Source organism: Papaver somniferum, chromosome 3 (genome assembly GCF_003573695.1).
Source record: "Papaver somniferum cultivar HN1 chromosome 3, ASM357369v1, whole genome shotgun sequence".
In the NCBI taxonomy this organism is placed as follows: Eukaryota; Viridiplantae; Streptophyta; class Magnoliopsida; order Ranunculales; family Papaveraceae; genus Papaver; species Papaver somniferum.
The window spans coordinates 19505443-19565105 of record NC_039360.1 but is presented as its reverse complement, the minus strand read 5'-3'; the positions used below and the strand labels follow the sequence as shown (position 1 = coordinate 19565105).

At 36.3% G+C, this 59663-nt stretch overlaps 7 protein-coding genes across 7 annotated transcripts; 5 read left to right on the top strand and 2 right to left on the bottom strand.

Annotated features, from left to right (window-relative positions):
* Nucleotides 1–14208: 14208 nt before the first annotated feature.
* LOC113359111 (acidic leucine-rich nuclear phosphoprotein 32 family member B-like) lies at nucleotides 14209–14805 on the bottom strand. Its single transcript, XM_026602797.1, has one exon. The coding sequence runs from the start codon at nucleotides 14803–14805 to the stop codon at nucleotides 14209–14211; it is 597 nt and encodes a 198-aa protein (XP_026458582.1).
* Nucleotides 14806–15090: 285 nt separating this feature from the next.
* On the bottom strand, nucleotides 15091–15762 carry LOC113359110. Its single transcript, XM_026602796.1, has one exon. The coding sequence runs from the start codon at nucleotides 15760–15762 to the stop codon at nucleotides 15091–15093; it is 672 nt and encodes a 223-aa protein (XP_026458581.1).
* Nucleotides 15763–16795: 1033 nt separating this feature from the next.
* On the top strand, nucleotides 16796–20584 carry LOC113355444 (serine/threonine-protein kinase rio1-like). The gene is made up of 12 exons (XM_026598301.1): nucleotides 16796–17179; nucleotides 17449–17577; nucleotides 17712–17804; nucleotides 17895–17974; nucleotides 18143–18256; nucleotides 18579–18652; nucleotides 18899–18975; nucleotides 19242–19325; nucleotides 19415–19507; nucleotides 19601–19708; nucleotides 19808–19861; nucleotides 19945–20584. The coding sequence occupies exons 1-12, from the start codon at nucleotides 16850–16852 to the stop codon at nucleotides 20356–20358; spliced, it is 1650 nt and encodes a 549-aa protein (XP_026454086.1). The 5' UTR covers nucleotides 16796–16849; the 3' UTR covers nucleotides 20359–20584.
* A 4226-nt stretch (nucleotides 20585–24810) lies between these two features.
* LOC113359109 (receptor-like protein 7) lies at nucleotides 24811–26691 on the top strand. The gene is made up of 3 exons (XM_026602795.1): nucleotides 24811–24885; nucleotides 25340–26597; nucleotides 26687–26691. The coding sequence occupies exons 1-3, from the start codon at nucleotides 24811–24813 to the stop codon at nucleotides 26689–26691; spliced, it is 1338 nt and encodes a 445-aa protein (XP_026458580.1).
* LOC113355443 (receptor-like protein 33) lies at nucleotides 25177–28355 on the top strand. The gene is made up of 2 exons (XM_026598300.1): nucleotides 25177–25698; nucleotides 25946–28355. The coding sequence occupies exon 2, from the start codon at nucleotides 26823–26825 to the stop codon at nucleotides 28176–28178; it is 1356 nt and encodes a 451-aa protein (XP_026454085.1). The 5' UTR covers nucleotides 25177–25698; nucleotides 25946–26822; the 3' UTR covers nucleotides 28179–28355.
* Nucleotides 28356–34693: 6338 nt separating this feature from the next.
* On the top strand, nucleotides 34694–38931 carry LOC113355442 (receptor-like protein 7). The gene has a single exon (XM_026598299.1). The coding sequence runs from the start codon at nucleotides 35366–35368 to the stop codon at nucleotides 38756–38758; it is 3393 nt and encodes a 1130-aa protein (XP_026454084.1). The 5' UTR covers nucleotides 34694–35365; the 3' UTR covers nucleotides 38759–38931.
* Nucleotides 38932–55885: 16954 nt separating this feature from the next.
* Nucleotides 55886–58472, top strand: LOC113359107 (general transcription factor IIF subunit 1-like). The gene is made up of 7 exons (XM_026602794.1): nucleotides 55886–55940; nucleotides 56048–56212; nucleotides 56664–56775; nucleotides 57058–57138; nucleotides 57611–57722; nucleotides 57810–57944; nucleotides 58056–58472. The coding sequence occupies exons 1-7, from the start codon at nucleotides 55886–55888 to the stop codon at nucleotides 58470–58472; spliced, it is 1077 nt and encodes a 358-aa protein (XP_026458579.1).
* The last annotated feature ends 1191 nt before the right edge of the window (nucleotides 58473–59663 follow it).

The window sequence follows — 59663 nt, the reverse complement described above, 5'->3', positions numbered from 1 at the left end:
CTTGAAAATTAAGCATACTAGGAGCATTTGGCCTAGAAAAGACTCGGTAACAACCATGGCTAGTACTTTAAAAGTTAAAATTCAATCTCATGTGTCTAATGGATCCGACGCTATGTTCACAATTTGTTTTTCGTGTAGCCATATCATAATCCTCCCAAAAAAAAATATGGAGTAACCATATGTCAATCTTTTGTCATGTTTGATATAATGTGTCAATTCCTTAGTATATGCGTGTCTAATAAACCAGATATTATGGACACATAAACAAACCAATGTGGCTAAATAAATCCTCTTTCCGTCACAGTCTAAAAGGTGTGTCTATTGTCATCCGACACTTTTGACACATACAAAATTATTTAATGTGGCCATATACGCATCTATGGCTACATGTGATTGGATTAAACTGAAAACCATGACCAAACGATACCCTATGGATACAGTTGATGGGTTTAGGAATAAACCCATGACTAAATGGTGCATTATGGCTACATGGTAAAACAAAATGTGGCTATAGTTATACTGATGACCAATAGCCACACAAATAACCTGAAACGTGGCTGGACTGTACACTAAAAAACGTGGCCTATGTGAAGGTTTGTACTAGTGTAATCCTTTTGGTGACCGACTAAATTTGGGTTTAACCCAAATTAACTCCACCTACCAAGTTTTGTTTGAGTTATCTAAAACTCAAACCCACCGACCTATATCCAACAAAAAGTTTGCACATCACCTAGAACAATCTTCGCTCTCTAGTCGCACGTATTTGGTTTCTTGTTCAAACAAAAAAACACACCTTTACTATCGCTTTGAATATGTACTTGATAAAGATGCAGTTCATACGCCCATTCTACAGCTTTTTAACACCCAAATAATTTGCAAAGTTTGCACTTGTGGTGTTACCAGCACAAACTTTAACATCAATGAGTTTATTATCACACCAGTAAAGAACTCCAACCACATATGAGTTATCTGCATGTTCAAAAGAGGCATCAACATGAAATTCATTTTGCGGATGTCTAAATATATCAGTCCCAGTACAAGGACGTATATTCTGAGTCTCATGAGATGTATTCCTAGTAATAGGATGTATGTTCCACTCCCTGAAAGATTTTTAAATATTCTTTATACAATCCTGCGGGTTAGGTCGCATATTTTCAAAGATGATAGATTTTCTATATTTCCAAATATGGCAGCAGATTATGCTATATAGTTTTTCACATCCTTTATGAGGCTCAGCAAACGAAGATTGGAACCACTTCATAAAGTTATCAGTGTAAACAGGAATATTTACATTTAGGCCAAACCACACAGCTTTAGTGAAAGCATAATAAATGAATAAGTGGGCTGCAGATTCATGACATTCATTATTGCATAACACACAGAAAGGGTCAGATTTTGTAGTCCTAGCAAACAGTTTTGCGTTAAGAGGTAACACATCAGCCATCATTTTCCACGCAAATAGGTTAACTCTAGGAAGGAGATTTAAATTCCAAAGCTTGGCCCAAATCGGATCCGGAAGATGATTTGACTCTTTCGAGACAACCTTGTAGGAAGATTTAGTAGAAATTCACCATTTTTATTATCTAACCATCGAAGCCTGTCCTGGGAGTTGACATTTATATAGATTGATTTGATTTTTCTTTCTACCTCTGCATTAAAAACTGTATCAATCAGATCATGATCCCAATTTCCTGTTTCATCAATGAGGTCAGAAACATGTTTAAGATCCTCATGATGCCAGTCGCTCTGAATCCCTATATCAGGAATCCAATTGTCCAAATTTATGTTAATAGATCTACCATTTCCCACTTCCTAAACACTATTTTATTTAACAATTTCTAATCATGTCCTCATGCTAGACCAAATCCAAGAAATATTATAAGATCTGTTCTTGTGAAACGGATGAGTCCTAGGAAAATATTTTCCTTTTAAAAGTTTTGCCAACAGATCATTAGGATTCTTTAACAATCTCCAATCCAATTTAGTTAAAAGAGAGAGATTGATTCTATGAGGATTCCTGAATCCTAAGCCACCCCTAGATTTAGAGTAACACACGCTATTACAAGCTTTAATGTATACACCCTTTTTTGGATTTTGATTATTCCACCAAAAATCCCTCAGAATGTTATCAAGTTCTTGTAAATTTTTCTTAGAAATTCGATACACTGCATTTGATAACTAGGATAAGCAGACAAAGAAGATTTTATTAACACAATCCTACCAACTTGCGACAACAATTTAGCCTTCCAACCATTCGGAGCTTTATAAGCTCTTTCCAAAAGAGGTTGGAAATTTAATGCCCTATTTCTATTAAAAAAGAGGGGCGTCCCTTAGTATTTTGCATCCTTAGAAATTCTCTTAACTTTAAGCATCCTAGCCAGAATCTTACAATGTTTGTTATGTACAAGTTTGCTAAAATACATACGAGATTTATGATAATTAATAGTATGTACTGAAGAAGAACTAAAAATATATAGAATGCTCGTTAGATTCCCAACTTGACTTAAATCAACTTTAGAAAAAATGAAACACTCGCCCACAAACAACAAATGAGATATTACAGGGCAGTTCTTATTAATTCTAACACCAGTAAACATGTTGTGACTTTCCGCATGAGAAAATAGTCTCGATAATCCTTCTAATGCAGTGATAAACAATATAGTGACAAGAGATCACCTTGTCGAAGTCCCCTAGAAGGATCAAAAGGAATACCAGGACTAGCATTCAGCAATACTGTAGACTTAACAGAGGATATACATTCAAATATAAGATCACACCATTGTTGACTGAAACCAAAAAATTTAAGCATGTGGATAACAAAATTCAATTCCATTTTATCAAAAGCCTTAAAAAGATCAAGTTTCAAAGAAAAATAACCTTTTTTCTTTGACTTACTAGTCTGCATGCTATGTAAAATTTCATGAGATGTCACAATATTGTCTATTATCTGTCTCTTAGGAATAAATGCTGACTGATTTGGAGAAATAATCTTGTCTAACACTTTTTTAAGCCGATTAGCTAAAATTTTCAAAATGAGTTTATATAAAGCATTAATGAGACTAATCGTCCTAAAATCATCTGGGGTAACAAGATTCTCAATTTTCGGAACCAAAGAGATATGGTTATCATTTATAGCACCACGTAGTTTGCCAGTCCGAAAGAAATCTACAACAAAGCTAACAACAACATTTTCTACCTGATCCTAGTGTGTTTTGAAAAAACCAGGCGGATATTTATCCGGGCTCGGGGAGTCCCAAGGATTCATATCAAACATCACAGATTTTATTTCCTCGTTTGAAGGAATTTGAATCAAATCCAAATTTTCCTCATCAGAGATTACAGTTGGGATAATTGTGTCAAAAATATGATCAATACGATTACCAAAGGTAGTACTGATCTTATCAAAGTGATTCCTAAGCATATGATATAAGTTTTCTTGCCTTCGATCCAAATCCCCGAATCTTATCTAAGGGAATGAATATGATTACGTCGTTTTCTGTTAGAAACATATAACTACATGGAAATATCGAGTACATCTGTCATGTTCATTCATAAATTTGTCTCTAATATTCTCCAACCAGTAAATATTTTCGATCTTATTCCAAGTTTCTAACTCAGTTTCTAAATCCTGGAGAATTTTTTGAGAAACCTGTTGGTTTACCTTTTTCTTTATCAATTTTTCGTAAGATATACTTAAAATTATATCAAAAATATGGGTGGAAAAAAAGTTCAAATGTGTTACATGGAAGCATGTGAATCGCATGCTTATGATCCCCGCAGTTGCTAATAGCAACAGAACCTCGGCAGTTGCGAGATCCGCAACAGAAAAAAGCAGTTTCTAAAGTTTAGCAACAGCTTTTCTTTGTTGCTAATTAACAACAGTTCAATTTCTGTTGCTAATCTGGGTTGCTAAACGCTGAATTTGGTGTAGTGTTAGCACTTGTTCCATGACATTGATATATCTGGAAGGTGCTGAAGACGTAGTTGCGTTCTTAGTTGCTTGTTCGGTTCTTTTCTGTATCTCTTCTTTTATTGCAGCAATTGATTTGGTAGTTCTCTTGCATCTTCTAAGAATGTCTTCGACTGAATTGGTAGTTGATGAAGAATTTGCCATTGAAAACTTGTTTAAATTTGATTATCACCTGAATAATATCCTATGAACACAAAATTGAGTTATTTTCCTTATATAAAACTTGCGCCCAACGGATAAATTTCTTAGAACTGGTGCCCAACGGCTCTAATTTATAGAACTCGCGCCCAACGGCTATATTTTTTAGAACTCGCGCCCAACGGCTATATTTTTTAGAACTCTTGCCCAACGGCTATATTTGTTCCTATAAAACTCGACTAAAGAAAATCATTTTGTCTTACCAACAACAAACTCATATCATTCTCAAATATAAACCTCAATCATGTATTCAAACTGAAAAAGCGGGGGGTCTAACAACACCACCCAATATTGTGCTTAGTAATCTGTATGGACTAACTCCAATATACTTTGCTAGAGAATCAACTAGACAGTTAGACTCAATCTAGATTAAAGTATATCGAGGAGTTAATATCTCTCTCTTGTTTTGATTTACTCGGGCTAATATAAATCAGCGAGTCTTTAATCAAACACAAGGAATAACTTGGATGGTACCAAAAGACCAATATCCAAGGATCAATCAATGACAATCAACAACCAAAGGTCGGATTACTCTAATTGATGATCTAACGCACAACCTGTATTATTTCAATTATAAAGATAAAACAATATAATGCAGAAATTGAAATAACACAGACACCAGAAATTTTATGAACGAGGAAACCGCAAATGCAGAAAAACCCCGGGATCTAGTCCAAATTGAATACACACTGTATTAAGCCGCTACAGACACTAGCCTACTCTAAGCTAACTTGGGACTGGACTGTAGTTAAACCCAAATCAATCTCCCACTGATCAAAGGTACAATTATGCTCCTACGCCTCTGATCCCAGCAGGATACTGCGCACTTGATTCCCTTAGCTGATCTCACCCACAACTAAGAGTTGCTACGATCCAAAATCGCAGGCTTTGACAATAAACAAATCTGTCTCACACAGACAAGTCTATCAAAGGATCAATCTTTCTCCCACAGATAAACCCTAAAGGTTTTGTTCCATCTTTTGATAATAATCAAGGTGAACAGGAACCAATTGATAATTCAGTCTTATATTCCCGAAGAAAAGCCTAGAGTTATCAATCACCTCACAACAATCTTAATCGTATGGTAGCGAAACAAGATGTTGCGGAATCATAAAAAATGAGACGAAGATGTTTGTGATTACTTTTTATATCTTGCCTATCGGAGATATCAATCTCAAGCCAATCAATCTGATTGTACTCGTACAATAGAAGATGCAAGATCATATCACACAACTACGATAAAAGTAGTATCAGTCTGGCTTCACAATCACAATGAAGTCTTTAAGTCGTTAACCTAGTTTTAGAAGAAGAAAACCAAAGGTTAAAGGAGAATCGACTCTATTATGCAAACTAGTATCACACGTAAGGTGTGGGGATTAGTTTTTCACAATACTAGATGTCTCCTTTATATAGTCTTTCAAATCAAGGTTTTTCCTTGGTCACAAAGCAAACAATATCCACCGTTAGATGAAAACCTGATTTAGATTAAAGCTAATATTTCTCAACCGTTAGATCGAAAACTTAGCTTGTTACACACACTTGACAATGCACGCTTCTAGGTTTGTTAACCGTACCCAAACGTATGCACTTGTTGGTTCAATAATAGTTAACCAAAAGGTTAGCCATATGAGCATTTCATATCAACCATGTTCTTCTTCACCATAACTAGTTCAAATGAATTCAAATGAACTAGTTAGAGAGTTGTTCAATTGCAAGGAAATCTTATGTACTACACAAGACACAATTGAAGCAAAGATGATTTGATTCACTTGAATCGGTTCATGAACTTTTATAGCCACAGTTTGAAAACTGCATTCCTTAGTATTTTTAAGTTTAAGTTCATAAATCATCTTCAGATATATAACCTTCTTAAGTTCGCAGACTAGGTTCACGGACTTAAGCAACCGGGCAGAGTTTACAAACTCCAGCAGAAAATCTCGACAAAAGACCTTCTGCCGGTTCGCGGACTGGGTTCGCGGACGAAGCTAGTTCGTCAACTCCAGCAAAATTTCTCGGTATGAGAAATTCGGCAGTTCGCGGACTTGGCAACAAGCCATTCTTCCGATTTCTCTTGATCAACAAAGTTCACAAACTTTAGTTCAAGGAATAGGACTTATACATAAATGTGTTTCCACGACAATGCTTATGTCCATCATTGGTTATGTAATCTAAACTCTTATTTCAATCATTGAAACAATCTTAGAGGACGTTATATAGTTGTTACACCATTTCTCGTCTAAGAAATTTTCAAAGTGATTGAAAGATACCATGACTTTCGTCACTAGGTAAAGATAAACTTGATCGAAGCGAAAAGCTTACCAACATATATTTTGTGATATATATAGGCGAGGTATACTCGGTTCGAAATACCAAATGTGTATAATCCAAGTCTATATATATAACATACGACTTCTTGTCTCAAGGAGTAGGAGATAGAGTAGATAGACTTTTGAATGATGGATAAGTTCAAGTCTTCACATACCTTTTTATCGAGAAGTTCCACCGGTTCCTTGAGTAGTTCTTCGTCTTGTATGATGAATAGCCATGAAGTCCTTGAGCTCAATTACACTTTTTATCCTAGTCCGAGACTTAGCTATAATAGACTAGAAATCAAGACTTATAGTTTTGATCACTAACATTGAAAAACATGCTTGAGATAGTAACGCATGCGAGTTCGACCGAACAATGCTCTAGCAATCTCCCCCTTTGTCAGTTTTAGTGACAAAACTATCAATACATATGGAATACAAAAAAGATAAAGAAACTTTAGTAGCTCTTATTCCACATGTCTAATCTTCAACAATCCTCGAAATCTTCGTCATTTCCAAGTACTCCAATGATACCAAAGGTTGTAAGTTTAGTATCACCGTTGTTGAAGATCCGTAGCTATAACAATGAGAAAGCATCGGTCTAGATCATTGTTATACAGTGTCATAGTATTATTACACAGTGTCAAAGCCCAATTGTATCACAACTTCAACAATAATACTATGGTGATATATATCACTCCTTAGTCAATACTCCATCTCACATGGAAACTACTCCTCCTTACACAATGATCCGACAACCATATGTATTTGTAGTGTGAACTACATATTAATTCTCCCCCTTTTGGTCAATAAAATTGGCAAAGGTACAAGAACGGGATCATAATGAAATTTCAGTAAAAGACATTTAATGACTAAAAGAAAATACATACCATCTAATTTAGATGCAATCATATAGCCGAAGCTAATAGCATTCATTAAGGAGTTTAAAGATACAAGATAACCCCTTTAATATTCCAAAGTCGCACACCCCTCAAGTATGACCATTAAGCACAAGTTCAAAAGAACTATCCCCCATTTGATGTCATTCGCGAAAGAACAACAAGAACGACCTTAATTTCGAAAGAAAAGAAGGATTTTATTGGACACCAAAAACCATGAGATTGATTTTCTATATCCAAACAACTCAATCAAACTAATCACAAGTAAACCCATGATTAATTTAATAGGAATACGCAATCAAATTAAACACAAAAGGTGATCAACTTAATTGACTATGCTCGACATAAGAGAACTTACGGAGCATACGACCAACATAACCATTAGAAAATGAATAGGATAGTCGTTCATATACTCAACATAAGATGAATCCTACGGAGTATGAAAATACTCAACTAGATTAATTACAAGAGAACCCGTAATTAATCTAATTGGAATACACAACCAAACTAATTACAAAAGTAATCAATTTAACTGTCATTTGTTTTGCTCGACATAAAAAGACTTCTGGAGCAATAACTAAATAACCAAACAATATGATTAATTTAGTTCAAAAATGCTCAACATTAAGTACCTTACGGAACAACCAACAAAGCTAATCAAAATTAATCAACTTGGTTGTATCGTGCTCAACATAAGACACATTATGTAGCCTCACAGTAATACATAAAATATGGATTAGGGATGATCAATACTGCGGAATACTCAAGGATTCATTATATCTTCAATCACTATTTGCATAACGATATTAATAGACATAATCCTTGAAAACAAAAGATTTTAACCTATCTTCCATCAAAATTTTGACAATATAGGCTTAACTTTTGTATTTTTTAAAAGTCCATTCATTCTTTTACCAGTACGTGAATACCGATCACACACGACTTTACTTTTGACAGAGTATGGGACTAACATAGTTCACGGACGTAAACACTAATATCCCATAAAAAATTGCAATATAACAAATCACAAGGATTAATACTGCAAAAACATCATCCTCCAAATATTTTTTATAATTTAAACCAAATAGAACTAAAAAACAAGAAGATGAAAATAATAGCTATGTCTAATCACAATCATGGTTATTCAAGTACTAGTTATTCTTCCAACAAAATCAGAAAGAAGACTTACTAGGCATTGTAGATCTTTCTCAGAGCATCTACAGAAAATTCCTTCTCATTATTGAAAAACCTATTGATTATGGGATCGTTCAATTCCTCTAGATCTTCAGAAATATCAGTTAACTCACTAAGTTTTCTTTTTAGATCACGCGGGGTATTCTTGGTCAGAAACAACCTTTGTTCATAGTGAGTTATCTCTTCCAAAGAGAACAATTTGAGATTTTAAATTATTTCTCTTGTTGATGAAATCTTTCACCATTCCTCTAACCTCATTATCAGAATGACAAACAGATAAGAGACAGTTAGAGGAAGAACCTTCTCCAATGTTTGTATCCTTCACTTTCTTCACCCTTGAGGAGGAAATTCCTTTACACAGATACACTTTTGCTGCCTCGACTGTATCCCTGCTTGTAGTACCTCTAGTTACAGGAGCCATGAAACTGTATCTTTTAGGAAGAAGAAGGTCTACAAATGAATAAAGACAGACTTATGAACGTCTAAACCCTAGAAGAACAAGTCTTTTGTAGTTTAGTGATTCATTATCTATATTGTTAGGAGAATATTTTCTTAACAAAAATAAATACAATACTTGAGCCAAAAAGATGCAAAACCTCATTTTTTCAAGTTAAAGATGAGGATGCGAACTTCTCTGGAACTAGACAGAGACGTTATGAGCCAAACGCTCCCCTTGTTTTCCACATAGTGGTTTACCAAGGTTTGTTGTGTAAACAGATTTCCTACCTCTTCTGAATCTGGAAGCACTGGTTATATTAGTTCATTGTTGATTATCCAGATTCATCTTTTCCATGTTCTTCTGCAGTTTGGTGATTTTTTTATTGCTCTTTTTGAATCTCCAGCACGTGCTTTGAACATGATTTGCATTTCCACAAAACAAACAAATCAGAGATCCTTTGTCTTATCGAAGTACCTTCTGTTTATCACAACTGTCAACCTTTAATCCATGATTAATAAAAGCAACATGGTTGACAATGGCATCAGTTTTGCCTTTAAATCCTAAACCATTTGTGTTTCCAAAGGACTTCTGACCAAATAGCATTGCTGAAATTTTGTCAGAGCTTCCAGACAATCTTTGTAGATCATCCTTAAGAGTATTAATCTCTTTTTCCTTTAGAGCAATGATTTTGGTGAGTTCATCATTGAGACGATCTATCTCAAGAGTTTTCACCTGGATTAACGATTATAGTTTCTTCAATGAAGCTTTTAATTGAAGATTTTCTTGAAGAACCACTCTATTCAAGAATTCAAAAATCTTTGTGTCAGACTCAAATTCTGAATCAGGACTTGAGTATGAGGATGTTTCGGTTGCAAGAGATGAGGGTTCATCACATCCATCAGACGTATTCAACTCGTTGACACTTAAAGATTTTTCCTTCACAGAATCATTAGCGGTAAATGCTGACGAAAGATGTAGGTCACATCTAAGGCTTCTTTTCACAAATTCTTTGATTCTTTCTGTCATTAATGGTTTGTCAAACCAATCACCATTAGAACATCATTCATCATCCCAAGACAAGCTAGAAGTTTCACTTGTGTCGGAAACAGCATTGAATGCAAAAGTTTGAATAAAATTATGATCAAGAATTTTTACCTTTTCATTTGGAGGACAAGATACAAGATTCCATACTTCTTATCCTTGGACCTGAGTTAACTCTTCATACATTTCATTTTCCCATAAGGGATCTCTCAGAGTTTTATCAATATTCCTTTTGAAAAGGACAGGGGTTTTAGAACACTCCCTGAGATTGTGATTTATTCCTGGTGAAGCGCTCATAGAGATTTTATCGTCCATAGAGTCAAATCGCTACAAACACAAACTTGTAAGGTCTTGAACGTGTTTTCCTGCTCTGATACCAATTGAAAAGGCGGGGGTCTAACAACACCACCCAATGTTTCGCTTAGCAATCTGTATGGACTAACTCCAATATACTTTGCTAGAGAATCAACTAGACAGTCAGACTCAATCTAGACTAAAGTATATCGAGGAGTTAATATATCTCTTTTGTTTTGATTTACTCGAGCTAATAGAAATCAGCGAGTCTTTAATCAAACACAAGGAATAACTTGGATGGTACCAAAGACCAATATCCAAGGACCAATCAATGACAATCAACAACCAAAAGTTGGATTACTCTAATTGATGATCTAACGCAGAACCTGTATTATTTCAATTATAAAGATAAAACAATATAATGCAGAAATTGAAATAACACAGACACCAGAAATTTTGTTAACGAGGAAAGCGCAAATGCAGAAAAACTCCGGGACCTAGTCCAAATTGAACACACACTGTATTAAGACGCTACAGACACTAGCCTAATCCAAAATAACTTCGGACTGGACTGTAGTTGAACCCCAATCAATCTCCCACTGATCTAAGGTACAGTTATGCTCCAACGCCTCTGATCCCAGCAGGATACCGCGCACTTGATTCCCTTAGCTGATCTCACCCACAACTAAGAGTTGCTACGATCCAAAATCGCAGGCTTTGACAATAAACAAATCTGTCTCACACAGACAAGTCTATCAAAGGATCAATCTTTCTCCCACAGATAAACCCTAAAGGTTTTGTTCCGTCTTTTGATAATAATCAAGGTGAACAGGAACCAAAGGTTAAAGGAGAATCGACTCTAGTATGCAAACTAGTATCACACGCAAGGTGTGGGAATTATTTTTTCACAATACTAGATGTCTCCTTTATATAGTCTTTTAAATCAGGATTTTGCCTTGGTCACAAAGCAAACAATATCCACCGTTAGATGAAAACCTGATTTAGATTCAAGCTAATATTTCTCAACCATTAGATAGAAAACTTAGCTTGTTACACACACTTGACAATGCACGCTTCTAGGTTTGTTAACCGTACCCAAACGTATGCACTTGTTGGTTCAATAATAGTTAACCAAAAGGTTAGCCATGTGAGCATTTCATATCAACCATGTTCTTCTTCACCATAACTAGTTCAAATTACTTCAGATGAACTAGTTAGAGAGTTGTTCAATTGCAAGGAAATCTTAGGTACTACACAAGACACAATTGAAGCAAAGATGATTTGATTCACTTGAATCGGTTCATAAACTTTTATAGCCACGGTTTGCAAACTGCATTCCTTAGTCTTTTTAAGTTTAAGTTCAGAAATCATCTTCAGATATATAACCTTCTTAAGTTCGCAGACTTAAGCAACCGGGCAGAGTTTACAAACTCCACCAGAAAATATCGGCAAAAGACCTTCCGCCGGTTCGCGGACTGGGTTCGCGGACGCAACTAGTTCGTCAACTCCAGCAGAATTTCTCTGGATGAGAAGTTCGGCAGTTCGCGGACTTAGTTCGCGGACTTGGCAACAAGCCATTCTTCCGTTTTCTCTTGATCAACAAAGTTCGCAAACTTTGGTTCAAGGAATATGACTTATACATAAATGTGTTTCCAGAATATTGCTTATGTCCATCATTGGTTATGTAATCTAAACTCTCATTTCAATCATTGAAACATTCTTAGAGGACGTTATATAGTTGTTACACCATTTCTCGTTTAAGCAATTTTCAAAGTGATTGAAACATATCATGACTTTCGTCACTAGGTAAAGATAAACTTGATCGAAGAGAAAAGCATACTAACACATATTTCGAGATATAGATAGGCGAGGTATACTCGGCTCGAAATATCAAATATGTATAATCCAAGTCTATATATATAACATACGACATCTTATCTCAAATAGTAGGAGATAAAGTAGATAGACTTTTGAGTGATAGATAAGTTCAAGTCTTCAGATACCTTTTTGTCGAGAAGTTCCACCGGTTCCTTAAGTAGTTCTTCTGCATGTATGATGAATCGCCATGAAGTCCTTGAGCTCAACTACACTTTCTATCCTAGTCCGAGACTTAGCTCTAATAGACTAGAAATCAATACTTATAGTTTTGATCACTAACATTGACAAACATGCTTGAGATAGCAACGTATGCGAGTTCGACCGAGTAATGCTCTAACATAAACATTGCGAATAAAATAGGAAAACAGATAGTATGTGTGGAAACAACAATGGTTTGTCAGTTTCATGGATAACCATAGTTTGCTTCAATGCCCATGGCTATAGACAAAATGTCCACAAAGAGGTTGTACTGGCACTGGGAAGGTAAAAGAGTCCATACCGGAGAAGATAAGGTATTTGGAATGTGAATATGCTAACTGTCCTGGAGAAGCACAATGTTTGGAGGATGCAATGAAAGATGCAATCAAACAAGAAAAAGTTGACGAACTCTACAAGAACTTCAAACTTAAATGAAAGGTAGAGTTTGAATGCATCAAGGGGATTCCATGTCAAACTCAGGTTTGTAATTTCTTTATGGAAATGCACCGGTCCAGTGCAAAGAAAACATATGGAAAACGTTACTGGAAATGTCAAGAATGTGAAACGGTGGAATGGACTGAATAAGTGTTGTTATGTTTTAGTTTAATCAAGATTTTGAATATGAAATGATGTAATGTTCTTTATAATTATTTAAAGCGTTGTTGTTCTAATTTTAACGAGTTTAAATTTGATGAACATGATATACTATGTTTTACATTGATTAACCACGTGTAACAAGCATTTAAACCAATAGGCAACCCTATTGGACAAGTTGTATCTCGTGAGGGTTTACATAGAGATATACGCACAAACCTTTCATCATTTAAGTTGTTTACTCTTCATCTGAATCTCCAAAGGATGAATCTTCAGCACTTTGTGGGTCATACTCTTCAAGGATGTTGTTTTTCAACATCAAGTAGCAGTTATAAAAGCGGAAATCCGTGTGGTGCTTTTTTGAATAACTAGTCAAGCCTCTGCCTCCTACAACCAAAGAAAACAATGTCAATTACAATTTAATTATTCAATATTACTAACTACACATACTTAGTATAAATAGGTTAATTTCTTACAATCTCGGATGGTACTGGAGCCCTAAATAGGTATAACATTTTTTTGAATCGTTACATATTTTGTCACTTCAGAAGTTATAATGTTTACTCCTGTTCTTAGGTAACCACTGGTTCTTTCATTTGGATTTCCGGTATTTATAGTAAACTTTTGGAGCAACTGATTCCAAATTTTTGTGTTAACTCCTTCTTCATTCTTTTGATAAACTTCTATCCATGAACTAACAATCAGTACGTCTTCTGCCAGATTATAACCCACCATAATTAAGAAAGAAATGTGTTGTTATGTAAATAGTAATTTGGAAACAGAAGTGTTTTTTTTTAGATGCAGATGAAATTAGGTCGAACTAATGTGATCTATTTATACATGGTAAGTATACATATCCAAATATTGTACAAAGAGATTATACTTACTGTGCAAAGAGATTACACTTGGAAGTATATATATCCATATACTGTACATGGATAAGTACACATATCCAAATATTGTACAAAGAGATTTCACGGATAAGTATACATATCCAAATATTGTACAAAGAGATTGCATGGAGTAATCTACTATTAGGTTGAAATAAGCAACTCATAATTGTAAACCACATGGCCATAACATAAAAACGTATTCATTCTAATACATAATTCAAGACCAAAAAATATTTAAAGTCCATCTTACATATGCCTTTAGCATTAAGACTTTTAAACAAACACAAAAGTTAAAGGGTTATCATTCATCCTCTTCCTCGTCATCGTCATCATCATCACCATCACCATCTCCATCATCTTCATATTCGTCTACCACATGTCCGTCTCCATAAACATGTTCATCTCCATGTTCAAAGTCATATGGGATTTGGTCATTGTAATCTCCGTAATAATCAAATGCACCATCCTGGTCTTCGCCCGGAACAATTTCTTCTACTAACTCTGTATCATCATAATCTGCATCTGATGATAGAAGTACCACGTATTCCATATATGAACCTTCCAAACTAGACAAGTCCCCTGCCTGGCCTCCTCTACCCAGACGCGCAGCAATGTGCTTGACAAGATCCGTTCTAAATTGTAGATGCATTTCTAGGTTTTTCAGAGATGACGTAAAAACACGAACTTCATTGGTAGGTTCTAGAATTCGAACAGGAACAACTCTTCCCCAATCTGTATCCCGACGTTCATGCTCAATGATCATGTTGTGTAAAATAAGACAACATTTCATAATTAGGTTCAAGTCATGTTCATACCAATACTTATACGGTGATCCGAAAATTCGGAATTTAGCTTGAAGCACTCCAAAAGCACGCTCGATATCCTTTCTTTTAGCCATTTGATACTTGTTGAATCTCACATACACTGGAATGTCCAACGTCTGGTTGAAATCTTATACAATTGTAGTCAACTTTGGATAGATACCATCCGCTAAGAAATAATCCATATTGTATTGGTGACCGTTGATGACATAATTACATGGAGGTGCAACACCCTTTAGCATGTTATCAAAAATGGGTGAGTGTGCCAACACATTCAAATCGTTGTTTGATTCCGGCATACCAAAAAAAGCATGTCAAAACCACAAATCATATGACGCCACCGCCTCTAATACCATACAACTCTATTTCTCTTTACCACGGTAAGTTCCTTGCCAAGCTATCAGACAATTCTTACATGGCCACTGCATACAATCAACACTACCAAGCATTCCTGAAAATCCTCGTTCGACATTCTCAGCTAACAACCTCTGAACATCTTCAGGAGTGGGTTGACGCAAATATCTTTCTCCAAAAGTCATGCAAATGGTGTGGCAGAATCTTTTTAGATATTTGTATATTTTAGTTGCACCCATACGAGTGTAATCATCAACACTGTCAGCTGCCGTACTTTTACATAAACATTTCATCACGACAACTAATTTCATATGTGGAGAATGCCCCGTAGTACCAGTTGCATCCGGACATTGTTGCCATTCTGGATCCACTTCAAGAATTTTTCCTAACAATTTCTCGAATAATTCTTCCCTCATGCCTAGACGTTGTTTAAATTGTCTTGAGGTATAACCAGTTCCAGGTGTAAAATAATCATTCATCATTTTCGCATCATGCCACGCTTGATCTCGGGTAATTACACTACGTATCTGCACCTCCCTAGGTATCGGTTGTCGAATGATATACAGTCGTTCATCCAAACACAATTGTGTAAACATTAGCAAAGCTTTTTCTTCTTCATCACTAGAAGTATCCAAATGTATTCCGTATTTAATTCTCACATAAGCACGCATTAGACTCATTCTGTACCTTTCCAAACAACAAACATAGTATCAATTTGTCTATACCATACATAAATACAATCCAATCAATGTGATAATACATCAATAGAATAGTAGTTTTACAAACATCTCATTCAACAAATCAAGAGATGCATCACACAACAAGACACAATCATGGATTTTTCACTTATATCAACCTAATATCAACTAAAATCAAGATCAAATTAATTTTAAACCCTAAAATTAGAATCACTCACCTTTGATGATTTTGTGGATGGAAAACGAAATTGAAGAATAGATTTGTTTCACCTTGGAGTAACGATCAAACCCTTTAAATTTAAGCCAACGAATCACAATGAATCACCACGAAAATGAAAAGGGGATGAAAGGGGTTTGAGATAAGAAAGAAATAGAGAAGAAGAAGAAATGGGAGGAAAGTTCGATCTCCTGGAACATTATAATTCTGTTCCGTATCATGTAGGGAAGGGATGAAAGCGCCCTACAGTGAAGCTACCTTCCTTGTGATATCCCTTTTCTTTATTTGACGGATAGGGAAGGGAAATGCTAAACCATAGTGCTTGGCCTTAGAGCAAGGGCTATGGAATGAGTGTTTTTAACACTAGTTCACTTCCCAAACGAGTGAGACATGAGGTGAAAGAGTGATGTGGTGACCGTGGGGAAAGAAAACTAAAGACTAAGCGGCTGAAAAATCAGCCGTTTTTTTTTTTATTTATTAAATACACACAAGCGGCTAAACATTAGCTGTTTCACCTATTTTTTTAGGTTATTTTAATATTAAAATTTATAAAGGGCCCACTTTAAAGAGTTTTAAATTAATAAAACTCTGAAAATATCTCTAGGAGGCATATCTTTAACCGCTTCTTATATTTTTTCCAAACGGCTGATTTTTAGCCGTCTAGTGAAGACTTTATCTCTCACTCATTTCAGTGAATGCATGAATGATTTTGGGGGAAAGTTGATTCAATTAGTGCCCATAACAGCACCAAATTAGACCAAAATGAGTGAGGCTATGAAGGAGGGTCCTCGCTCCATAGCCCTTGCTCTTTGGGATTTGTCTCAAACAGCAGTTGCCCTTCACTTTATTATTATGCGAAAAGGTTTTACTTGGAATTATTACGTGGGACTACTGCAGTATCTCTCGCTCACTCACAAAACTGGGGAACTAACTCCGGCCGGACATTCTTCAAAACCCCTAAAGGAGTACGCGGCAGCACGTAGAAGAAACCCTAGAATGGATTCGGAAGAAATCGAAGAAGCTTTAGACTGGTTGGATAACTCTAAAGATTGTGGAACTGCTTCAATTCATCTGTATTCTAGACGACCTAATGCTCATGGTGGTCATCTGTCAAGCACTTTTCAACCCCTCTCTAATCGAAACCAGAGATTTACTAGTCATCTTCGACCTTCCCCATTAGAGGTATTTCTTATTTCTGGGAATTGTCTAGTTTACATTATGTAAGGATTGAATATATTTTTTCTAGTGAGAATTTGATGAATTAAGTCTTTTTCTTCTTTTTTTTAATTTTATTCTGATTAATAAAGATAGGGTTTCTAGTGTATATGATAAATGGGGTATGCAATTTGAGCAAATGGGTTCGTATTTACAATGGAATTGGATTTATTTCCTTGGAATTCTACTTTTTGTGTCATAAGGTAATATGTTCTGTTCATAATTTGCGAATGTAGGAATGGGAAGGAAGGGAAAACATGAGCATGCCCAATTCTGTTACAACTGCTATTCGTCAAAGTCTCCGAGAAACCGCCATTGGTAAAACTAAAACCGCTGACAAAAGAGACCGTGCTTCTGTTGAACAGGTTAGGCCATTATCTGTTCAATGTAATTCTTCTGTTTTTAGCTGTTTAACGATATATCTGAAGATTAGCTTTACTATGTGTGTAACACTTTTAGCTTTATGCTCGTATTTACTTTGGAATTTGGATTTGTTTAGGCTATTGATCCAAGAACTCGTATGGTGTTGTTCAAAATGCTGAATCGCGGTATATTCGATGATATAAATGGCTGCATTTCTACCGGGAAAGAAGTATGTCATATCTATACTATCAACTACCCAGACATTTCTTTTTTTCTGATTTTCTCAATGAAGTTCTCCATTCGTCCCTTTTATTGACAGGCCAATGTTTATCATGCGACGAAAGAGGATGGTCAAGAATTTGCAGTAAAGGTCTATAAAACTTCAGTTCTAGGATTCAAGTAAGTCTACTGATCTGGTCATAAATTGAAGATATTTATTCGAATTTTGAGTTGAAGATTGTTAACTGATTATTATTATCTGTCTGCTTACCTGCAACCCTTTTGTTGGTTATGAAAGAGTGATGAGAAAAGTATGATGATGCGATTTTTTACATTGCCACTCTTCAGGGATAGGGATCGTTATATACAAGGGGATTATCGTTTTAGGTATGGATACTGCAAGCACAATCCTAGGAAAATGGTTAAGACTTGGGCAGAAAAAGAAATGAGGAATCTTATGAGGTAAAAGCAAGCCTTGCATCTCTTTGTGTTTCTTTTAATATGATTTTTCATGTTTATAGACACTCCCTAAATATCCCCTGTCACATTTGCTGCTTTATGGTTGTTGGACAGATGCACTTTTTATAACCTATAAAAAATGATATGTAGTCAGTTCTCCTCGACTGGAAACATTAAGTTATAAACTTGATCTCTTGAGAAATGTAACTGTGAGGCTTAATATAACATACTTAACATGAAAAAGGAAATCTTATCATAGTAAAATGTAATTGCAGTTTAATGTTTGTGATGTTACGTGTTAAAGCTCTCTATGTTCTGAACTCAGGTTAAAGGCAGCGGGGATCAGGTGCCCAACTCCAATACTTTTGAGACTTCATGTTTTGGTCATGGAATTCGTAGGTATGTTTTCTTCTCTCAAAATCATCTTTAGTTGAGTAGTAATACCTGATAAAGTCCTTTAGTGGCAAACTTTCTTCTATCCACTTTGATTAGTCGAAGTGTCAAAGTGAGTGCGTAGAGACCTTCAGTTATAGTATAAATTGCTCAGCTTAGTCGTATGTAAATAGCACCAAATGCATATGAATTTCGTCTCTTGAACTGTTTTAGCGATTTCTGGAGATTCGGTTTTAAGAAAATTTCTTACAGGAAAATCAGGGTGGGCTGCTCCTCGTCTCAAGGATGCAAATCTCTCTGAAGACAAGATGCGTGAATGTTATGTGCAGGTGTGTCTATATCCTTGTGAATTGTAGATTGAATATTGATCGTCGAAATATAACAACAGACAAACTTGGCAAACCCAGAGTGAACTTTTAATGTTTGTTGTTCTTATCTCATTGCCAGCCAAAATGATCAGATTATTATGGTGAGATTAAAATTGAGATAATCTACCAGTTTGTATTATCTATGAATACAAAATTAGTATATGTTGTGATCAAAATTAGTATATGTTGTGATCAAAACTGAGTTTGTATTATCTATGAATGATCAGATTATTATGGTGATGCGAAATTTATACCAAAAGTGCAAACTGGTGCATGGAGACTTGAGTGAGTATAATATACTCTATCACGAGGTGAGTCCAATAGCCTATCTTCGCGTTGAATTGAAATTTTCGTTTTTTGTCATCAAGCAACAGTTTATGTTTTCTTTCCGGATCTTCAGGGTAACTTGCACATAATTGATGTTTCCCAATCTGTGGACCTTGACCACCCTCTTGCCTTAGACTTCTTACGTGAGGATTGCATACATGTTTCTGTAAGTTGGTTCAATTCAATTATGCACCTACTGTTTCCTTAGATTTTAGATGTAAACAAAAACTTCTATTATCGACCAAATTGTATTCTGCAGGATTTTTTCAAGAAGAATGGTGTGGAAGTTATGACCATACAGGAACTGTTCGATTTTGTAGTAGATTCATCTATTACTGATGAATCTGTGGAATCTTATTTAGAAGAGGTTTGGTGCTCCATCATGCATATTATTTTTTGTTATGCTCTAATCCCCTAAACGTGTAGAAAACATAGTCATGGCTTAATGCATTTACAATGGTTACAGGCTCAACGGAAAATTTTGGCTAGGGGAGATTTGATGTCCGTGGAGGATAAGAAGGTAAATAATCTCGTGTCAAGATCCCTTTTCAAGCTTAACTAAAAATTCGAAAACCTTACAATTCTATCTTATGGCTTTTTAAGTTGTACATCCCAAGGACGCTTGATCAACTGAAGGACACCGAGGAGGATGTTGACAGGAATGCAAGTTGCCAGGGTTGCGAAGGTTTGACAAATATAGTTACAGAACTGGAGCACTCTCTTTTCCCAGCTCAAAAACAGTTACTAAAGGATCTAAAGGAATGGGACCCATATGATACCTCTACTGAACAGACAGACATCTCAAACAACAGCGCAACACAGTCCGGAACAGATGAAGATGATGATTCGAGGAAGGACGGTAGACAGGAGACACTAGTCCCTGCAGATAAAAAAGCAGCTCGAAAAGAGAACAAGAAGAAAGTGAAAGAAGAGAAGAGGGAAGCGCGCAAGACCAAAACCCCAAAAGCTGTGAGGAAAAAGAAGAAGAAACTTTCCAAAAACATCAAAGCCAGGTAATTTTTATTAGTAGCATAATTTCCAGGGCTTCATGTTCGGAGATTTTTTATTTTTTTAGGTATAGAGTTTATAAAGAATTTTTGTTTCATTATCTTGTGAGTTTGTCGATTTCAGCATATCCTAGTTTCCACTTTTTTGCCAAATTATACACTAGTAGTAGCCGGCTTCAACTTACTTTGTAAATATGAAAAGGCTAAGACTGTTTGATATCAATGAAAGAAAATTAAGAATTCTTTGAAAAACACTCTACACGAGAACAATTTTTTCCGAGAGGAAAGGAAGACTGATCAGTAATAATCTCACCTTCAGTTTCACAGATAACATTTTGTGACCATCAAATTGGTATGGAAAAAATTAAGAATTCTTGCATTAGCTGCTCTACTACTGTAAGTATTTTGAGCCTTAACCTTTACTTGAACATTACCAAAAACTCTTCAGTTACATGTTTTAAGAACAAATTTTAGAGATTTCTCAACTTCTTCATGAAAACGAAGGCATATTTACCATGATTCTTCTTCAGCCAAACATTCTTGTACTAAGAAAATCTGATGATCCCTTTCAGTCCAAAGAAATCTGATGGTCCCTTTCAGTCCACAGTAATCATTTGTTTGCTCACTACTAGAATTATGAAATGGAATTAAGAGCTGGCTGAAATCCTTGATTTGAGATAATATTGTAATGGAAAATTTCAGCACCTCCATCTTCACAGAACTTCTTCAGCAAACAACCTATCCACTCAATTTATCATTGCCAACACCCAACTGCAAAACCTGTCACTCTGTCAGCTTCCTTGAGGAAGGAAAACAAGTGCCACTTGACGTACGGCCCAACCCACTATAATCCTATTCATTTACGCGGGCTTTAATAGACAAACGCTGTTTTAAAACGATAAACATTCTTAGCTCCAAAGTTTCTATTTCCCTCGTCAAAGTCTAAAATTTTATTTGCATTTGGATTTTCCTCGCCATACAGCCGAATTGAAATTTTTTTCCGTTAGAGGGTTTAATTTTCTGTCACACGCGGTTGAGATCTCATTCACAAATGGTAAGACGGAGAAAATTGGTAGTAGCTCAATCCGTAGGGAGACAACTCTCTAGCCTTTGCTTACAATGTTTGAGATACTAAGTCAGTCTAGTAATGTCATATTAGATGCTCAAATGATCTCAAAATACTTGAATTTAATTTAATTTCGTATTTTCACCTGATGCAATGTTTTTCTGCCTTAAATTTGTTACAGTGTGCCACTATAAAACTCCTCTTTGGGCAAAAATTGCCACAAGTCAAATGAAGTGCACTGCTGTCCATCGATAAACAAACCAAAATGCTGCTTCCACTTTACTTCTCTATCCCACTACATATTTCTCTCTATTTCTTATTCTTTTTCATGAACTATTATTATTATTATTATTATTATTATTATTATGGAAACGTGCCTGTGAGGGCTTTTATTGAAAATAGGGAAAATAGTAATATTACATGAAAAGTGTTGGTAACCTAGCTACAAGCTGAGAACCAACACCTTTTTGAATAACAATACCTAAACGATGAAAAAGAAAACTGCCAGTGCCACAATTTGCGTCATTGTGAGATAGGCAGTTCTTTAACCTCTTTACAAAAGCCACCGTGTCCTCACTTAGTTCACCCATGTAGTGAAAGCGAGAATATGAAAGCCATATCCGTGTGACTCACACTTCTCTAAATATTTGTTGCGTTTACGGAGAATCACCTTAGAGAGAGCTTGGCCCGGGGTGAAAGAACGAATTTCCCCAGTGAAGGGAGAAACGCCTGTGACATCGAAGCATGTATCTCTGCCGTTTTCCCAGTTGTGTATTAATAAGTCAGCAGGCCTCAAAGCAACATTCTCATCTGAAAGAAAACCTAAGGGTGCTTCTTTACGTGCTGCGACACCGGCTTTGATACATATATCCATAAAAATGTCACGTACCAGATCATGCCGGAATTTGAGTCCTATGTCGCTAGCACAATGTAAGGCATGGTCTCCAAATATGTCCATCTCCTTATTACAGCTTGAACAATAACTTCCTTCGGGAAAAAGCGGGATGCCAAGTCGGTAGCTGAGAACGCATCTGAAATGACGGGGTCCAAGGGTTTGATTCAAACCGGCAATGGGTATGGCAAGTAAATAATCTTGGGCGTGTTTGAGCTTGTTGCATTGCCATAAAACACTGTCATGTACACTCAAATGGTAGGTTGTGGGGATCCGTTTCTTCACTACTTCGAAGTATAAGACAGCCAGGGAGTGCATAAAATGAGGGGTTGTATTGTCAAAGCTATGTGAGGAAGAGGTAAGACCACAGACTTGGATGTAGGCTGCTAAGGCTTGCTGATATGTTGAGCTTGAACTGGTAGGAGGGATGTCCTTCAATATGATATCCTGTATAGCCGAGTTTGAAGTTGTGAAGCCAAGTAGCAGTAATTGCTGGTGTCATGCATCGTATATACGCCGAGACCTCCGTCTTTGATTGGTAGGGTAGCGATGCGGTATTGCAATGGACCAAATCCTGCACCATCTGCAGTAATAAGTTGTCGCAAATAATGAAAGAGGTGATCGTCAAAGTGAGTCATAGCTTGCTGCAATGCTAAGGGATTTGTTGTGCGCATAGTGAAGTATAATCTGGAGACCCCAGTACAATTGCGCAATAATAATAGTTCACTCTGCGGATCCTTGACCTTCTTGACGACTGACATGAGGTTGATGGTTTTAGTCACTCTCTGCATCACCATTTCCTTGCAGAATTGCAAATCTAGACTGACAGGACCACCTAGGAGTTTGACACCAGTTGAGGGTCGACCAATGTTAGCAGGAAAAACGCCTAGAATTAAACTCCGTTGATCTGGTGTAGGCCAAAATAACTCGGTTTTGGTGATGTTGAGGTGAAGACCCCTGCGGACACCTTCAGATTGAATTATAGCCAAGGCCTTGGAGACTTCCAACGTATCACCAATGATGGTGCCATCGTCGAGGTACCATGCATTTAAGTCTAACTTGCACTTGGAGGCGATGCTCAATATAACAGGATGGGGAGTAAGTGCGAAGAGCAACGGACCAAGGGGGTCACCTTGTTGCACTCCCTTAGACGAGGATAAGATGAACTCATTATAGTATAGACGAGATGGTTTAGCATAACAGAATTCTACCCATTGAGCAATTGCAGGACAATGGGATCTGACCTCTTGGATTAGTGTTGTACGATCAACCATGTTGAATGCGTTCAAGAAGTCGATGAGTAACATGGAAGTATTGTTCATAGTACCTTTTAACTCCATGAGTCTGTTGACAGAATGGAGGATACTTTCCCCACCGCATGGCACTCCCACTCCAAATTGGTAGTCACCCAAATAGGTAGACATTTCCTTTCCAATTTTTACAGCTGCAACTTTGGAAACTAGCCTGCGCCATATAGTACCCACAGCAATGGGTCTAAGCCCACCACCAGGTTTCTGCAGTGGTGTAAGGGGATAACTAGCAATGTATTCACCTAGAACGGCAGGGCATTTTCCAGCAAGTAAGATATTTACTACCTTTGTGATTGATATGACAAGCTCATCTGCAGCTGCACTTGCTTCTCCACTCATGGCATCAAGTAGATGCTGTGCCCTGAGGCCATCCCTGCCATAGGATGTTCCTTTGGGGAAGTTTTTTATAGCACCAAGGACTGCACCTGTATCTACAGCAATGGGATCAGCAGAGATTGGTTCAGTGGGTATAGTAGGAGGATGAGCATGTGGGTGTTTTTCCTGCAGTTCCGTGAGTGTATCTGTAGTGCATGGCAGTTCTACAGATAGAGATGGGGTATTCTCAGCCACAGTGTATGTTGTGTCTGTGGCAGTCGCAACAGGCTTGGTAATATCATAGATAAGGAAATCAGCACATTTTCCATTGAATGGTCCTGAGACAATTGTTCCATGATGGCTTGAATGACTACAGGGTTTTTTCCAGACATGCATACTCATGCATAAACTGCAGAGCCACATCTGTAATGACCCTAGAACTCGTTCCCATGCTGTAAAAACATTCAAGTTGTTGTTGATTCTCTCCTTGCAGGTTTGTTTAGCCTCTGCAGTACGAAAATGTCTGTCATTAAGGTGTCTGGTGAACGAACTGCGAACGAACCCTCTACCATTAACCCCGTCTCTGCAATCGTCAAACCCTTTAAAAGTACAATGAAAGTGATCACCGTTTGACTCTGTATCTTCACTATGATTATGGGATAGAGTAAAATCCGTTGCTGGGCTAAAGTATTGAGAATCTGATATAGAAGACGACGTCGCAGATGATGATATCTCATGTTGGGATGAGGAAGATGATCTAGAACGAGTATGTCGCATGGCATCCGTAAAAAAGAATAACCGCTGTAACTACCTCGGATGGTGAGAGACTGTGGTTAAGAATGGCATCAATCGAAAGGAGATAACAAGGGGATTTGAAAGATGAAGAGTGATCAGAATTCTATGAAGGAAATCCGATGCAATTGCCGGAACAAATTTGCAGACTTTCTGTCGCCTGTAAATCGCCCGGAGTCTCTCTCTCATACCCTTATTATTATTATTATTATTATTATTATTTATTAATGAGGACCTTTTTTTTCTTCTTTTTAAAAACAGATTTGACAGCTAAAATATCCAAATGGTGGCTGAATATACAGATTATTACAAGAAAACAATGAAGTGGTTGTGTAACACGTGTAGGATGTAAACGGGAGGAAATTGTGCAGCCACCTTAACTAATACAAAAAACAGCACAGTGATAGTTGACTTGATGAACCCTCGATGATTATTAGTTATAAGAGACGATCATTCTTCTTCTTCATGAGCTAGCTTGATCATCCAGCTACAAATATATCAAATTTCCATTTGTCAATTAATCATATTTCAATGAGAATTTTGTTAAGTTTTATTACTTGGATATTTTTGTTTTCGGTTCTTTGACAATATTTGGGTGCAAGGGGAGTGTTTGAAGGATCAAAAGAATCTCTTAGTGCAACTTAATCAAAGTTTTGTATCTTCTTCTTCTACATCGAAGCGTAGTTCTTGGAGTTCAAATACCGATTGTTGTTCTTCTTGGGATGGTGTTACATGTGATAAAAGTGGTCATGTTTTAAGTTTAGACCTTAGTAATGAATCCATTCAAGATGGAGTAAATAGTTCTAGTAGTTTATTCAAGTTCCGGTATCTTGAGAGATTGAATTTGGCATTCAACTACTTCGGTTCTATACCGATACCTGTGGGGTTTAATAAGCTTGTCAACTTGACTTACCTCAATTTGTCAAATTCGGGTTTTAATGGGCAGATTCCAATTTCATTCTCGCGTATGACAAGGTTAGTTACACTCGATCTTGCAACTTATCAATTTCCGGGAAGTATTCCGTTCACATTGAACAATCCTGATCTTAATACGCTTACTCGTAACTTAAAAGAAGTTAGAATATTATCTTTAGACGGTGTTAACATATCAGCACAAGGTAGCAAGTGGTGTAAAGCGTTCTCGAGTTCAGTACCTAAATTGCAAGTCTTGAGTCTATCCAACTGTTATCTGTCAGGTCCATTTGATAAATCTCTTATACAGCTTCAGTCACTCTATGAATTACGTCTCAGCGGGAATAATATATCAAGTGAAGTACCAGAGTTCTTTAGCGAATTCCGCAACTTGACGTTTTTAGATTTGAGTTCTTGCGAGTTGTACGGGAACTCCCCGGAAAGGATTCTCAAGGTAAGAACACTTCAGAAACTCTATCTTGCAAATAATGATCATCTTCAAGGTTCATTACCAGAAATTCCCATGCATGGACTGCTTCAGGAGTTAATATTGCTAAACACAAGTTTTTCTGGCGAGTTACCGAATTCCATAGGTAATCTTAGATTTTTATCCCGCTTGGATCTTTGGCATTGTAGATTTAATGGACCAATTCCTTCTTCAGTGTCAAAACTCAAACAACTTCAATATTTGGATCTATCTGAAAACAGTTTCACTGGAACACTTCCAATGGCTTTGTTTGTAATACCTTCACTACAATACATGGATCTTTCTGAGAATCAGTTCACTGGTCAACTTGGTCAGTTTGTCAACGGATCTTCATCTTCTCTAGAGACCCTTGATTTGAGTATGAATAAGCTGCAGGGACCTATTCCGGCAACATTGTTTGAACTATCTAGACTTGACACTCTTACACTTTCTTCAAACAATTTCAGTGGGATAGTAAATTTGGATGCACTTTTTAGTAAGTTGAAAAATCTTACAGATCTCGACCTATCGAATAACATATTGTCAGTAATCAGTTCTAGTTCAAATCCTGCATTAGTTCTCCAGATTAGTTTTTTGGCATTAAATTCTTGTAACCTGACAGAAATTCCTAGTATCTTGAAAAACACTGAACTGACCACTCTAGATCTTTCAAACAATCAAATTCAAGGAAAAATACCCAACTGGATATGGAAAATTGGCGATGGGAGTCTCAGACAGCTTAAATCTTTCTCGCAACCTTTTGGAGGATCCTGACCGGCCCTTCCCTGCCGATAGTTTCACATCGTTGAAATACATTGACCTCCATTCCAACATGCTTCAAGGAAAGAACCCAATCTTGCCACCATCAGCCTTATTCTTGGATTACTCATCAAACAACCTTACTTCAATAATCCCAAATGTTTCATCTTATCTCTCACATGCTATGTTTTTCTCTCTTTCGAGCAACCAAATTTCTGGAGAAATACCCGCGTCGATATGTGAAGCTAGTCTTGAAGTTCTCGATGTGTCATTTAACAACTTGAGTGGACCAGTACCGCCATGCATGAGGTCCATGGCAAGACTCAGAGTTTTAAATTTAAGAAGAAACAGCTTAAGCGGACAGATACCCCATGTATGGCGTTCACAAGGAAGTATACCTCCAGATGATTTTAATTCTTATCCAGAGTCTTGTGATTTGAGAACATTCAACCTCAATGAAAACAAATTTGAAGGGAAGCTACCAAGTTCTCTAGCCAATTGTACCATGCTAGAGGTTCTAGATGTTGGAAATAATCAATTAAGCGGTGGTTTCCCGTCCTGGTTAGGATCAATGCCCGAGCTACGTGTTCTTGTGTTGCAAAACAATAGATTTCAAGGTCCCTTGGGTAATGGTGGAACTGAGTGTAACTTGGCAATGTTACAAATTATAGACATCTCTTCTAATAACTTTTCAGGTGTTCTACCCAAAGAATGTTTTTCTAGTTGGAAGACCATGATGGTAGACGAAGAAGAAGCAGCACGGAACCACAGGGATCAAATTATAGGATTTGGATTTGCATTCACTGACGATAATTACCAACAGGCAGTGACGGTTACAAGCAAAGGACAAGACATGGACCTGGTAAAGATCTTAACCATTTTCACTAGCATTGACTTCTCCAATAATAAATTTGAAGGAGAAATACCAGATATAATTGGAAATTTTACGTCACTCAACGTTCTCAATTTCTCAAGCAATGCTTTCGAAGGAAAAATCCCATCAACTTTGGGGAATCTTAAAAATCTGGAGTCATTAGACCTCTCGTCAAACAAGCTGTCAGGAGAGATTCCTTACGAATTAGCAGGTTTATCATTCCTTGCAGTCTTGAACCTCTCCTTTAACAAACTAGTTGGAAGAATCCCACCAGGTAGTCAGTTTCAAACTTTTGAGCCAAGTTCTTTTGAAGGAAATGACGGGTTATGTGGTTCTCCCATGTTGAAAAACTGCAGCACTACTGAGGAGGCACCAGAAGATGTCTTAACTATTGATAACGAACCAGATTGGATATTACTCGCGGTACTTTTTCGGGGTTTTTGATGGGTATAGGTATGGTTGTTGGACCTCAATGTTTTTGGATGAAAGCGAGAAAGTATGATGATGAACTTGTCAACAAAATCATTACAATGAAATGTTTCGCATGTATTTATAAATTTCCTCGCAAGAGAAAATGAATGCAGCAGTAATTACTACAAAAATGTAAAAATACCATGCAAAGGACACGAACTTCTTTGTACTGAATGTATAGGTTCACATGAGAAAAAAAAGCCTCGTTTAATTGGGGCCTGACCAAGGTAGTCAATTTCGGATGGTCTCGGTCGACACCGAGATACTGGTACAACTTTGTCTCGGGGAAATTCCGTTTTAAAATCTCGGTAAAATCTCGGTTTCATGTTTTATATCCTCGTATCGATATTCACTTAAAAGAAACGTAGTATTAGTAAATCTGGTTGTTCACCTTCCTCATCATCAACACCAAATAATAATTTTAGCTCAAGAAATTCAAACACAGCAACAAGCAATAATACTAGTGAGTGAATTAATCTTTTTAATTTTTGTACGTGAGATTAGTCCACTCAATTTAAAAAGAAAAAAAAAATCCGGCCAAGACAAATCAATTCCGACCGAAAAACGCGTTTCCGGCCGAAATTTTTGCAAAGATTTCGTCCGGCCGAAATTAACAAAATCGTGTCTTCTTGGACCGAAATCCGGAATTTCGCCGAAATTTCGGCCGAAATGGACGAAATCGACTACATAGGCCCTGACCAATTTATACCCACAACAAAAATTTTAGGAGGGTTCCAAAAGGCGGTGAAAATACTATTTTATCCTTACTACTTAAAAACCTATCCTCCCTTCCCTTCCTCTCCCACCCGAGTTCTCCCCATCTCCTCCATTAACGACACAAAAGAAAAAAAAGAAAATCTTCGTCGATTCATCTTTGACACGAAAAACTTTAATCCGGGAAGAGAATTAGAAGAAGAAACGGCGCCGATTAGAAAGTAAGTGAACTAAGACCCTCCTTTGTTTTGATTTTTTTTCTTGAATTTTGATTGTGAAATTGAGGTCTGGAACCGATTTTTTTCAGTTATGGTGAGTGGGTCGTTACTCTGTATTTTCTTAAACCCTAACGATTCTTCATATGCATGTTAACTCTACGAAAAATCGTTAAGCTATATGATGTTTAAGTTACGATCCTAATTCTGCTACTACAATTTTTGCCCTAGATTTGGGTCGTTACCTCTGTAATAGAATTTATTGACGACCCTAATTCTGCTAAGAACAGTCTCTCTGTCTTAAAAATTAGAAGTGTCGTCAATATATATATTCGAGTCGTCATTGAACTCTTATGATTTGGGTTAGAGTCGTTACTCTTAGTTGACGACCCTAGTTGCAAAACAGAAATACTCACTGTCCAAAATATTGATAGGGTCGTCACATTATTTGTTAGTGTCGTCATGTTTTCTATTAGAGTCGTTTCTGTTTTAAAGAATAAGGTGACGACCCTTGTTCTGATAGCATGAAATACTCAACTGATTTGTTCCTTTTTTGTGTATGTTCCTTTTTTGGGTATGTCCCTGGTCTGATCCACACTGTATGACTACAAGTATGACGAACGACCCTAAGTGTTATATTTTACAGGGAGTTTAGGTTTTAGAGTCATTCATGTGTTAACCAAAAAACATAACGACTCTAGGTGACCTAGCTAAAAATGATTGTCAATCTATATCACACTACCCTAACGATTTTTCGTAACCTGGAAAAGTCGCAGGTTTGAGTCGTTATTAGTAGTGTCAATATATTGACGACCTCACAGAGTCGTTTGGGTATACACACCCCGACTCTGACGACCCTTACACTGAGTTGTTCCATAGTGGGGATGATTTGACCACTTGGAGCAACAAACACACAAATCGAAGGGTATAAGATGTTTACCTGATTATTTTGATCTTGGGGTTCCTCATTTTGAGGGTTGGTTCCTTCGTTTGTACCAATATTCATGGCTTCCTCTATTAACATATCTTCATCAAACATCCAATAGTTGAGACAATCTCACCTTCAACACAATCATGTTTGTTATTTGAAGCTTCACCAACATCATTTCCTTCACTACAATCACTCATTTCTAAAAATCCTATTTTTCCCCACAAAAACTCCTCTTCTTCTTCTCAACACACAAAAACACTACCTTTTTTTTCTCCAAATTTTAACTCTTCAATCTGATTTTAACTTAAACAAACTAATTAACTTAACTTAAATCATCAACACTAATCATTTAGGGGTAGTTTAGCCATTTATAAAAAATGGAATAAGGGATAACCCATATTTACTATTTCATGACCCTTTTGTCCTGTAGTGCAGGGGCCCTAATTGCTTTTAGGGGCCCAATTAAACGAGGAAAAAAAACTGAGCTTAAACTTTCTTTGTACCTTATTTTAGCATATGCCTAAAGAACACGAAATTCTTTAAGCTTATTTTAGTTAATTTTGCTTATATTCTTATCGGCAATGGTTGCAATTATGGGGAGAATAAGATCATCGATCTATGTTGTGTGATGGACACGATCAAGGTTTTTTCCCCCTGAATCTGTTGACACGAGGCCTATTTCATTCAGGACATTCCCGGAAGATCAACAAAGAAGGGATCTCTTAGTATTATATTTTTAGCTCAAAAGGTGCTCGGACATTCTAGTGCAAATTGGGGATCACTTGATGATGATCCAAACACAACTGCTTTATGCAGAGAAGTTACTTTGTTTGGTTTTCTCTTAACAAATCAAACATGACCATTTAAACCAGTCCAGTTACATGGATCTTGGTTTATTGGAAAGCTCAGATTGGGTGGGAATGATATGGTAGATTCGGCAAACCTGTACGAATATGACATGTTTCACGGCACCGACATTGCCGCTGAATTTAGTTTCCGATTATTTAAGTCTTTATTTTCTGTCACACGCAGTTGAAATTTCATTTGGAAATAACACGAATAACTAGCCAGACAGGTCACTATAGTCCAGATTGATTGACTTTTCCAAAAATACAACGAAGTTTTTACACCGGCTGTTTGCCTGCCGAGACGCAACCCACCTAAAAAGGTAAGGAAAGATCCTTGACACATTCCGTGTCATTGTTCGTTTTCGGTAAAGAGGGTGTAGTGGCCCATCACTTCCATGGGATTACGCATTCGCGACCATTTAGGTGATGGGGCCACATACTCCATGTCCCGGCTGCAGGGATACGGGGTGATTCCCCTTCACGATCCTGCGAGCTGCAGAGCTACAGGGGATGGCCTCTTTCACAATTCTTCCATGAAGGTTTACTTGTTTGCGGTTTGCACATTCCTACTACGAGAGAAAGCTTCTAACGAATAATTAAAGGTAAAGAAGGTCTAGTCACTCACCTCATGTACATACCTCTTTCACGTGGATCGCTGCCCTCCATGTTGTTCTGTCGAGCGTCAACTCTCTCTCCAAGCCTCGGTCCTTCAGGTCCCGTTTAATCAATTCATCCCAAGTTAATTTCGGTCGTCCTCGTTTCTTCATTCTCCCTTCGGCTCGTCCGGTGCGTCCTACTCGTACCGGGGCCTCAGGTGGTCTCCGTTGGAGATGCCCGAACCAACACAGCCGGTGTTGCTTGAGTATATTCTCCATCGATGCTACCCCAAGCTTCCATGAATAACATCGTTTTGCATCTTATGGTGTCTTCTCAGCCCGCAAGACCATCTTAACATCCTCAATTGCGCCACATGTAGTTTTAAAATGTGTGGTTTTTTGTTGCCCAACACTCCGCCACTTACAGAAGTGCGGGACGGGTTGCAATCTTGTAGAACTTTCCCTTCAGTTTAGTCGGTACCTTACGATCGCAAAGGACTCCCTTTGCAAGTATCCATTTGGTCCTTCCTGAGTTAATTCTATGTCGGATGTCCTCGTCTATGTCTCCGTTACTCTGAACCATAGATCTCAAATATTGGAAGGACTCTTTCTTCGATACGATCTGTCCATCTAACAACATTTCTCCCTCGTCCGTTCCTATTTCATCAAAGTCGCATTTCAAGTACTTAGTCTTGGTTCTGCTGAGTCTGAAACCCTTCGATTCCAGTGTCTGTCGCCACCACTCCAGCTTAAACAAATTTCAAATGTTTCCGGACGAAAAAGTTCACATTAGATTCAATGTTTGAGAAACTCTAATTTCTAAGTAGTGGCCTTTAGCTGAAGAATAGTCTGCCAACCATATCTAAACATAGAGTGATTAGTGTGGTTGTTTCCTGTGAAGTGTGAACCAATAAACTTAACAGATGATATTTAAACCAACCCCAGGACAGAAAAGGTTACAACTCACACTTGGTACCAAATCAGATACTAATTAATGCTGAATCAACAATAAGCAAACAACTTCTGAAATTCAGAAATTTATGATCCTAACAAGAATTGAGAAATCATGTCTGCCTAAACAATCATTCTTAACAGACCGAGAAAACCAAACCATATAAAAACCGCCAGACACAGATTATTTTTTTCTTTTCTGTGGGTCCCAGTGGGCCCGCGCCCTCGGAAGACGTGTAGGGATGGGTTTTATGTCTCGCGGTTTTGAGTTAGTGTTTGCATCTCGGTGTGTAAAGTATTTTTGCTTCCTAAAATAGTCATTTTTAGCTTTAATTGTAAACTCCCTCCCTCTTACCTTTTTTTCTTCTTTTTCTGAACTCTCGTCTAACCCTCCAAGTACGGTTGTAGGATCATGGGATCTCTGTATTGGCAGAAGAGTACTCTGTTTAGTGTTGTCATGTAGCTCCCACCATCCATAACTTTTGTAGGGGATCTCAGAAACGTGTAAACGGAAAAGGTAGAGAATTGAAATCTCCGTCAGCTCCCTCGAGAAAGGAAAACAGGTGTCACCTGATGATATGATACGGCCAACCCACCATGGTCCTGTTGATTGACGCGGGATTTAATGGGCAACACTGGTGGTCTGAGTCTCTGAGACGTTATAATCACTCTTCAGCCTTTAGCTCTAAAATTTTCCGAAGATGCTACAGACACCTCGGATTCAGACCCTTCTTTTGTACACTACTATGGGGCTATAAAGCATTTTCGAAAATTTTCTACTACTTTTTCTTCTCTTGTCAGAGGTCTGACCCCATGTTTTATTTGCACTGATTTTACTTTTTTGCAACATGTACGCCTTACGGCACCGAAGATTTCAAATGCTTTTTCTTCTTGCTCTGGTCAAAAGTCTAACCCCATGGTTCATTTTTGCATTGGATTTTCTTTTTCTTTGCTACAGATATGCCATATGGCACCTGACATGGGTGTCGGATCAAATTTCTTCTGGTCGTTAGAGTTTTTAATTTTCTGGTCGTTAGAGTTCTTCATTCCCAAATAGTAAGATGGAGACCAACAAAGAGAATAGTTTAATTAGTCGGCCACGAAACAGACTCTCATACTTGGACATTACATTTTAAATGTTCCTCCGATGAAAAGTTCACATCAGACTCAATGTTTGAGAAATCCTGTACAGAGGAGGCCTTTAGCTGCCAACCATATCTAGTGGGGTTGGTTCCCCTCCACAGCATGCCTTTCGGCTTTTTCCTTTACCTTTACTTCTCCTTTTCCTTACTTACCTTTACACTTTTTTGTTGGTAAACATACTCTTGTTCCTTTTGTCTCAGCCAGTAACCCATACTCAAGAAATCAATCCAAGGAAAAGAAACACATTGTGAAGAACAACAAAAGGAATTTATAAATGTAATCACAGTGATGGCAAAATGACTCAAAAGGTTTATTGGATGGCACAAAAGGTGATTCAAAAGTGATTCAACTGTACTGAACCTGCTAAAAACTCATCTGTCATTTGCCGCCTTGATTGCCTCCCTTCCTAGTCCTTTCAACTTTGTGATTTTTCCTTTGAACTCTTGTGTCGTCTTTCAGATTCGAACGTCATCAGTTAAATGAGTGGAGAAGCATTATTGAGGTGCAGTATTCAACATAACAGTGATGTCCTCCAAATTATTAACGTGAAAACTTCTAAGAGTCTAGTCGTCCCCAACTATACAAACAACAGAATACACACAAGTCCCTTGAATGTACCAACTACAAAAACAAAAAACACTACATATGGAATCTCATGGAAATCGATCAGAAATTTAAGTTTCGGCACTTTTATCGGTAAATTAGGATGCTGAGGAATTTCACATGTTCACATTACTCAACGACTTCGTTATCCTGCTGCACAAGGCAACAACATCAAGACAGAAAGTTAACGGATTAACTAAAGAGATTTAGAGATCTAAGTGATGAACCCGCCTACAATTGGCAAGTGGGTTAGCGGCTATATTATATATAACAACCAGTCAAACAAAAAAGTAGCACCTAACTTGTTCTATAATCTAAGTATGATTTACCAACAACCAATCGTCTAGTTGTACAAGTAACTTTTATATAATCAACAATTAATCCTACTTACCACTAATTATTTATTCGACCAGAATTCTCAAATGGCTTTATATAACCGTATAAAGCCAATGAGAGGTGAAATATCTCTTAAACATGAGCCAAGTACTTCTTACTCTCGATGACATCAAATGAAAAAATGATACAATACGCTCTAAATCTCTATTTACTTACTAGCCATTGCTGAAATGGTCCATTCCATAGATTAATTATTAGAGGGCTTAAATATCTGGATGCATGACATGTTACAGATGCAAGCAAGTAATCCTGCAGCAATTGTGTGCTCTACTACGGCTGCAATTGCATCATGTTTAGGCGTGGTTTCTAGGATTACGGCTAACCTAACCAATTAGAGGAGATTCATCTCATAAACATGAAACTAGTTGCTAATTAAATTCAAACATTTGGAAGTCAACTTCGTCATCCATTCATAATCCCCCTTAACAACACACAATCACAGAAAATTAGTATTCAAAACGAACAAAAATGAAAAGAACAGCCGACAAATACAAAACGCGTTTTTTCTTAAAGGACAAAACAGAAAGTTTACTTTGACTCATCATTCCTCTTCTTCTTCACCATTATCATCATCACAACTCCAATCCTTTTTTTCATTTTCATTCTTCATGAACTAATTTGGTCGGCCACAAAAATCAAGAAATTTCATTTTCATGGAATTCAATCTCTTAAATTGCACACCCCATTATCAACATTTCTTCAATTGTCACCTTCATGGAAATATTATCTGATCATAAGTTCATAACAAATATCATCATATTCAATGAGATTGTTAAGTTTTACTACTAGCGTTTTCTTTCTTGTTTTCTTGTTCTTAAGGGAATTGAATAGAAGCAATATCTGGGTTCATGGGCAGTGTTTGAATGATCAGAAATCTCTATTGCTCCAACTAAACCAAAGCCTTGTTCGGTTTTCTAGTTTATCTCCGTCTATTACATCGGTTCCGTCCAAGCGTGGTTCTTGGCTTTCAAATACTGATTGTTGTAAATCTTGGGGTGGTGTTGGTTGTGATGGAAGTGGTCATGTTATCAGTTTAAACCTCAGTGGTGAATACATTTCAGGCGGACTGAATAGTACTAGTAGTTTGTTCAAGTTACAGCATCTCGAGAGCTTGAATTTGGCTTATAACAGCTTCTTTTCGACAGTGATTCCCTCTGGATTCAGTAAGCTTGCTAACTTGACTTATCTTAATCTTTCAAATTCGGGTTTCAGTGGGCAAATTCCAATTGAGCTTTCGCGGATGACAAGGTTGGTAACACTTGATCTTTCTACTTTTCTACCGGGTAGTACTTCATTAACATTAAAAAATCCTGATTTTGATACATTCATTCATAATTTGAAAGAACTTAAAGTACTCTCGTTAGATGGTGTAAACATATCAGAACACGGTGGCAAGTGGTGCAAAGCGGTGTCCAGTTCACTACAAAAATTGCAAGTCTTGAGTCTGTCTAACTGTTACCTTTCAGGGCCTTTAGATAGATCTCTTTTACAGCTTCGGTCACTCAATGAACTTCGACTCAGCAATAATAACATCTCTGCCGAAGTCCCAGAATTCTTAAGTGAATTCCGCAACTTGACTTCCCTACATTTTAGTTCCTGCGGGCTGTATGGAAGATTCCCGGAGAAAGTTCTTCAGTTACCAACACTTCGAAGTTTATATATGTCAAACAATAAGCTCCTTCAAGGTTCTTTACGGGAATTTTCTGAGGATGAAATGCTGCGAGACTTGGTACTGTCAGATACAAGTTTCACAGGGGAACTACCGCATTCTATTGGTAATCTCACATTCTTATCCCGCTTAGAGCTTGAGAACTGTAGCTTTAATGGTTCAATTCCCGCTTCAATTTCAAAACTTAGCCAACTTCAATATTTAGACCTTTCGATGAACGGTTTTACTGGTTTGATACCATCAGGCGATTGGTCTAAAAGTCTCATAAATATAAACCTTTCGTATAATAATTTAACAGGTCCAGTTCCTTCTGAATGGAACAGACTTCATAAACTAGTTAATCTAAATTTGAAGAACAATTCTCTCAATGGAACAATCCCAAGTACTTTGTTTAGTCTTCCTTCACTGCAGAGGCTACAACTTACAATGAATCAGTTCAACGGTGGTCTTGAGGAGTTCTCCAACGGATCCTCTTCTCCACTAGAGATCCTTGATATGAGTATTAATAAACTGCAAGGACTTATTCCAGTGTCATTTTTCGATCTCTCCAAACTGAAAATTCTCACACTTTCTTCAAATAACTTCAGTGGCATCTTAATTCTAGAAAAGTTTTTCCAGAAATTCAAGAATCTTTCAAATCTTGATCTTTCGAGTAACAGATTGTCGATCAACATTACTGGTGACAACTTTACATCGTTTCCTCAAGTTAGCACACTGAAGTTGCGTTCTTGTAACCTCAGCATATTCCCCTCTTTCTTGAGTAACCAGTCCAGGTTGACCTATCTGGACCTTTCCGACAATCAAATGAAAGGGAAAATACCAAACTGGATTCATATGCTCGGCAAAGGAACTCTTACACATTTGAATCTTTCGTATAATTTCTTAGAGGATCCTGAAAAATCCTTACCTCCTAATAGTTTTAGATGGCTGGCTGTTCTCGTCCTTCGCTCGAACCGGCTTCAAGGGAAGAATGTGATTTTACCATCATCTGCCAGTGTCTTGGACTACTCATTAAACAACTTCACCTCCATGATCCCAAATATCTCTTCTTACTTATCATTTGCTATATTCTTTTCTCTAGAAAACAATAAACTGAATGGAGAAATCCCCAAATCCATATGTGGAGCTGGTTATCTTCAAGTTCTTGATCTATCTCATAATAACATGAGTGGGGAAATACCACCATGTCTAGTAGGGTCCATTCCAAGTCTCGGAGTTCTAAATCTAAGAGGAAACCATTTTAATGGAAGTATACCGGAGATATTTCCAAATAATTGTACACTGGAGACACTCGACCTCAACCGAAACCATTTTGAAGGTCAGCTGCCAGGGTCTCTTGCCTATTGTAAGAAGCTAGAGGTCTTAGACCTTGGGAATAATCAATTAACCGGAGATTTCCCTTCCTGGTTGGGGTCTATGCCCAATTTGCGTGTTCTTGTGTTACGGTCCAACAGATTCCATGGTCCCCTAGGAAATGCGGCTGGTATAAAGTTTCCAAAGCTGCAGATTGTAGACATCTCTTCCAACAAGTTTTCAGGTACTCTTTCCAGTGAATGCTTCTTGAGTTGGACTGCGATGATGGTTAGTGAAGAAGAAGCACTATCAAATCACAAGCGCAAGATCCTAGGATTTAAGGTCTTACAACTTACCGGCTTGTACTACCAAGACGCGGTGATGGTTACAAGCAAAGGACTGGACATGGAGCTAGTGAAGATTTTAACGGTTTTTACGTGCATGGACTTGTCAAATAATGAATTTCAAGGAGACATACCGGAGACAATTGGAAAGCTTACGTCACTCTATGTTCTGAATTTCTCAAGAAATGCTCTTACAGGTTCAATACCATCAACTATTGGTAATCTTAAACAACTTGAGTCGTTAGACCTCTCGAGGAACATGTTGACCGGAGAGATCCCATACCAATTGGCTCAATTGTCATTCCTTTCGGTATTGAATCTCTCCTTCAACAGACTTGTGGGAAGGATTCCATCAGGCAATCAATTTCAAACTTTCCTTGCGAATTCCTTTGAAGGAAACGAAGAATTATGTGGGAGTCCCTTGCCTGTCTGCAAAAATACCACCGACAAGGCGCAAAAGTATGTGCATTTCAAGGGTGATGTTGATTGGCAATTCATATTGACAGGGTTGGGTTTTGGTGCTGGCATGGGAATGATTCTTGGACCATTATCATTCTGGAAGACAGGAAGGCGGTGGTACAATGAGCAGTTAAACAGAATCCTTACAAGAATTCTTCCAGAGAGACTGCATCATAAATTTTGTGACGGCGAAAGAATTGATGCAGAGGAAACTATTGAAGAGGAGCTTACAGACACGTCAGCATTCTACTACTACGACGATGATGAGGATGAATACAACGACGGAGAGTTTAATGGATACTACTGTGTGTACTGTACAAAACTAGACGGGAGAAAAGTAATACATAATCCCAGCTGCACATGCCATAAATCACCACTAAACTCTTCTTAGTTTCTTTTGTAGACCCAAATCAGGTCTTCTTTTTTGATTCATGTACATAAACTAGAGAAACCCCATTTGAGCATGGAGTAATTAGTAAAATGAGACATATAACACAATTGTAGTCTGTAACTAACTTCTGTTCAAACTTAGAAATCAAATGATTCTGACTGCTTCACATATCATATACTTGGGTCTACCTAATTTCTTGGCAGGGTTGATCATGAGGTTCGACTGTGGGTTTGTTCCCCTTCCAATCTCCTAGAAGCTATTATGGGATTTCTTAAGTGACTGTTGCCTCCAAAGTGCCCCATGGATTAGTCCAGTTAAGTTATCAGACATAAATTGACACATTTTTCATTCAGGAATTTAAACAAACAATATATGCACTGTCTATCTAAAATGTTGCTAACTTTAGAATATTTAGCAATAAGAACCAGTCTAACACTTCAATTAATCAAATAATTAGGTCAAACAAGAAAGAGTGACTGACCTGGAACTTGAGGTGCATTTTGTTGAAGTCTGACAAGTCTTTGGTTGAGCTGCATGCATTACACACAGAAACTCGTTTTTCATGACGAGAAAGGCACCTTTTCCTAGTTCTTCCTTATTGTAGGATTCTTGACTGAGGAAATTTTACAAAACCAAAATGAATTTTCTTCCATCTTTGATTCTGTTCTTTTTGTAAATATTACTCGTCATGTTCGATTGTCTATGACTGAAATGCGGTTAGTAATGGAATATCCCAAACCGGCTTGTATCTTTTATAGAAGCACCCCAGCGAACATTTATAAATGGGTCAGACAGCGCTACATTGACCAAATAAGCTTACGATCTTTTAGCATATCGCATTACAAAGAGTTGCCTTTTTCTTTTCTTTTTTAAATGGAAGTTACTAATTTTATTGGATCGAAAGATTAGTTACATTGGGTAAGAAAGGCTGGATCACAAATAGTGTTTTCTATCTATATGCTAATACACACTAACTTTGTTCCTAAAAAAAAACTAAACAAGTATTGGTTTTTCTACTTGTCTTAATTTTCCTAAAAAAAACTAAATAAGATAAAATAAAGAAGAACATACGATATTCAGATTTTGTATTAAATACCAAAATCAATGCATTTATTAGTAATATCTTTAAAATTTGTTTTCTTACTTATATATATATGCAAGACAAGATTTCTCAACAGACAGTGTATGTGTGTATACATTTTATCATGGCATCTTCCGTAGTGTTTTCATGTTTTTGGGTCTTCTTCTTTGTCAATTGGTTGTCATTTCCGACTACTAGTGAAGCTACTAGCAGAATTTCAGAAGCCAATGATGCAGGGTTTATTAGAGTTCCATTTTGGAATGTTTGTTCTCATGTCAGAAACCAAGGTGTCTGCATGGACATGTTAAGCTCAATGTATCCCGAAGAAACAACTCTGAATCTTGTTGATACTGCAATTTCTATGATAACGAAATCAGAAGACACTGGTACACAAGCCTTGGGAAATATCAATTATTTGCTTGCAAGACCTACTGAGCAAAAGGAACATCTCGATTATTGCTTCAGTCGATATTTAACTACGGTTACATCGGATCTTCCCCGGATAAAAAAAATTTCTTAAAATTGCTGATTTTTATAGAGTAATGGAAGAGGCAGAAATTGCTTACCATCGCCCAGTCGAGTGTGAAGATAATTTCAAAACTCCAGCAGTTGCTGAATCGCCACTGCGTGATATAAATAATTTATTCTATAATGAGCTGTTCATTCTTCAGGCCACCGCTTATTGCCTTCAAGAATCGGGGAAATGCTAGACGCACCGGGATTATTGAGAAATTTCTCGATAAAAATCAATCATTATTGCAAGAATGGTTGTCATGAACGCGTCAATTCCTGACGATATCTTCTTCACTTTATATGTAGAGAGTTAATCTTTCTTTTTCATGTTGATCTTAATAATAAACTCTCTAATTTTATACTCCCTTTGCCCCTATATTCAAGTATACTAATCTCATTATTTTTCCATTATCGGATTGTCTACGTGTTCATAATTTTTAGACTAATTATTCTTTAATCTCTATTAAATGTACACACAACCAAAAAGGAAAATCAATAAATCAAATGAATCTTTTAATTATTGATAACTTTTAGTGATTGAGATTTATCTCACAACTCAACCCGATTTTAAACAAATCTAATTCAATGACTTATACTAACTAATCTCTATTGTCGCCCATGTAAGATCTAATAGTTGGCTCTGATACCAACTTGTGATGCCCCAACCTAATAACATGCTTGGCTAATAGGATCACAACCTAATTGAAAGCATCAAACCTATATTAGCGATTTTAAGAATCATAATTACATAGAGTGCTAATAACAAAACCCAAACTCTCTGATATTATATAAATGCAACTCTCTCAGGTGATATGAATATATTAGTGTGTTGCTTTACATAATAAATAAAGAATACATATATATAAAAGATTCACAACATCACAAACATCACTAAAAGCTTTAACCTACGAAACGGATATCTTCACGCACACCATTTCTTCTGATTACTGAAACTGAAGTGGGAACGAGTGAGCACATCATCCCAAAGGGGTGCCCAATGGAAACCGGTAACTCTCATGTAATCACTAACATGCTCACAGTTCTAAAAGAATAACAATTTAATAAAACAATAATGAAATAAAACATTCAACAAATCATGCATCATGAAACAAATGTTACTCTAACCTCGCCTTAATCATTGGAGAAAAAGAAGGCAGAACAACCCCAATCAGTAATAGTAACATCATCCACATATAGAGTGCCCATATAAATCATGATCCAGAATATCACCATCAAGATCAGAAACTCAGATAATCAAGTATAATATGCACATGAGTGATTTTCGCAATTTAATATAACAAATAATATCAAAACGGGGGGATGTCGTCATACAAAATAATATAGAACTGGGGAATGCTAGCCTACTAAATAAGATAATAACATACAACCGGGGGGTGCCGGCCTACTAAATAATTATAATATAAAATAATAATAATCAATCGGGGGTATGCCGACCTACTAAATAATATACAACTGGGGGATGCCATCCTACTAAAATAATATACAACCAGGGGGATGCTGACCTACTTGACTTAGCCAGAAACTATGGGGAAACCACAGATACTCCTAGCAGGGAAAATATTAAAACACATATAACACAAACATAGTCATAGCAATCATCATGTTCACAAATAAAGAATTACACAAATAGGTTCAACTCGTAGATTGAAAGTAAACTTAATGATTACAAGAAGGTTACAAGAGTTCCCACAAACTAAACCTCTCTGCTTTCATTTATTTTCTCTACTAGTCTATTCTGAAACTTATCACATCTAAAAACCAGCATTATAATTCGTCTCTCTGTTTTAATATGCACCCAACAGTTCCACCTTTATTGCATGAAGATAACTATCTTCATTAACTTATTAAATTCAATTTAAATTATTATCACACTACTGTTACAACCAATCCTAACGAAACACCAAGGGGTGGCTTGTTACTAATTAGAGGACCAGTCTCTCATAGGTTCGGTCAAGTTAAAAGTCAAAGCAGTGATTAAGGTCAACGATTCCGGTCAACAACAGGTTGAGTATTTTTTTTATTCCATCTTCCGAGTCTTGTATCTTCTTCGTCCGGTATCCGATATAGGCGTTTGAGTAGTCGATTTCGCATAAATTTTTGAGATCTATCTAATGGTACTATTTTCATGTCCTAATTATTATTTTATTATTTTTTATTAATTACTGTTCATTTTAAATTAATCGAGTCATTTGCGGATAAATCGTCTCTTGACCGGTCTAATGGCGCTGACGTGCTTGCGAATCCTCACACCATGACTCCTTGGCCAGTCCTCATCTCTCCATAATTAGGTTTCATTACCTAACGCTCAGACGAGCACTATCTTAATAAATGATTAAACAAGCATTTGATCATCCTTTCACCAACTGGTCAACAAAGGACTTTGGTGCATGCTCACTCGAGCACCTGGGCACTACATGGACTATCATCTCATATAGCCGGTCCCTCCTTCACTCAGTAACTTATTTTTAGTAAATCATCAACTGATCAGCAATCAATCAAAATTAGGGTTTCGAACTGAATGCTCTGCAAATCATAATTCTGAGCAAGTTCAAAAATTAATAATTTAATGTTGAACCAGCAATCAACATCTGGATTAATTACATAATATTCGGTTCAGCTACCAGTACTTTAATTAATATTTTATTTGGTCATGCTACCAATAATTCATCAAATGAGCAATATTTGCTCAGACAAGGAATATTGATTCAACTATCAATATTCAGTAACAAATAAGCAATATTTGCTCGAATATTGATTCAACTATCAAATATTTAGTAATTCAACAATTCATCAGACGATCAATATTTGATCAGACTATCAATATTTATTCAATTATCAACATTATTCATTCGAGAACTACACGTCCCAGCAGACATGTTCAATTCATGAATCCTAGAGCATTCAGCAATCATGCTCGACTGAACAATACTTAGACTCATCGTCTAATCAAGTCAAAGACTGACTAATCAAATACACGTCTGCCTTGCAGAATCCACGTTCGTGAGACATCAATCACGTCACATGGGGGATGTCAATTATGGTTTTGGTCTGGCGGCCTACGGCGCGTGTGTTCATCCACGATGAGAAATGTGAGTAAGTCGTGCAAGCATTTGAGGGAGTTAGAAAAGTAGTGGGTGAACAATCAACCAAGTCTATGCACGACCTGGAACTGGTTAAACCACGATTTCCCACTTTCCCGCTCTTTCACTCGAGCAACCGTCACACTTATTGGAGATCAATGTGTCTACATTCTAGCAATATAAATAAGTTTCTGAATTCAAAATTGAGAATAACACAACATTGGTCGAATAAACAACATCCGTCTAACCAAGAATCATCAAGTGAGCAGTAGACTCTCTCAATATAGAAGAATTCAAACTTATTCTTCATTTGCATAAACCCACAACACATTCACAATCCTTGATCACCATTGATCTCACACACTTCTCAGGTTCCCTCCTACAGATCAACCCTATTCCCTCTTTGTGACTGAATTGACTCTGGAACAACCATTTCTGGGTTTACAACGGAGTCCTACAGATTGCTCTCTCGAACTCAAAGAATTCTCGTGCAATGCATCTATTTGAGGTTAGGCAATTTTCTCGGTTGAGGAGTCTCCATCCGCACGGTCGTCTCTCCATTTCCTGAAAAACCAGCAAATCGTCTTTCCCCATCTACAGTCCTGTATCTTTAAACTCATCAAAGAGTGACATGAAAGGAATACCTAATTTGGAAAAGAAACAAATGTATTAACTCCATATTTGTAGTGTTGAATAACTTTGATAAAAAAATGTACTAACGGGTATGGATGTCCAACGGATTTTTAAGATTGTATCCGGACTCAATCTGTAATCCGTTGGATATCAAAAATCTCATCTGCATCCAATCCATCAGCGAACGATCCAGACGTCCACCCATAAAAATACTGATGATTTCGACTAGATTTGCGGATTATGGACAAAACGCTAACCCTTAGACGTATTTGACGGCGGACCTCAAGAAATGATGGGCATGTTTTTGGCTTAAGGCTAAGTTTTAGGTCCAATACTAGAGCCAACTAAAAAAGGTAAGGGAAAAAAAATTGCACTATTAGGAGGTTGGGCTTTGATTACGCCCCTGGTTGTATTAGATTGAATTGCAGATCATAGTTATGTTTAGTTAGAGTTATCGGTCATGTTAGGTAAGAAGGAGAGTTTGAGGCCTAAATTTTTTTACTAACCCAAAATGATGAATTCTTAAAAAAAAATTGAAGGATCAAATGAGTCAAAAGAATATTACAATACCTTAAATAGTCAGGTATACTGTTAACGAGATCGAAGACCTATACATTTGTAGCTTATAATAGTCGAAACAAGGTAAAAAATAACAAATTTTCCATGATTAGGGAAACGCGATCATTCCTAGAATCGAAGAATTTTAGTCTGTTGATTGTTCTAAGTCCACCAGTTGTGATGTATATCTTTCCCATCACTTATAGCCCCCAAATTATAGGAGAGCAATCGACAATAAAGTGAAGAATAAATGTTACTCTCTATGGGGCTTGAATATTGTATATATAATTTGAGTACGAAATACCGGCTCCAGAATGAAAGTTAGGCCAAAAGCTTCAACTCTAGAGCTCATGGCCCCCGGACAATAGAAATCAAGGATTACTCACCAAATTAGGGCCAAGATATACAACCTTTCCTCCACTCTTCCCTCCTAATCATGAAACAACTCTAGGAAACCCTACTAAAAAACCTAAAGAAAAAAAATGGTGAAAAAAGCGACGAGATACACAACCTGCTCCAACACCTTCTTTAACACCATATGAAGCCTGTCATAATCGCTATTTGCGAGCCAACATAATCAGAAGAAAACACCAGCTCCCGAATCATCTATTATCCATCAGTCAGGGTTGGTAAATCCACACTTCCGTTCCTTCTCACTCACGTATTATTTTTTTCCATGATCAGATTCTTTTTCATATATTAACTTGACCGTATTTTTTAACATGCAATCTGATCCGATGCACGGGGTTAAGCTATCAACTACAAGATCTTATTTTAACTTGATCAGATTCTTTTTCATATATTAACTTGATCGTATGTTAGGTATTTTTTTTAAATGCCATCCGAGCCGATGCACGGGGTTAAGCTATCAACTACAGGATCTTATTTTATATTACGTGATCATATTATAAATCCATATACTAAATGGTGTGGTCTTATTGTATATTACGTGATTGTATGTTAGGTATTTGATCATATTATAAAGCCAACATTAACGATAACTATGATATGATACTGTACATTCTTACATAATAGGTATGGACGAGCAAACCTAACAGCGTATACTACGTAGGATATTCAACTATAAACAAATTCGTGCCAGGGAGAACAGAGGCTTCGCAAACAACTTCTCGGTATCAAGAGACCAGCGCAACGGTATAGGTTTCTGGACGAAGAAATACCACTAGAATCCAGCTCCGATGATGATAGTAGTTCTGATTACGACGACTCAGATGAAAATGACATATACCAAATTTCCCAGAGTCGAGATGTTGATCATTCAATAAGTAATCAAATTATATCAGGTTTCACTAACTTACATCAGATATAAATCATCAACTGTGTATTTGGGAATAACAAATGTTGCTCAATATGCCTCTAATACTTTGTAAATTTGGGACATTTTCACAGGATTAGCTATCAAGAAATTGGATTTCGGCGCACCATCTCATACATGCAAGCATTGTGGTGCAATAATGTGGTTCCAGGAGAAGACACAAAAATCAAAAATAACTGATTGCGAGTTTAGCATATGTTGTTCCAGTGGTAATGTTGCGCTCCCACTTCTTAAGGAATGTCCAGATTATCTTCGGGGATTGTTGGACTTTAATGGCCGGCCGCGTCCCTCCAAGTTCAGAAAAAACATAAGGGAATACAACAATATGCTCGCTTTTACCTCAAACGGATCCGGATTTAGTGGAAACATCAACAAGAAAGGTAAAGGTCCATTGACATATATACTTCAGGGTCAGATCTATCACAAAATAGGTTCTCTGGTGCCTCCAGAAAACAAAGAACCAGGATACAACCAACTATACATATGTGATACAGAATTGGCACAAAAAGCTAACCGTCGGAAGAACATATTTTTTAGAAAGGAGCATAAAAATGAAGCCCAAAAGAATGGTGTAGTCGGAAAGAAAAATTATATACAGAAGAAAAAAGAGGATGAACTGGATTTGGAAGTGATCACTAATTTAATATCTATGTTGGATGAAAATAATGCATATGCAAAGACATTCAGGTATATATAAGTCATGAAACTATATACTCGTCGTTACTCACTGCAATAAGTAAGATCTGAATGTATTAATTTTCACTATATACTTGCATCAGATATATATAAATTATTAACTATATACTTGATATTCAGGATGGTTATCAGTAACTATATAAATCATTAACTATATACTTGATATTTAGGATGGCCAGGGAAAGAATGCAACGACAACCTGCAGTTGAGTTACGCTTGCGAATCATTAGCCGACGAGAAAGAGATGCTAGGCAGTATAACCTACCAACGTGTTCAGAAGTGGCAGCTTTGATAGTCCAGAATCCTACTGATGATGATGTGTACAGGGACATCATTGTTGAGCATAAGAAAAATGGTTGTACTAGAATCAGTGAAATACATCCATGCTATATGCCAGTGCAATTCCCTATTTTATTCCCCTATGGGGAAGATGGTTATAACATGGAAACTGCATACAGGAACGTGAGAATAAGTAAAGATGGTGTGTTGAGAAAGCGGCAACAGATCACCATGAGGGAATAATATGCATTTAGGCTACAACAACGTCCTGGTGAGCGACAAAATTTAATTCGCGGTGGATGTTTGTTTCAGCAATATTGTGTGGATGCTTATGCATGTATTGAAGAATGTCGACTTAAGTGGGTAAGAAATAACCAAGAGCATATAAGGGCCGAGTTACACAGTGGGTTAAGAGATGCACTATTGAAGGGAGATACAACGAGAAAAAGGGCAAAAGAATTGTGTTACCCTCATCTTACACCGGAGGCCCAAGATATATGATGCAACACTATCAATATGCTATTGCAATCTGTAGGAAAATTGGTGTTTCGGATCTCTTTATAACTTTCACCTGCAATCCCAAATGGAAGGAAATTACAGAAGCTCTAGCTCACATACAAGGTCAGCGACCAGAAGATAGACCCGATATCGTTTCTAGGGTATTCAAGATAAAATTAAAGCATTTGATGGAAGTTCTCCCAAAGGGAAAACATTTTGGGAAAGTCAAAGGAGGTAATTTTCAATTTATTTGGTTGCATATTATATTATGTGTTGTTTAACTTTGTACTAATTTGTATATTTGTGTATCTACAGCAATCTACACTATAGATTTTCAAAAGAGGGGCTTACCACATGCCCACATTTTATTGTTTCTGGATAAAAAGGATAAACCAGAGATACCATCCGATATTAATAGAATTGTCACAACAGAGATACCTGACAAGGAGAAGGATCATGATGGACACAATGTTGTTGTTAACTACATGCTGCATGAACCCTGTGGACTTTTAAAAGATGGTTCACCGTGCATGAAAAACGGGGTGTGCTCAAAAAGTATCCAAAAGATTTCAGCCGCGAAACCAATGTTGACAAATATGGTTATCCAATTTACAGGAGACGCGATAACGGCAGAATTGCCAACAAAAATGGTATTGATCTGGATAATACGTGGGTTGTTCCTCATAACAGGAATTTGATAGTTATGTTTGATGCGCACATTAATGTTGAGGTATGCAATTCAAGAGGGGCATTGGTTAAATACTTATTCAAATACATCAACAAGGGTAAAGATCGAGTTACTTCTATTCTCGAAAAAGATCCAAATTTGAATGAAGATGCAGGGGAAGAGGAAGTATTAATTGATGAAATAAATAATTACTTGGATTGTCGGTATATATCTGGGGCAGAAGCGTGTTGGAGGATTTTTGATTTCAACATTCAGTTCCGTGATCCATCAGTGGAGAGGCTACCATACCATTTGGAGGGTGAACACCAGGTAATATTTGTCTCTTTCCTTACATTACGTATAAAATCCATATTTGATAGTTTCCGCATATAATTTGTTTTTTTAATAAAATAGTCCTATTGTAACAATGAACAGATCAGTGTCGCACTCATGAACGACTGTGACATTTAGATTTTTGGATTTGTGATTATTTGATCACGTTTTCTCCTATAAGCACCGGGTAATATATCGTGATACAGACGATGTAGAAGATGTATTGGATAATCCAAGCTCCAATGTCACGAAATTTCTAGAATGGTTCGAAGCAAACAAGAAGTATCCAGAAGCAAGGGAGTTGACTTACGCAGATTTTCCATCTGAATTTGTATGGGACAAACAATTGAAAGAGTGGTGACCAAGGTAAAGAGGGAATACAGTCGGTAGACTATACAATGCTCACCCGAGTTCAGGAATAAGATATTTTCTCCAAATTCTATTGAATGTGTGCAAGGGGGCACGAAGTTATTCTGAGTTGAAAACTGTTAAGGGAACCACTTATACAACTTTTAGAGACACATGTGCAGCTCTTGGATTGCTATAGGACGACAACGAATGGCACGCTGGTCTGCAGGAAGCATCAACATACAACACAGGTGACTTATTGCGCCAGATGTTTGTCATAATGTTGATTTTTTGTGAAGTAACCGATCCAAAAAAATTATGGGAAAAAAATTGGAGTTTGTTAGCCGAAGGAATTCAGCACCGGGAGAGAAAAAGAAGGCGGAACTTACATTTGGAACTTACTGAATCCCAGTTAAAAAACCTCATCTTGGTTGACATCGAAGAATTAATGAAGAGATATGGTAGAACTCTTGCTGAGTTCCCATCCATGCCTATCCCAGAAAAGGAAAAAGAGTATGCTTATAAAAATGAATTAATAGACGAAGAGCTCGATTACGATAAGGAGAAACTAAGGAATCAGCATATTAGCCTGAAGAATGGTCTTAACTCGATACAAAGGGAAATATTTGATGTTGTTAGCCAGTCTACTGAACAAGGTAACGGTGGTTTATTCTTTGTTTATGGGAGCGGTGGCACTGGGAAAACTTATCTTTGGAAAATTATAATAACCGGTCTACGTGCAAAATCCAAGGTTGTTTTGGCCGTTGCATCATCTGGTATAGCATCATTGTTGCTTCCCGGAGGAAGGACTTCACATTCTCGGTTCAAAATACCAATAACTTTGGAAGATAATTCCACGTGCGATGTTAGTCATCGAACTTAGTTGGCAGGGTTGATATGTAAAGCTGAAATAATAATTTGGGATGAAGCACCGATGATTCACATGCATGCTTTTGAATCTATAGAGCGAACTGTCAGAGACCTCATGAATCCGAGCAAGGACAAGACGAAAAAAAATTGTTTGGAGGAAAAACTCTTCTACTAGGAGGTGACTTTAGACAGATATTACCAGTTATTAGAGGTGGAAGCCGGGAAAATATTGTTGATGCTTCTATTAGTATGTCAAAATTATGGAAGCACTTCCATGTATTTGAGTTGTCAGAGAACATGAGATTATTGAACGAAAATTGTAGTTCTGCGGAGAAACAAACGATATCCGAATTCGGCAAGTGGATTTTGGATCTTGGGGATGGGAAACTACCAGCAAAAGCAATAGAGGGTGAAGACGAAGAACCAACATGGATTAAGATACCCGATGACCTGTTGATTAAGGCTGACTAAAATCCCATCGAAGCTATTGTTGATGCCGTTTATCCTGATTTGATTGCTAGATTTAAGGATAAGAATTACCTAAGGGAGAGATGCATCTTAGCACCAAAGAATGAAATTGTAGACCATATAAATGATTACGTGGTGTATATGCTTCCAAGTGAAGAACACGATTTTCTGAGTTCGGATTCAATAAGTTCCCAGTCATATGATTTTGAGAATGCAGAGCTGTCATACAATCAAGAATATCTAAATGCTCAAAAACTATCCGGAGTACCTAATCATGTGCTTCGATTGAAGCTTGATGTGCCAATAATTCTTACAAGAAATATAAATCCAAGTGCTGGGCTTTGCAACGGTACGAGACTCGTTGTTACCAAAATATGCGCAAGAACTATTCAAGCTCGGATTATAACGGGAAGTGGTGCTGGTAGGAGTGCTTGCATTCCAAGAATAGTGATACAACCAACAGAAACTCGCCTGCCTTTTATCCTGAGAAGAGTGCAGTTTCCTATTAAGGTATATTTTGCAATGACGATAAACAAAAGCCAAGGTCAGAGTATCGACAACGTCAGAATCTATCTTCCAAACCCAATTTTCTGTCATGGAAAGCTCTACGTAGTAGTCTCGAGGACAACAAGCCAAAGTTGGTTGAAGATTTTAATTGATAAAACAAAGGATATCGTTCCAGAAGGATATATATACTCAGAATGTGGTGTACAGAGAAGTATTCAAACATTTGCAACAAGTAAGTGATCTCTCTGGCTCATTCTACTACATTTATATTGATACTTTAAGCGATAATACCATTTCTATAACAAGTTGTGCTCTTAATGTTTCCACTCCAAAAACAAAAAATATTTATGATGCAAGGAAACAAACCTAGAGAAAATCATATAAATGACGAGGAGATAAACGAAAGCAATGACGAGAGTCAGGCGACTGATGACGAAATGCCAATGTTGGTTGAAGATAGTGATACTGAAATATCGCTATTGGTTGAAGATAATGACGATGAAATGTCGTTGTTGGTTGAGGATAGTACTGACGACGATGGATAAAGATCAAAAGACATTATTTGGAGACCATACTACTTGGAGACTGCTTATTTCTTACAGAATTTTTACAATTATATGGATTTTTAGGACTTATATTTATTACGTTTTTGGTTGATCTAAAACAACTCTTCTCATGGCTGTTTATAATGATCATGAAATATAGGGGAGAAGGGACTTGATTGTTTGCAAGTATGATCACTATTTTAAGACAGTCATAGTCTTCATGGAATTGTGTTTATTTGGAAATTGGTACCAAACTCGAATACTGTGTAATTAAGATAATTAGACTATATACAGGTTAGAGGCAATACTAAGCATCCAAATGTTTTATGTCCTTCACTAACTCCTGCCCATCAGTAATTTATCCAACTTCGATTGGATTTTGTCAAGTATCCTTATTCTGGACATAAAGTACCCAGTGAACCACTGACACCGACGATCAAAGTTAAAAAAAAAAATTAAAAAAAAAGATACGCATAAATTTTAAAGTTATCTTAAACAACAAACCTTATCTTAAACAAGAAACCCTAATTGCAACGTAATCTCTACCTTAATAAATATACTCAATGCAATCGTAACATAAATTTATCATTCTGAGGTAAAAGTTTCTTCTCTCTATAATCCTTATTTTAAACATGACTTCATCTATCTATAACACCTAAATTTTTGATGCAGGAACAAGCAAAAAATTTATGGCTAATAATTTTGAAGAGCCTATTGCGGAACACGAGTACACTAGCATTGATATTGTGGGTGATGGCTTCTTTGATTGCACTGAAGAATTCTTGAACAGTTTGGAGTGGGAGAATATACCACGGCATGTTATTAGGCTCGAAGTAGGCATGACAATTGTAGTTGCTAGAAGGATGGTTCACAATGTTCCAAATAGAACCCCATTTTTGGTAAAAGGATTGTCTAATAAGCTAATTAAAGCTGAAATACTTAGTGGAGAAGAAGCTGGAAATGTTGTTTATATACCTAGAATTTTATTCAAGGTTTACTACTATGGAATGGGTGTAATAAGCATTATTCATAGAAAGCAATTTCCAGTAATTATAGAAATCTAAAATACAAATATGGAAGAAACTTTTCTTCATGAATAAATCATGATATTTTGTTACTTAAATGATTTTTCTTATCTATATAGTAAATAAACTGTTGTTTTTACTTCCTTCGTGCTTCATTGATTTAGCTCCTTAACTAAGAAAATTAAGCAACTAGAATGGTACAGTTGGCCAGCAAAAAATATGCAGACCTTTCGTCCAAATAGAACTCCAAACTGTCACCCAATTAAGTACAGTTACTATGCAGACCTTTCGGAAATCTATAATTCTTCCCTATCAAAATCTATATTTGTTGGAGTAGATAAATACAAATTTAGAAAACAACAAATTTCCTAATTAGATAAGCACATATTTATACATTCCAACTAAAATGGATCCCGAATTTACATTAATAGATTTGATTTGTTACTTCCCCTACAAGATATATATATATATATATATAAATTATTTAACCCTATTTACAGTTTTAAATACTAGAGCAGCAACCAACCAAGGAAATGAGGAATCATGACGATAAAAAAATTTAGAATTCTAAGGACATGGGATACCAAACAATCAGACACCGATAAATTTTTCATCTTTCATATGATTTTGCTGGATGAATATGTAAGTTATTATATTCTGTGAATGTTATTTATGACTTATTCTTAGGCAGAACCTAATGAAACAATAAACAAGGAGAACAAATACATGTTGTGTTGTCCAAAGATCATTACAAGAAACACATCCAAAAACTAAAGGAGGAGAATGTGGTAACTATTAACCACTTTGCAGTTTCAGAGGTCAAAGGAAAATGGAGACCTATTCCTGGAAATTCAATATTATGCTTCAGCGATAACACTCATGTGACCGTGGACACCGTAGACAATAGAGAAATACCGCTACAAAAATTCGCTTTAACTGATCTTAATGAACTTAATCAAAGAAATGGCGACGTAACTCATTTTACAGGTGATTTATCAATATAATCTCTTATGTCAACTATAATTTATTAATCTAACTATGATACTATTCCTTTATATAGACGTGATGGGAATACTGGTGGGTATATCAAGACTAGAATATACATGCCAACCATCCAAGCACTCTCAGATTAAAAGGGAGATTTTACTACATACTAAAATCTCCTCAGCTAGAGTTACGTTTTGGGGAGATGTTGCTAGGAAGATCGGAGAAGAGTACTTAGAAGATACCGACAAATATGTTGTTCTTACAATCACCTCAACATTGGTGGAGAAATTTAATAGTAAGTCATGATAATTTATTCCACATAACAGCACGTATACTTTTCATTGAATGAATTGGTCACCAATTAATCCAACTTTTCAGATGCTTATTGTCTTTCAAGCACAATGACAACAAAAATTTAAGTGGATTTACCAATACCCGAAGTTAAAAACATACGCGATAGGTAACTATTTGATTATGCCTATGAACCCTGTAACATCTGATTATTTTCAAATACAACTACACTAATAACATTTTTTTTCAATAAATAGATATGGACCCTACTTGGGGGTAATGCTTATTGATTGCCAGAGGAAACAACCAAAACCAATCGAAGAAATGCTTTTTCATAACAGAATGCCTCTGGGAGAAGGATGCGGCTTAATTCACAATGAGGAAAATTTGAGAAGATCCATAAATACTTATAGGTTGGTATTGATCATCTCATTATTTGCTAATATTTTATATAAAATAGGAAATGACCTTTACTAGTATTACTTAGCATGCCCAGATTGCAATTCAATGGAAAAAACAAACTTAAGTGGAAGAGAATGGGGCGCCCCATGCAATTGCAAAATTAAAAGACATGTACCAAGGTAAAAATATTACTGCACTCATTATGTCTTAAACCTAAATAGCATTAAACTAACAAAAAATTAATCGGCTTAATACTTGCGCAGGTATAAGCTGAAATTGCGTATATAGGATGAGTCTGGAACTGGAACATTTGTTATTATAGGATATGTTGCTGACGCTCTATTCGACGACAATGAAAGGGTCTCAACGTTTATGCGAATTAATGCACTAATGGGAAAAGTATTTACCAACCAACGACAATACATAACATATATTGCCAACATATATATAACAGCACCAAACTAATTTTCTTTTTTGTTTTTGTGCAGAAAATGTTGGCAGAAGAAGCAATTGACATAATATTATTGTCCGGGCGCACATACATATTCGAAATACGGATTGTTGGGGAAAAACATTCTGCCTACAGGACTGTTTATGTGAAGAAGATATACCATGTCAATCATGAATTAGAAGATAAATATGAAAGACTGCAAGAAGTTGAAAAACAGGTACGAAATCGAAAAATGCAACAGAATTACCGACCACGGACACCATCAAAATTTGATAAGAAGGCTACGCATTTTCAGAATCCACCGACTCCTTTGCAATCTATGAAAATGTTATCCATTAGAGAGGTAATCATTGAATATATGCTTACAATTACTATTCAGCATAAATTAATTCACGTAGACTATTCACTAACAATTCCTAGTTCATGCTAATCTACAGGAAGAAGCCCAGAACAATGAAATGGAAACATTAGAAGAAAAAACACAAAACACTGACATGGAGACGGATTAGAAGATAAATGACAAAAGACAACTTAGCCACATAACCTGTTTGGTTTATTTTTTATTTTTTATTTCTCAGAACTTGTTAAGTTTCATGAGTGCAATATATTCAAAACTTCTGTTTTATTAATTTTTGGAACAACAATACCAGAATTAATACAACCTTTCCATTGAAATTTATATTTTAACACCGGCCAAACTCTTTCCCATAAAATTGATTCAACCACCAAAATGTCACCTTACTAAGTAACGTTATTGAGGAAACAATGGATTCAACCACCAAAATGTCACCTTACTAAGCAACCCTGTACATCAAATCCTGCCAGTCACTGATGTAAAGCAAGATACTACCTTAGCTGAATTTCCATCCCTTTAAGCTGGAAGTTAAAAATAGAAGCAACTATTGAACCCCCTGAAATAAACCTACCAGTCACCGATGTAAATAGAGGCTCATAACTACACGCCTTTCCTGTTGATATTCCTCTGTTGGATGTTCCCGAATTAAAAAAATTCTTAAACCCAATATCGCACCAATCTAAGTGACATTTCTGAATCTGGAAGAAGATTTAAACGGTCTGATCAAAATAAAAAAAAAATATTTAAAGGGTATTGACGGCCATAATTAAAAATAATCTTCATCCAAATTCCTTTGAAATATTCTACAAAATTCCTTTCATAATTATATATATCTACGTGAAGACACATCCAAATGATATTCTCATTTTCAGATTTTTATCTATCTAAATTCTATTCTTATATATCCAAAGGATATTCCCATTTCCAGATTTGTATCTATGAATGATAAACATACTTGATCCCTTTTCCAGATTTATATCTATCTAGATTTTAGATTTATATATATCTAGATTTTATTCGTACAAATCTATGAATGATAAATATACTTGATCACGAAGGAAACTACCATATATGCGTGTATATAAAGCATACAAGGCTGCACGCATAAACTCACATCAATACAACGATCATCACAACAAAAAACTAAGTGTTCTTGAAACCATTATACCATACCAACAGCAAGATGAACAGCAATAATAAGGTTTCTACAAAGAAGGTGTCTTCCAAGAATAGCAAAGGTATGTGTTCCATTATAAGTCATATTTTTTACTTAATGTTTAAAATATGAATTAAACTATAATAAATCTGCTATGATTTAATTTACATGTTTTTTGTGACAATGTAGAAAAATGTACTGCGAAGGTAGTGTACACACCATTAAAAGACCTGAGATTCAAACAAACTCAAAACAAGACGATCAAGGTGAAAGTACTCAAAGTCTGGAGATATGAATCCAAGAAAACTGGTGAAGTGTGGAGCCTGGAAGCGCACGCAATAGATGAGGAAGTAAGTATTAGACAGCTCATACTTTAAAAAAAAAAAACTTTGAAACAATAAAATAAACACATTGTATGTTTTCAGTTGAAATTACAGGGTACGCAGATGTAACTTAAGGTGAACAAAGATAACATTGATATGTTCATAGGGAAAATTGAGGATGGATGTGTATACGCCATTCAGCGTGTAACCCTACAGGTTCCCACTGGAGGATATAGAATTGTAGCTTACCATTATTTTATGTGGCTGAATAAATACGCCAAAATTCAACGGCTAGAAGTGGATGCATCCACTTTTCCAACATAAATATTAACTTTCTTGCCTCTGGAGTTGGTACCTGGAAGGAAAAACGATAACCAGTTATATACAAGTAAAAGCATAAACCAAGTTTTATTACCAATCCAAAAATTTATCCTCTTTAACTAACATCTTCAACTGTTGATTTGTTGTTGCTTATCTTTCAGATGTAATTGGAAGATTGCACTGCATATCTAACATCGTCATCAAAAAAGTTGAGGAACATGATGGAACAAAAGATGTCAACATGCGAGAGATTTACATCACTAACGATGATGGGTACTACTTTTTTCATTTCAAACTAATTTAATACAGATTATAAGATCAAAGAACTAACACTTACTATTACCTGTATTAGGGGAGAGACGATGAAGATAACTCTATGGGGTGACCTAGAGATTACAATAAATGATGGAATACTAGATAGTAATGAAAATGCCGCAATGATCATCATAGTCACTGGAACATTTGTCAAAGAGCGCATGGGTAAAAAATGCATATAATGTATACATAAACAAAAACTTAAACCAACTTACCTAATTTAATTGGTTATTATTACAGGGATAGTCAATCTTTCCACTACACAAGCATCAAGAGTATTGTGAATTTGGATTGTGAACAAGTTCAGCAATTTAGAATAAGGTAAGCAAAACATATAATATAAATGCAGTTTATAGATAATCACAATAAAATTAAACCATACTACTGTTTACACAGGCTTGGAGAAGAAATTGGAGAAATAGAATAGATACACCTTGAACAAGAGAAAGATCCTTTTGAAGACAAAATTTCCCTCTATGAAGCCAGTCAGATGCTGATGGACTATGAAAATACGGTAAATACAAATTTATGTTGCAGTTATACATTAACCTATATTAATTTGAAACATTTAAGAATATACGTAAATGTGATTCCGATTTGACATAGGACAAGGAGTTTTTCTGTCCTAAAACAAGGATGGACAGACTACTTGCCCAAGATGCAAACAGAACTTTGATGGAGAAGTACTTCCATGGTAAGGGAATAATATAAAACATGCCAATTATGTGATGTGATAAAGAATGAGACCTAATCTAATTACTATTCATTGAAACATGTATCGGATCACCGTAAGGATCAAGGATAACACAGAATATGCAGATTTAACAATTTTCGGATTTAATGTGGAGAAGATGCTGAAATATACTGCGGCTGAACATGTTGCATACGCTGAGTGTTGCGAGAAGGTAAGACACTTATCTACTCTTATGATTAATACATTTTATTTCCAAAAAAAATAAAAATACAAAACTGAAATGTTACATGATTTGTAGATGGGTGAACCAGAAAAAGCTACACAAGTGTTTGATAGACTAATTGGAGAAAAGTTTGGATTTAAGCTAAAGATGACTGAAGACAACATCGAAAAACAGTCGGACAGTTACACAGTTTTGAAAATTCATACTATGGTGAAAAAAAAAGAACATCTCCAATGAGCAATTGGGTCCGAAAACACCACAAAAAGACAAGCAACATAAGATCAGGCTTTTGGAGGATAAACACGCCAAATAAAAAAGCAGCAAAAAGGAAAGAGGCTAAGGCGTATGGTAATTGAAAAGGAAGATGATGAGGATGCTGAAAAAGATGATGAAATGGAAGAGTATTTGTATGAAGAAGAATATGATGAAGATGAAAATGCTATGGTGGAAAAAAGTAAGACCACCACTGAGCAAAAAACAAAGAGGCTAAGGCGTATGGTAGTGGAAAAAGAAGATGATGAAATGGAAGGGGACTTAGATGAAGAAGAAGATGATGAAGATGAAAATAATGAAAATGTTATGGTGAAAAAAAGTAAGACCACCACTGAGAAAAAAATAAAGAGCCTAAGGCGGATGCTTTTAGAAGATGATGAGAATATAGATGAAAAACAAGATGACGAGGATGAAAAAGAAGGTGCAGGTGATGAAAACAGAGATGAAGGTGATGAAGATGAGTAGAGTGCATATGATTCTCTGTTAGTGATTTGGGTAGGATAATTTTATTATTAATTTCATTTTTAGTTATTCTTTCTTATTAATTTCATTTTTAGTTTCATTCTTAGTGATTCTTTCTTAGTTCATTTCAAGTAAATGTTTGAGAACTATCTTAGTAACAGTTGTGAATTATATTTTCTTACAATAGGACACACACATCTTTACATTTTCAACACAAATAACAACTCAGTTAACTTAGCCCCGTGCAACGCACGGGGAAGACACTAGTTCTTTATATAAAAACAGAGTTTTTTTAAGCTACGTGGTTAATAGGAACTTCTGGTTGATTTTGGCCCCACCATTCTAAATTTGAGCCAATAAAATTTCGGGAGAATCTTTTAGATCCACAAAATGTTATTTGACCAATCACAATTTCCTAAAATTGTGAAATTTTATTTAATCTAAGAAACAAATATAAGCAAATAAAACATTACCAAAATAAAATAAAATAAAATAAATTGTTCATCATGATTTCATCATAAAATTAAATCAATCGTCAATTATCAAAATTAAATCAATCATATGATTAAAAAAATATTCATAAGGAAAAAAAAAATCAATGTCCAATGTCCATTTACATTCTTTTTAATAAAATCCCCCTATTACATCTCCAAACTACGGGTAAAAAAAATGATTGCAATTACACTTTCTATTGGTATTAAACACCTAAACAAAAACATAAACATGAACCTGAATAAAAGAAAAAAATAATTTACATCAACGATTAAAAGAAAATACCTGATTTGAGGGAGTCACGCGGTTTATAATCCTGCAAAAATAAAAATAATACAGAACCATTAGGAGTATGAATTCCAAGAAAAAAGAAATGGTCAGCAGCAAAAAAGAAAAAAAAATCATTAGGAAAAAAAAGAATCGTTAACATTAACAAAAAAAAAAGGGAATATAATTTTGAAAGATATCAAAATAAATATGGATATCAAAATAATAGGGAAGAAAATGATTTCCAAAGGAAGAAAATATTGGAATATGATATTGAAATAAATGTGAATATAAAAATAAATGTGAATATGTATATTATTTCCTAAGAAGAATTCTTTTTGTTCCGGAATTTTTTTTTGGTTTATCACCTCTTTATTTAAGGCTCATGCGCAGATGTGAAAATCCCATTTTTTTTCCTGTTTTTTTTTTTTTTTT

Excerpts from the sequence above, each read along its gene's own strand:
- LOC113359111 (XM_026602797.1), bottom strand. The coding sequence starts at position 14,805 with ATGGCTAAAAGAAAGGATATCGAGCGTGCTTTTGGAGTGCTTCAAGCT.
- LOC113355444 (XM_026598301.1), top strand. The coding sequence starts at position 16,850 with ATGCGAAAAGGTTTTACTTGGAATTATTACGTGGGACTACTGCAGTAT. Across the intron at positions 17,180-17,448 it reads TTCGACCTTCCCCATTAGAG|GAATGGGAAGGAAGGGAAAA; the intron begins GTATTTCTTATT and ends TTGCGAATGTAG. Across the intron at positions 19,862-19,944 it reads TGTCCGTGGAGGATAAGAAG|TTGTACATCCCAAGGACGCT; the intron begins GTAAATAATCTC and ends TGGCTTTTTAAG.
- LOC113359109 (XM_026602795.1), top strand. The coding sequence starts at position 24,811 with ATGAAGAGTGATCAGAATTCTATGAAGGAAATCCGATGCAATTGCCGG. Across the intron at positions 24,886-25,339 it reads TTGCAGACTTTCTGTCGCCT|GATCAAAAGAATCTCTTAGT; the intron begins GTAAATCGCCCG and ends GAGTGTTTGAAG.
- LOC113359107 (XM_026602794.1), top strand. The coding sequence starts at position 55,886 with ATGAACAGCAATAATAAGGTTTCTACAAAGAAGGTGTCTTCCAAGAAT. Across the intron at positions 55,941-56,047 it reads GTCTTCCAAGAATAGCAAAG|AAAAATGTACTGCGAAGGTA; the intron begins GTATGTGTTCCA and ends GTGACAATGTAG. Across the intron at positions 56,213-56,663 it reads CGCAATAGATGAGGAAGTAA|ATGTAATTGGAAGATTGCAC; the intron begins GTATTAGACAGC and ends CTTATCTTTCAG.
- LOC113355442 (XM_026598299.1), top strand. The coding sequence starts at position 35,366 with ATGAGATTGTTAAGTTTTACTACTAGCGTTTTCTTTCTTGTTTTCTTG.
- LOC113359110 (XM_026602796.1), bottom strand. The coding sequence starts at position 15,762 with ATGAGTCTAATGCGTGCTTATGTGAGAATTAAATACGGAATACATTTG.
- LOC113355443 (XM_026598300.1), top strand. The coding sequence starts at position 26,823 with ATGGGAGTCTCAGACAGCTTAAATCTTTCTCGCAACCTTTTGGAGGAT.